At 42.8% G+C, this 60,761-nt stretch overlaps 2 protein-coding genes and 1 long non-coding RNA gene across 3 annotated transcripts; 1 reads left to right on the top strand and 2 right to left on the bottom strand.

Moving 5' to 3' along the window:
- Window positions 1–10,075: 10,075 nt before the first annotated feature.
- On the bottom strand, window positions 10,076–12,569 carry LOC120721822. Its single transcript, XR_005693266.1, has 2 exons — window positions 11,529–12,569; window positions 10,076–11,385 (listed from the first exon to the last, which is right to left on the bottom strand). It is a non-coding gene; the product is annotated as an uncharacterized LOC120721822 (long non-coding RNA).
- A 2,875-nt stretch (window positions 12,570–15,444) lies between these two features.
- LOC120721728 (probable serine/threonine-protein kinase clkA) lies at window positions 15,445–36,875 on the bottom strand. The gene is made up of 7 exons (XM_040012236.1): window positions 36,814–36,875; window positions 20,066–20,581; window positions 19,665–19,843; window positions 18,690–19,580; window positions 16,796–17,525; window positions 16,522–16,657; window positions 15,445–16,212 (listed from the first exon to the last, which is right to left on the bottom strand). Exons 1-7 carry the CDS (start codon window positions 36,873–36,875, stop codon window positions 15,493–15,495), a joined length of 3,234 nt encoding a protein of 1,077 aa, XP_039868170.1. The 3' UTR covers window positions 15,445–15,492.
- A 14,761-nt stretch (window positions 36,876–51,636) lies between these two features.
- LOC120721818 lies at window positions 51,637–56,813 on the top strand. The gene is made up of 2 exons (XM_040012449.1): window positions 51,637–52,469; window positions 55,539–56,813. The coding sequence occupies exon 2, from the start codon at window positions 55,554–55,556 to the stop codon at window positions 56,592–56,594; it is 1,041 nt and encodes a 346-aa protein (XP_039868383.1). The 5' UTR covers window positions 51,637–52,469; window positions 55,539–55,553; the 3' UTR covers window positions 56,595–56,813.
- Window positions 56,814–60,761: the final 3,948 nt, after the last annotated feature.

Genomic DNA, 60,761 nt, shown 5'->3' with positions numbered 1-60,761 from the left:
TGCATTTCCATCACAGAATGCTTAACATAAATTAATTTTTTTTTCACAAATACGATTGAAATCATACTGTCTTCATAAATATTTACAATATATTTTTAGATTTTGGTTTTATATTTATAAGTGATAAATATGTATAAATTGAAAGTGTTGTGACTAAACACTTAAACACTCATTCACTGTGTCTACCTGGGTTACAAATGTCATTACGTTAAACTTTCTTGTAAACTGACAGTGATGGACTTTTTGAAACAAGCAGCGCAAAAACAAAAGAACTTCTGGAACATTGAGTTCCAGGGTGGAGCTGGAGTTTCATTCCTAAAACAAGACAGTTAGGGTGGTAGGTAACTACGGAGCCCCGCAGGGGACATGGGAGAAAAAAATTAAGACAGACTTTTGCGAGATCTCGCAAAACTTTTAACAACAGGTCACAAAACAAAACAAAAATTATAAAGTGTGCTCTTGGTATGGCCTGTTTCGTCCAGCGTGACTTTGCATCACATATAAGGCTGTTGAGAAGGACTTTGTCTCAGTGGAGGAAGGCAATGATTATGTCAAAACTTTGATCTCTAGTTGAGCCTCAATAGCCCCTCAGTTTGGTGCTGTAATGCTGCTAAGGGTTTACGCTCTCATTAGGTTTAACGCCACCTGTGCATTGTTTTCTTAAGGTGTTGCATTAGTTATTGTACTCTTGGTGTGCTGGTTCCTTTCATTTTCATTATCATATAATGAGACTGAATTATATAATATACTCTCAAACTTCAGATCGGTCCAGTACAATGTTCTCTAAGCTTACTGCATTGATTTGCACAGGACTGGGTTTTTTTTTTTGGTTGTTTTTGTTTAGTTTTTTTTTTAAATTTAATTTAATTTAATGCATTTTTGGTGTTTTGTTGAAATGTTCACCTTCTGAGGAAACAATATTTTGTACTGTAAGATTTTTTGTTTGTTTGTTTGTTTATTAACGTGTTTTTTGTTACGCGCACACTATTATACAGTATGGAAGTTGCCGAGAGGTTTTTTTTCTGTCCTGCTTTTATTTTTATTCGGGCTCCAGTTAGTCCATTCACTTTGGTGAATCATTTTTGCTACTTTGGGGTACACTGCTGTCTCCTTTGTTCTGTTCTGTAGAGACTTGGGGTGTATTTGTGTTCAGTGTTACTTGAACTTGTTTCTTGTTGTTGTTGTTTTTGTCTTCTTCTTTATGAATGGTTAATGGTAATATAGACCCCAGCATTGCTGGGTCAAGCATGCCTCTTAGATTCCTTAGTTGGAATATCAGAGGTATGGGTAATCCTGTTAAGTGATCTAAGGTTTTCACTCATTTGAAACACCTAAATTCTGATATAGCATTTGTACAGGAGCCTCATCTTCGCATTAAATATCATTATCAGTTATATTGCCCTTGGGTGGGTCAGATCTTCCACTCAAATTTTAATTCAAAAGCTAGAGGAGTGGCCATTCTCATTAATAAGAAAGTTCAGTTCTTTTTGACCAATGTTATTGTTGATAGGAATTGTAGATACATCATTGTTGTTGGTACCCTAATGCAGAAAAAGGTTTTGTTGGTAAATGTATATGCCCTGAATTTTGATGATGCTGAATTCGCTAATAGATTGCTGAGTAACATCCCCTTTTTGAAAACTCATTTGCTGATCCTTGGTGGTAATCTGTATTGTGTTTTTGATCCAATCTTGGATTGATCTAGTCCTCATAATTTGACTCCATCATCTATGTCTAAAACATTCTCAGATTTTATGAAACAGAATGTGTCATGAACTGGCTGTGTGGAGGCAGATGAGGACCCAAACGCAAAACTCACGGAGACAGGAACTGAACTCAAAATCACTGCTTTATTGCAGGCCTTAAAACGAAACAGAACTAAACTGGGAATACTAACAGAAGACCGAGGGAACACAGAAAGACACACAGATTCGGGGAGGAGACATTGACGACACGACACTGAACTGAGGGAGACATGCACATAAATACACAGAGGGTTAACGAGGGAAGTGGGAGCACACGGGGAACACAGCTGACACAGATAATCGTAATGGGACAGGGCAGGAGTGAACACAACATGACGCATACTGACGAGAGACTGTCAAAGTAAAACAGGAAGTACACAGAGGTGCAGACAGGAGGAGAGAGAGAGCACGGGCATAGTGGGCTGGGGAAACATGGAATGAAACACGAGGGGAGACGAGGGCTCACAGATACATAGAGGGGCACACAGGGGATAAAAGTCACAAGGGGAAATCAAATAAGGAACAAAATACAAAAAGACATGAATACTAAGACTGCTGGGCCAACATGGCCCAGGATCATGACAGAATGATCTTATTGATCCATGTAGATTTTGCAACCCTTCAGTCAAAAATATTTTCTCCCATGTCCACCATACTTATTTCAGGATTGATTACTGTTTCATCGACAGAGCTTTTAATTTGTGTGTTAATTCTTCCGACTATTCTGGTATTGTAATAACCGATCATTCACCTCTGCTATTGGATATTTAACTCTCTACCTATCAACGACAGACCCAGGATAATATACGTAGAACTCTTCATGTAATACATCAGATACAGACATCTAAGAGTACAGCCATGCTTATGAGTATTGATGCAGAAAAAGCCTTCAACTCCGTAAATTGGGACTTTCTATACAAAGTCTTGGATAAATTCGGCTTACATAAGGGAATTGTTGATACGGTGAGGGCATTATATACTAACCCCACCGCAAGAATTAAAGTTAATGGTTCTCTCTCAAATAGCTTTGTTCTGCAGAGAGGAAATAAACAAGGCTGTGCTTGGTCCCCGCTTCTGTTTGCTTTGTATTTAGAACCTTTGGCACAATCAATTAGACAAAATATAGATATTAAGGGGATTACCATTGCGGGACAGGAACACAAGCTTGCTTGCTATGCGGATGACATATTGATATACCTAGATCAGCCCACTAACTCCCTGCCTTCGTTGATGAATCTTTGCCAAAAATTTGGGAAACTCTCTGGCTATAAAATTAATGTCTAAAACTCAAATTCTCAGTTATAACTATAGCCCTCCTGCTCACTTGGTTGTTCAATATCCAATGAGTTGGCAAGCACAATCATTGAAATATTTAGGAGTTGTTATTCCCAAGGATTTAACTAAACTATTTGAGGAGAATTTTGGTTCCCTACAAAGGAGAATAGTGGGTGATATTAGACGATGGAACATGATCCCCTCTCTTTCTCTACACTCACGAATTGAATCTATTAAAATGAATATTCTGCCAGGATTATTATATTTATTCCAAACACTACCAATATCTATTGATTCAAGCCGTTTCAATGAATGGGATAAAATAATATCGCGGTTTATATGAGGGGGGGGGGAGCGGCCGAGGGTTTGTTTTAAAACTTTACAACTACATAAGAAGGCGGGAGGATGGGGGTTGCCGTCAATTCAATTCAATTCAATTCAATTTTATTTATATAGCGCCAAATCACAACAAAAGTCGCCTCAAGGCGCTTCATAGATACAGAGAAAAACCCAACAATCATATGACCCCCTATGAGCAAGCACTTTGGCGACAGTGGGAAGGAAAAACTCCCTTTTAACAGGAAGAAACCTCCGGCAGAACCAGGCTCAGGGAGGGGCGGCCATCTGCTGCGACCGGTTGGGGTGAGAGAAGGAAGACAGGATAAAGACATGCTGTGGAAGAGAGACAGAGGTTAATAACAGATATGATTCAATGCAGAGAGGTCTATTAATACATAGTGAGTGAGAAAGGTGACTGGAAAGGAAAAACTCAATGCATCATGGGAATCCCCCGGCAGCCTAGATCTATTGCAGCATAACTAAGGGAGGATTCAGGGTCACCTGGTCCAGCCCTAACTATATGCTTTAGCAAAAAGGAAAGTTTTAAGCCTAATCTTAAAAGTAGAGATAGTGTCTGTCTCCCGAATCCAAACTGGAAGCAGGTTCCACAGAAGAGGGGCCTGAAAACTGAAGGCTCTCCCTCCCATTCTACTTTTAAATACTCTAGGAACAACAAGTAGGCCTGCAGAGCGAGAGCGAAGCGCTCTAATAGGGTGATATGGTACTACAAGGTCATTAAGATAAGATGGGGCCTGATTATTTAAGACCTTGTATGTGAGGAGCAGGATTTTGAATTCAATTCTGGATTTAACAGGAAGCCAATGAAGGGAAGCCAAAACAGGAGAAATATGCTCTCTCTTTCTAGTCCCTGTCAGGACTCTTGCTGCAGCATTTTGGATTAGTTGAAGGCTTTTCAGCGAGTTTTTTGGACATCCTGATAATAATGAATTACAGTAGTCCAGCCTGGAAGTAATAAATGCATAAACTAGTTTTCCAGCGTCACTCTGAGACAGGATATTTCTAATTTTAGAGATGTTGCGCAAATGGAAGAATGCAGTCTTACATATTTGTTTAATATGTGCATTGAAGGACATGTCCTGGTCAAAAATGACTCCAAGGTTCCTCACCGCGTTACTGGAGGCCAAGGTAATGCCATCCAGAGTAAGAATCTGGTTAGATACCATATTTCTAAGATTTTCAGGGCCGAGTACAATAACCTCAGTTTTATCTGAATTAAGAAGCAGAAAGTTAGCGGCCATCCAGGTCTTTATGTCTTTAAGACATTCCTGCAGTTTAACTAATTGGTGTGTGTCATCTGGCTTCATGGACAGATAGAGCTGGGTGTCATCAGCATAGCAGTGAAAATGTATGCTATGTCTTCTAATGATACTGCCTAAGGGAAGCATGTATAATGTAAACAGAATTGGTCCTAGCACTGAACCCTGTGGAACTCCATAATTAACCTCAGTGTGTGAAGAGGACTCTCCATTTACATGCACAAATTGGAGTCTATTAGATAGATATGATACAAACCACTGCAGCGCAGTACCTGTAATACCTACAGCATGTTCTAATCGCTCTAATAGGATATTATGGTCAACAGTATCGAACGCTGCACTAAGGTCTAGCAGGACAAGGACAGAGATGAGTCCACTGTCAGAGGCCATAAGAAGATCATTTGTAACCTTCACTAAAGCTGTTTCTGTGCTGTGCTGAGCTCTGAAACCTGACTGAAACTCTTCAAATAAACCATTCCTCTGCAGATGATCTGTTAGCTGTTTGACAACTACTCTTTCAAGGATTTTTGATATGAAAGGAAGGTTGGAGATTGGTCTATAATTAGCTAAGACTGCTGGGTCTAGAGATGGCTTTTTGAGTAAAGGTTTAACTACAGCCAGCTTGAAGGCCTGTGGTACATAGCCGATCATTAGAGATAGGTTGATCATATTTAAGATCGAAGAATTAATTAATGGCAGGACTTCTTTGAGCAGTTTTGTAGGAATGGGGTCTAAAAGACACGTTGATGGCTTGGAGGAAGTAATTATTGAAGTTAACTCAGAAAGATCAATTGGAGAAAAAGAGTCTAACTTAACATCAATGGTACTAAGAGTAGCTGTAGATAATATTACATCTGTGGGATGATTATTGGTAATTTTTTCTCTAATGATAAAAATTTTATTTGTGAAGAAGTTCATGAAGTCATTACTAGTTAACGTTAAAGGGATTGTTGGCTCAACAGAGCTCTGTCAGCCTGGCTACAGTGCTGAAGAGAAACCTGGGGTTGTTCTTATTTACTTCAATCAGTGACGAATAGTAAGATGTTCTGGCTTTGCGGAGGGCTTTCTTATAAAGCAGCAAACTATTTCTCCAGGCTAAATGATGATCCTCTAGATTTGTGACACGCCATTTCCTCTCCAGATTACGAGTCATCTGCTTTAGGGTACGTGGTTGAGAATTATACCACGGAGTCAGGTACTTCTGATTTGAGGCCTTAGTTTTCACAGGAGCTACAGTATCCAGAGTCGTACGTAGTGAGGAGGTGAAATTATTAACAAGATAATCGACCTCTGTTGGGGTAGCGTTCAGATAGCTGCTCTGCTCTGTGTTGGTACAGGGCATTGGAGATGATAACAGTGGGTGGATTATATTCTTAAACTTAGTTACAGCACTTTCAGAAAGACATCTACTTTGATAAAGTCTACTCTTCACTGCTGTGTAATCAATTATTGTAAAAGTAAATGTTATCAGGAAATGATCAGACAGGAGAGGGTTTTCAGGAAACACTGTTAAATGTTCAGTTTCTATGCCATATGTTAAAACAAGATCTAGAGTGTGATTAAAGTGGTGGGTGGGTTCTTTTACATTTTGAGAGAAGCCAATTGAGTCTAATAACAGATTAAATGCCATGTTGAGGCTGTCATTTTTAGCATCTACATGGATGTTAAAATCACCCACAATAATTATTTTATCTGAGCTCAGAACTAAATCAGATAAAAAGTCTGAGAAATCAGACAGAAACTCTGTGTAAGGCCCAGGTGGACGATAGATGATAACAAGTAAGACTGGTTTCTGAGTTTCACAGCTGGGGTGGACAATGTTAAGCATCAGGCTTTCAAATGAATTAAAAGTCTGTCTTGGTCTTTCATTAATTAATAGGCTGGTGTGAAAAATTGCTGCCACACCGCCCCCTCGGCCTGTGCTCCGAGATTTCTGGTAGTTAGAATGACTCGGGGGTGTTGATTCATTTAAACTAACATAATCATCCTGCTGCAACCAGGTTTCTGTAAGGCAGAGTAAATCAATTTGTTGATCAATTATTAAGTCATGTACTAACAGAGACTTGGAGGAGAGAGACCTAATATTTAATAATCCACATTTCACTGTTTTACTCTTTGGTTCAGATGTGGATACTGTATTGTTCTTTCTTTGTAATTGTTTATGTTTAAGTTGTTTGTTGCTGGTTTTTAGTTTGTTTTTTGTCTTTTTGGAAGCTGACACAGTCTCTATGGAGATGGGTTTTTGGGGGGGTAGCAGGAGGAGAGAAGCTGCAGAGAGGCGTGTAAGACTGCAACTCTGCTTCCTGGTCCCAACTCTGAATAGTCATATTTTGGGGGGTTTAATAAATTTGTCCATATTTCTAGAAATGAGAGCTGCTCCATCCAAAGTGGGATGGATGCCGTCTCTCCTAACAAGACCAGGTTTCCTCCAGAAGGTTTGCCAATTATCTATGAAGCCCACGTCGTTTCTGGGACACCACTCAGACAGCCAGCAATTTAAGAAGAACATGCGGCTAAACATGTCACTCCTGGTCTGATTGGGGAGGGGACCAGAGAAAACTACAGAGTCCGACATTGTTTTGGCAAAGTTGCACACCGATTCAATATTGATTTTAGTGACCTCCGATTGGCGTAACCGGGTGTCATTACTGCCGACGTGAATTATGATTTTACTGAATTTACGTTTACCCTTAGCCAGCAGTTTTAAATTTCCTTCAATGTCGCCTGCTCTGGCCCCTGGAAGACAATTGACTATGGTTGCCAGTGTCTCTAGCTTCACATGTCTGAGAACAGAATCGCCAATTACCAGAGTTTGACCCCCGGCGGGTGTGTCGCCGAGTGGGGAAAAACGGTTAGACACATGAACGGGTTGGTGGTGTACCTGGGGCTTCTGTTTAGGACTATGCTTCCTCCTCACCGTGACCCAGCCGCCCTCTTTCCCCAGCTGCTTGGGATCTGCCGGGGAACAGCTAGCGGGGCCTACGCTATCTTCGGCTGCACCAGCTACAGGGGCCTGGCTAGCTACGGGTGAATGAAGGGTGCGAAGCCGAGTCTCCAATTCAGTAATCCTGGCCTCCAAAGCTGAAAATATGCTACATTTGTTACAGATATCATTACTGCTAAAGGAGGCCGAGGAGTAACTAAACATCTGACACAATGAGCAAGAAAGTGCAGGAGGGAGAGGTGAAGTAGCCATGGTGCTAATGAGTCGGCTACGAGCTAAGCTAAGCTAGCGAGACAGTACAGAGACAGTGAGTGAATACTTTGGCTATAAATTAGGTAGTGAGTACACAGAAAGTGTGCTTCGGATGAAGCACGTGAAGATTATACTATGAAAGAAGAATGTATTTAAAAGTTGTTAATTAAATTGCTAAGCAAATAAGCTACTCAGAAACACCACTGTGTTTGAGCAGGAACAGGAAGTGATACTCTACCACAGAGTGAGCGAACACCAAGTGACAGCGCCAGTAAACACAGCATGCATGTTAGCAAATAAATAAAAAGAAGAGCTGCTGAATGTAATAATAACATTTGAAGAATGGCCGTCACTAAAAAATTATTTTCGGGCTGCTCAGCTGAAGACTGTGGTCAATTGGTGTGATACAAGCTACCAAGCACACTGGAAGACTATTGAGGAGAGCATGTTTTCCTCTCCAATACAAGCTGTCTTGATGGATTCGAACATTCGAAAATGTATTGACAAGGTTTGCAACCCCTGGGTGTCGTGCACACTTAATATATGGAGAAAAGTCGTGAAAGAATTTAAACTGGAACAGGATTTGGCTTTATTTAAATGGTATGCATATGACTCTGACTTTGGACTCACGTTTTAAAAGTTGGTCTGCTGTTGGTCTGGGACTCTCCTCAGCTCTTACTGGGACAGTGGCGCGGCTGCCCCTCTGTTGGTCTTCCTTGGTCTCTTGTGTTCTGGGGGCCTCTGGATGTCTGGAGTTTTGATCTCCTCCATACCTGCTTCAGACCCTGGAGGACGGGGCTGTGGCACATTGTGCGCTGTCTATCTTGCGTGCTGCACAATATCGTTTATTATTTAGTATCTACTGATATCTACTGCTAGCTAGTTTATTATGATGGTGCTGTTTTTTTTATTATGTTGCTCTTTGTTGTTTGCTTTCTCTTCTGGTTTTTTTCTCCATACAGGTGACCCAGGTGTTTTGTTTGTTTGGGTTTTTTTTCTGTTTTTTTTTTCTTTCTTCCCCCCCTTCTCACCGTCTCTTCTCCCCTTTGGTTTTCTCTCTCTCCCTCTCTTTCTTTCATTCTTTCTCCCTGTCCCATCCCCCAGTCATGTCTGTCCCGTTTGTAGCAACTGAAAATAAAATAAATTCATAATTATAATAAAGGTCAATCAAATGGACCAATATGGCAAGGCCATGATGATCCACTTGGTAAAATAAATCCGCTTGGCATCTATCTTGGCCTTAAGACAACAATTCTGATGGCTAAAGATCCAAACGGGACAAAAAAAAAAAAAAAAAAAAAAGTTGGTCTGCTAAAGGGTTATCTACATTCGATAGTTTGATTAAGGATGGGAACTTTATTAGTTTTGACACACTGAAGCAGAAATACAATCCGTTGGGCATCTTTCTTTGCCTTTAGACAATAATTCTGATGGCAAAAGAGCCAAATGGGACAGGCGCAAAAAAAAAAAAAAGAAAAAAAAGAAATACAATCTAGAAAAACAGGATTTTTATCGATACCTGCAAATAAGACATTATATAAAGACAACAATCGGTGTGATGTCAAACACTAATGCGGAACTGGTAACTTTGTTTAGACAGGCGTACAGTGGGGATGTCGATACAAGACTCATTTCCTTTTGGTATAATTTTCTTATAAATAAGCTTCCCCACTCAACTGATTATGTGAAGATGTTATGGGAAAAGGAGGGAGGGATGTGTATTTCAAGGGATGAATGGACTCAGATGTGGGAACGGCAATGGAGGAGTACTTCCTCCAAGAGCTGGAGGGAATTTGGATGGAAGTCTTTGATAAGGTTCTTTATTACTCCGTGTCAAAAGGCTCATTATGATGGGAATCCTCCTGTGTGTTGGAGAAACTGTGTACACCAACGAGCACATCACACCCATATTATGTGGGACTGTCCTGTGCTACGGACTTACTGGAAAGACATTCATGGTACATTACAAGGCATTTTTGACTGTACATTCTCTTTGGACATGAAGACAATCTTTTTTGGTTGTATACCGCAGAACTGGTCTAAAAATGATACATGTCTGTTAAGAGCTTTACTTGTTGCAAGTAAGAAAAGTATAACTAAGAAATGGTCCTTGCAAGATATACCGACCTTGTCATTATGGTGGGAAATTACGCTAGAGATCTATAGGATGGAGGAAGTAACAGCTCATGTCAATGACAGGGTGGGTTGGTTCCATTTGTGTTGGGATAAGTGGGTCCTATATGCCAATACCCATAAGCCGAATCTTCTTTTCAAAGCTTGAAACCACCAACCTAGCTAACTGGTCACTCCCGACTGTTTTTTCTTTTCTTTTTTTTTCTCTTTTTTCTTTCTCTTTCGTTTTGCTTTGTTATTCCCTTGTAAATTGTGTTGATTAATGCTTGTAATCACCTTCGTGAAGTAATATTTTAGAAATAAAGAATTAAAAAAAAAATGCTACCTGAGAGGTCAAATTATTTCTTACTGTGTTCGTGCTAATAAAAAGATTAATGCCAGGCTTAAAGATCTTATAGCTGCAATTAGTAACCTTGATCAAAGTTATACACTGAACCCTTCTCCAGAATTACTGAAGCAGTGCTTTGTTACTTCGCAGTCATGGCTCATATTATGAATATGGCGACAAGGCTAGTCATTTGTTGGGACATCAGTTACCACGTCAGGCCTCCTCGCGTGTGATACCAAGTATTAAAAACTCTTATGACATTATTACTACAGATCTCTTGGAAATTGATTCTACCTTTAGAACATTTTACTCTTTGTTGTATAAGTCCGAATTTCCTACGGACAAAGCTAAAACAAATGAATTTCTGCATAATCTTTCAAACCCCGTTATTGGTACTAATATTGCTGGGCAATTGGACTCCCCAGTTTCTGCTGAAAAAGTATTAAATGCTATTACAGCTATGCCAGGGGTGTCCAAACTTTTTTCACTGATGGCCACATACATAAAAATATAGGAGGGGCTGGGCCGCTTACTAGAAATTAGGTATATAACCTTAACTTTAGAGTATTAAAGTTAGAAAAATCACTTAAAAGTGGTCGAATATATGTTATATTGTTGAATATAATTAAAGACAAAACTGCCTTCATCACAGCTTTCCATAAATGGATCTTTATTGATTTATTCAGAAAAAGCTTTGGTAGCTCATTCTCAGAACAGCAGCCTCAGATTTCTTCCTAGACAGAAGATTTACAGCACAGAGAAAAAACAAAGGAAAATGGGACGTGTACATTTCAAGTTTATTATTTAAGTTATTAGGCTTAGCAACACACCTATTAACGTTCGTTTGAAACCATTATCAACATTAACAGACTGAACTGGACTTAATAACAGGAGTGCATATAATTTTGGTAAATTATTCTGGTGAGTATCAGCTGCGCTGGGTATGTAAATCGGGCCATCCAGCCACGGTGCTGATCGTACGCCACTCGTGCCAAAACTCCGGACAAATGTCACTTGATCAAAGAGCAAATCTGCAACAGATGAGATCAGCTGACTTTGCATGTGCGTGCGCTGTGCACAGTGGTGTGTACTCTGTGTGTTAACAAGAAAAACGCATATAAGAAAGTGGTGCGCAAAAGCAGGGTAGTGACAGAATCGATGCGCCTTATTGATATTTGAAGCATGTGTACCTGCACATTAACACACGGGTACTGTGGAATATATTTTTTACTCACCTAAAGCGCTCGTGCTCTCGTCCACTCCCCACAAAAAAATAGCAGCTGTGCGGTGTCTGTGGCATTGGTGCTCTCATCGCATGCGATGGAGTAATCAAAAGCACAAGCTTTATCAGACAGTTGCAGTTTAATGTTGGCTGACGAGTCTTCAATGCGTCGCACAACTGTATTTCTGTACATGCTGACGTTGTTGAAGTCCTGCACTTTTTCCGGGCACATTATTTCGGTGACTTTAACGAGGCAGTGTTTTATGAGGTCTCCATCTGAAAAAGGCTTGCCATGTCTTGCGATGAGTTGGGCGACCTCATAGCTCATTTCTAATTGACTTTTATAAAACATTTATTGGTAAATTGCTTTTATCTGTGTTTAAAGAAGCTATACAGGCAACTAGGCATCAAGACTATTCTGACTCTAGGGTTTAGTCATAAATTGTATACCTTTAGGTTATTACAACCTTATCTTTACCTACTCAAACAGCAAAACATCAAAGGAGACAGTGTAAATTTCTTATACATTCTATATTCTGGTTATTGTGACTTTCTTACAGAAAATGTAAAAATTAAAATACATTTCACAAAATATAAATCTTTTTATAAACATACAATTTGTATAAATAAGAAAAGTGACAGTGCTTTTTATTTTGGGGGAATGGGGGACCACATGTAGATCCACTCTTTACACTTTATTATACATTTTTTGTGATATATATACTGTGTATGCTCTATATGAAGGGAAAACTGAAACCTTTAATTTACAAGCATTTAAAAAGTATAAGAAGAGCTGTTGTGGATAATTTTGTTACAAAGTTAAGTTATATAAAAGAGGAACAGTTAACAGACATGTAGGCAGAGACACACTTAAAAGCAAGAGGGTTTTTGTAGGGTCTTTAACTCAACAATTTAAAGCACCTCAAGGTGACTGTTAGTGTGGTTTGGTGCCATCCATCCATCCATCCATCCATCTTCATCCGCTTTATCCGAGGCCGGGTCGCGGGGGCAGCAGCCTAAGCAAAGAGGCCCAGACCTCCCTCTCCCCAGCCACCTCCTCCAGCTTATCCGGGGGAATACCAAGGCGTTCCCAGGCCAGCCGAGAGATATAATCTCTCCAGCGTGTCCTGGGTCTGCCCCGGGGCCTCCTCCCGGTGGGACATACCTGGAACACCTCACCCAAGAGGCGCCCAGGGGGCATCCTTGTCAGATGCCCGAACCACCTCAGCTGGCTCCTTTCGATGTGGAGCAGCAGCTGCTCTACTCTGAGCCCCTCCCGGATGGCCGAACTTCTCACCCTATCTCTAAGGGAGAGGCCAGCCACCCTTCGGAGGAAGCTCATTTCTGCCGCTTGTATCCGCGATCTCGTTCTTTCGGTCACTACCCACAGCTCGTGGCCATAGGTGAGGGTAGGGACGTAGATCGACCGGTAAATTGAGAGCTTCGCTTTTACACTCAGCTCCCTCTTCACCACGACGGACCGGTGCAGCGTCTGCATTGCTGCAGCTGCAGCCCCAATCCGTCTGTCGATCTCCGGCTCCCTTCTCCCATCACTCACGAACAAGACCCCGAGATACTTGAACTCCTCCACTTGGGGCAGGAACTCATCCCTGGTTTGGTGCCGTATAAATAAACTTGAATTTAATTAAACTGAACAGCATAAACTACTAAGCCTCTAAGATAAAGCACCCATTTTGTTTTATCTTTTGCCTGTGTGTCGTTATTTCAATTTTTCTATTCATGATTCAATTAACCGCATGCATAAAAGAAGTCTGTGTCATTCTGTTCACTACAGGGCCATTCCCACCAAGAAATATTTTCATATTGAAAAAAATAGCAATTCTACTCTTTCCAATGTGTCCAATAAATAAAGAGCTGCAGTGAAAGAGATCATCTGCTGCTTGTCTTTCAAATGAAAACCAGCACAGATGCTATTGCTGGTTTGATAGAAGCCATAACAGCAGCACCAGAGGGAAAACAGTGCTGAAATTAATTTTGTGGCATACTCCACTTGAAGCTGTAGTTGCAGTAGATGTAGTAGTTGTTGCAGTAGTTGTAGATGTTGTTACAATAGTTTTAGTAGTTGACGTAGTAGTTGTTGCACTAGGTGTAGTTGTTGGTACAACAGTTGTAGTAGTTGATGTAGCAGCTGTGGTAGAAAAAATGTACAAAACATTTTTAACCAAGTCACTCGAAAACATTTGAGACTTTTTGATCAAACATAACAACTACGATTACTCACCTGTGTTATTGACAAGGATGGAGTCCCTTTCAATGTCAAAGCCTGTAACGTTTGAGGCTGTACTGTTCAAAACATTTCTAATCTCAGCGATGTTTGGAACAGATGTGTTTACAAACCGAAGTTCCATCGTGTTGATGACTGATCCCTGCCTGTAAACGCAGAGACAAAAATTATAGATTGGAATATTTAGGGCGAATATTGAGTGCTCTAAACATTATATGTCAAAAAACTGAAATTACCTGAAGCTCACAACATCCAAGGAGACAAAAGAAGAAGGGAACGCCAATATGTAAGGAGGTTCAATCTGCAGACACAAAGGAGAATTTTCTTAAAATTCAAGCTCAAAACCATCCTGCTCCAGGGATAACTCACTAACTAAAAAAACTGGGTAAAACTGGGAAAACTTTCACAGATTTTAAATTGATGCAGTTTAATTACTTTATACAATTTTATCATAAGTATATTATCCATCTTCTAGTGAGAGAAATGTAGTGCTTTTTGTCTTGAATATGTCCTGTAAAGTCAGGTTCAATGTATGAGTTGGAGATGAGAAAGACAGTAGACAAGTGAAAGAAAGAGAATCTTTATCTGTATTTGTTAAAGTGAAAAGGTTTGTTCAAATATGAAGTGAGAACCAACATCATAAGAGCTTGTTTCCTTTGAGAGAAGAATAAACATCCAGCAATAATACTGACTTAAAGTGCTTTGCCACAAATAGAAAAGACTGCGGATCAATAGCTCAAAAGCACATGTGTAAATCTTGGGACAAAGTGTTCCAAAGTTTTTAACAGTGAAAGTAAATCTCCATAAGTTGATTCTGTTCATCTGGACGTAGCGTTTTGGATGAGTGATGAAACGTTTCTCCCACAAAACGCTACATCCAGATGAAGAGAATCAACTTTTGGAGATTTACTTACCTGGATGATTGAGCATGCATCAAAGTGCAAGCAAAGATTCTATAGTTGACTTGTTCCTGCTGTAATTCAGTGAAATCCTGTATTGAGCATTTAGTACTTTAATAGCTGTTCTTTAGACACATCATTCATGCTACTTTCCACAAAGTAAAACACTTACCTGTGCCTCTATAGATGCAGCGCGCGTTTTAAAAGCTTCAGATGATGAATTCAACAAGTCTGTTGTAAAATTGCTTTGAATGGATCTGAATTCAACAACTATGGGGGTGGTGAAGGTCGGGGCTGAGGTGGAAGTCGGGGCTGAGGTGGTGGTGGAAGCCGTAGTTGTGGCTGGGGCTGTGGTGGTGGTGGTGGTTGAAGCCGTCGTTTTTGTGGTGGTGGCACCTGTGATTGTGGTGGGGGCTGTGGTGGTGGTGGTGGTGGTTGAAGCCGTCGTTCTTGTGGTGGTGGCAGCTGTGATGGTGGTGGCAGCTGTGGTGGTGGTGGCAGCCGTTGTTGTTGTGGTGGCTGGGGCTGTGTTGGTAGTGGCTGTCGTTGTTGTTGTAGTGGCTGGGGAGGTGGTGGTGGTGGCAGCTGTGATTGTGGGGGGAGCTGTGATGGTGGTGGCAGCCGTTGTTGTTGTGGTGGCTGGGGCTGTGGTGGTTGTGGCTGCCGTTGTTGTAGTGGCTGGGGACGTGGTGGTGGTGGCTGCGGTCATTGTTGTAGTGGCTGGGGCTGTGGTGGTGGTGGCAGCTGTGATTGTGGTGGCAGCTGTGGTGGTGGTGGCAGCCGTTGTTGTTGTAGTGGCTGGGGCTGTGGTGGCTGCTGTGGTGGAGGTGGTGTCAGGCGTCGTTGTTGTACTGGCTGGTGCTGTGGTGGTGGTGGCTGCTGTGGTGGTGGTGGAAGCCGTCGCTGTTGTTGTGGCTGCCATCGTTGTTGTAGTTGCTGGGTCTGTGGTGGTGGTGGCAGCCATTGTTGTTGTAGTGGCTGGGGATGTGGTGGTGGTGGCTGCTGTGGTGGTAGTGGCTGCCGTCGTTGTTGTAGTGGCTGGGGCTGTGGTGGTTGTGGCTGCTGTGGTGGTAGTGGCTGCCGTCGTTGTTGTAGTGGCTGGGGCTGTGGTGGTGGTGGCAGCCGTCGTTGTTGTAGTGGCTGGGGCTGTGGTGGTGGTGGCTGCTGTGGTAGTGGTGGCAGCCATCGTTGTTGTAGTGGCTGAGGCTGTGGTGATGGTGGCAGCCGTCGTTGTTGTTGTGTCTGGGGCTGTGGATTTTGTGGCTGCCATCGTCGTTGTGGCTGCCGTCGTTGTTGTACTGGCTGGGGCTGTGGTGGTGGTGGCTTGAGTGGTGGTAGTGGCTGCCGTCGTTGTTGTAGTGTCTGGGGCTGTGGTGGTAGTGTCTGCCCTTGTTGTTGTAGTTTCTGGGGCTGTGGATGTTGTGGCTGCCGTCGTTGTTGTTGTGGCTGGTGTTGTGGTGGTGGCTGCTGTGGTGGTAGTGGCTGCCGTCGTTGTTGTAGTGTCTGGGGCTGTGGTGGTAGTGGCTGCCGTCGTTGTTGTAGTGGCTGGGGCTGTGGTGGTTGTGGCTGCCGTCGTTGTTGTTGTGGCTGCCGTCATTGTTGTAGTGTCTGGGGCTGTGGTGGACGTTGCTGCCGTCGTTGTTCTAGTGTCTGGGGCTGTGGTGGTTGTGGCAGCCGTTGTTGTTGTGACTGCCGTTGTTGTTGTAGTTGCTGGGGCTGTGGTGGTGGTGGCTGCCGTTGTTGTTGTAGTGTCTGGGGCTGTGGTGGCAGTGGCTGCCGTTGTTGTTGTAGTGGCTGGGGCTGTGGTGGTGGTGGCTGGCGTAGTGGTAGTGGCTGCCGTCGTTGTTGCAGTGTCTGGGGATGTGGTGGTCGTTGCTGCCGTCGTTGTCGTAGTGGCTGAGGCTGTGGTGGTTGTGGCTGCTGTGGTGGTTGTGGCTGCCATCGTCGTTGTGGCTGCCGTCGTTGTTGTAGTGGCTGGGGCTGTGGTGGTGGTGGCTGGAGTGGTGGTTGTGGCTGCTGTGGTGGTGGTGGCAGCCGTCGTTGTTGTAGTGTCTGGGGCTGTGGTGGTGGTGGCTGGAGCGGTGGTAGTGGCTGCCGTCGTTGTTGTAGTGTCTGGGGATGTGGTGGTTGTTGCTGCCGTCGTTGTTGTAGTGGACTGGGATGTGGTGGTAGTTGCTTCCGTCGTTTTTGTAGTTTCTGGGGCTGTGGTGGTTGTGGCTGCCGTCGTTGTTGTAGTTGCTGGGGCTGTGGTGGTTGTGGCTGCCGTCGTTGTTGTTGTGGCTGCCGTCGTTGTTGTAGTGTCTGGGGATGTGGTGGTTGTTGCTTCCGTCGTTGTTGTAGTGTCTGGGGCTGTGGTGGTTGTGGCTGCCGTCGTTGTTGTAGTGTCTGGGGCTGTGGTGGTGGTTGCTGCCGTCGTTGTTGTAGTGGCTAGGGCTGTGGATGTTGTGGCTGCTTCGGTGGTGGTGGTGGCAGCCGTCGTTGTTGTAGTGTCTGGGGCTGTGGTGGTTGTGGCTGCCGTCGTTGTTGTAGTTGATGGGGCTGTGGTGGTTGTTCCTGCCGTCGTTGTTGTAGTGGCTGGGGCTGTGGTGGTTGTGGCTCCTGTGGTCGTGGTGGCAGCCGTCGTTGTTGTAGTGCCTGGTGCTGTGGTGGTTCTGGCTGCTGTGGTGGTTGTGGCAGCCGTCGTTGTTGTAGTGTCTGGGGCTGTGGTGGTTGTGGCTGCCGTCGTTGTTGTAGTGTCTGGGGCTGTGGTGGTTGTGGCTGCCGTCGTTGTTGTAGTGTCTGGGGCTGTGGTGGTTGTGGCTGCTGTGGTGGTGGTGGCAGCCGTCGTTGTTGTAGTGTCTGGGGCTGTGGTGGTTGTGGCTGCCGTCGTTGTTGTAGTGTCTGGGGCTGTGGTGGTTGTGGCAGCCGTCGTTGTTGTGACTGCCGTTGTTGTTGCAGTGGCTGGGGCTGTGGTGGTTGTGGCTGCCGTTGTTGTTGTAGTGGCTGGGGCTGTGGTGGTGGTGGCAGCCGTCGTTGTTGTAGTGGCTGGGGCTGTGGTGGTAGTGGCTGCCATTGTTGTTGTGGCTGCCGTTGTTGTTGTAGTAGCTGGGGCTGTGGAGGTGGTGGCTGGCGTGGTGGTAGTGGCTGCCGTCGTTGTTGTAGTGTCTGGGGATGTGGTGGTTTTGGCTGCTGTGGTGGTGGTGGCAGCCGTTGTTGTTGTAGTGTCTGGGGCTGTGGTGGTGGTGGCTGCCGTCGTTGTTGTAGTGTCTGGGGCTGTGGTGGTTGTGGCTGCCGTCGTTGTTGTAGTGTCTGGGGCTGTGGTGGTTGTGGCAGCCGTCGTTGTTGTGACTGCCGTTGTTGTTGCAGTGGCTGGGGCTGTGGTGGTTGTGGCTGCCGTTGTTGTTGTAGTGGCTGGGGCTGTGGTGGTGGTGGCAGCCGTCGTTGTTGTAGTGGCTGGGGCTGTGGTGGTAGTGGCTGCAATTGTTGTTGTGGCTGTCGTTGTTGTTGTAGTAGCTGGGGCTGTGGAGGTGGTGGCTGGCGTGGTGGTAGTGCCTGCCGTCGTTGTTGTAGTGTCTGGAGATGTGGTGGTTTTGGCTGCTGTGGTGGTGGTGGCAGCCATTGTTGTTGTAGTGTCTGAGGCTGTGGTCGTGGTGGCAGCCATCGCTGTTGTAGTTGCAGGGGCTGTGGTGGTTGTGACTGCCGTTGTTGTTGTAGTGGCTGGGGCCGTGGTGGTGGTGGCTGCCGTTGTTGTTGTAGTGGCTGGGGCTGTGGTGGTGGTGGCAGCCGTCGTTGTAGTAGTGGCTGGGGCTGTGGTGGTAGTGGCTGCCATTGTTGTTGTGGCTGCCGTTGTTGTTGTAGTAGCTGGGGCTGTGGAGGTGGTGGCTGGCGTGGTGGTAGTGGCTGCCGTCGTTGTTGTAGTGTCTGGGGCTGTGGTGGTTTTGGCTGCTGTGGTGGTGGTGGCAGCCGTTGTTGTTGTAGTGTCTGAGGCTGTGGTGGTGGTGGCTGGCGTCGTTGTTGTAGTGTCTGGAGCTGTGGTGGTTGTGGCTGCTGTGGTCGTGGTGGCAGCCATCGCTGTTGTAGTTGCAGGGGCTGTGGTGGTTGTGACTGCCGTTGTTGTTGTAGTGGCTGGGGCTGTGGTGGTGGTGGCAGCCGTCGTTGTAGTAGTGGCTGGGGCTGTGGTGGTAGTGGCTGCCACTGTTGTTGTGGCTGCCGTTGTTGTTGTAGTAGCTGGGGCTGTGGAGGTGGTGGATGGCGTGGTGGTAGTGGCTGCCGTCGTTGTTGTAGTGTCTGGGGATGTGGCGGTTGTTGCTGCCATCGTTGTTGTAGTGGCCTGGGCTGTGGTGGTGGTGGCTGGAGTGGTGGTAGTGGCTGCCGTCGTTGTTGTAGTTTCTGGGGCTGTGGTGGTTGTGGCTGCTGTGGTGGTGGTGGCAGCCGTCGTTGTTGTAGTTGCAGGGGCTGTGGTGGTTGTGGCTTCTGTCGTTGTTGTAGTGGCTGGGGCTGTGGTGGTTGTGGCTGCCGTCGTTGTTGTAGTTGCTGGGGCTGTGGATGTTGTGGCTGCCGTCGTCGTTGTTGTGGCTGGTGCTGTGGTGGTGGTGGCTGCAGTGGTGGTAGTGTCTGCCGTCGTTGTTGTAGTATCTGGGGCTGTGGTGGTGGTGGCAGCCGTCGTTGTTGTAGTTTCTGGGGCTGTGGTGGTTGTGGCCGCCGTCGTTGTTGTTGTGGCTGGTGCTGTGGTGGTGGTGGCTGCTGTGGTGGTAGTGTCTGCCGTCGTTGTTGTAGTATCTGGGGCTGTGGTGGTTTTGGCAGCCGTCGTTGTTGTGACTGCCGTTGTTGTAGTGGCCTGGGCTGTGGTGGTGGTGGCTGGAGTGGTGGTAGTGGCTGCCGTCGTTGTTGTAGTGTCTGGAGATGTGGTGGTTTTGGCTGCTGTGGTGGTGGTGGCAGCCATTGTTGTTGTAGTGTCTGAGGCTGTGGTGGTGGTGGCTGCCGTCGTTGTTGTAGTGTCTGGGGCTGTGGTGGTCGTGGCTGGCGTCGTTGTTGTAGTGTCTGGAGCTGTGGTGGTTGTGGCTGCTGTGGTCGTGGTGGCAGCCATCGCTGTTGTAGTTGCAGGGGCTGTGGTGGTTGTGGCTGCCGTTGTTGTTGTAGTGGCTGGGGCTGTGGTGGTGGTGGCTGCCGTTGTTGTTGTAGTGGCTGGGGCTGTGGTGGTGGTGGCAGCCGTCGTTGTAGTAGTGGCTGGGGCTGTGGTGGTAGTGGCTGCCACTGTTGTTGTGGCTGCCGTTGTTGTTGTAGTGGCTGGGGCTGTGGAGGTGGTGGATGGCGTGGTGGTAGTGGCTGCCGTCGTTGTTGTAGTGTATGGGGATGTGGCGGTTGTTGCTGCCATCGTTGTTGTAGTGGCCTGGGCTGTGGTGGTGGTGGCTGGAGTGGTGGTAGTGGCTGCCGTCGTTGTTGTAGTTTCTGGGGCTGTGGTGGTTGTGGCTGCTGTGGTGGTGGTGGCAGCCGTCGTTGTTGTAGTTGCAGGGGCTGTGGTGGTTGTGGCTGCTGTCGTTGTTGTAGTGGCTGGGGCTGTGGTGGTTGTGGCTGCCGTCGTTGTTGTAGTGGCTGGGGCTGTGGTGGTTGTGGCTGCCGTCGTTGTTGTAGTTGCTGGGGCTGTGGTTGTTGTGGCTGCCGTCGTCGTTGTTGTGGCTGGTGCTGTGGTGGTGGTGGCTGCAGTGGTGGTAGTGTCTGCCGTCGTTGTTGTAGTATCTGGGGCTGTGGTGGTGGTGGCAGCCGTCGTTGTTGTAGTTTCTGGGGCTGTGGTGGTTGTGGCCGCCGTCGTTGTTGTTGTGGCTGGTGCTGTGGTGGTGGTGGCTGCTGTGGTGGTAGTGTCTGCCGTCGTTGTTGTAGTATCTGGGGCTGTGGTGGTTTTGGCAGCCGTCGTTGTTGTGACTGCCGTTGTTGTAGTGGCTGGGGCTGTGGTGGTGGTGGCTGCCGTTGTTGTTGTAGTGGCTGGGGCTGTGGTGGTGGTGGCAGCCGTCGTTGTTGTAGTGGCTGGGGCTGTGGTGGTTGTGGCTGCCGTTGTTGTTGTTGTGGCTGCCGTCGTTGTTGTAGTGGCTGGGGCTGTGGTGGTTGTGGCTGCCGTCGTTGTTGTTGTGGCTGGTGTTGTGGTGGTGGTGGCTGCTGTGGTGGTCGTGTCTGCCGTCGTTGTTGTAGTGTCTGGGGCTGTGGTGGTTGTGGCTGCCGTCGTTGTTGTAGTGGCTGGGGCTGTGGTGGTTGTGGCTGCCGTTATTGTTGTTGTGGATGCCGTCGTTGATGTAGTGTCTGGGGCTGTGGTGGGTGCCGTCGTTGTTGTAGTGTCTGGGGCTGTGGTGGTTGTGGCTGCCGTCGTTGTTGTAGTGGCTGGGGCTGTGGTGGTTGTGGCTGCTGTTGTTGTTGTTGTGGCTGGGGCTGTGGTGGTTGTGGCATCCGTCGCTGTTGTAGTGAGTGGGGCTGTGGTGGTTGTGGCTGCCACCGTTGTTGTAGTTTCTGGGGCTGTGGTGGTAATGGTTGCAGTGGTGGTGGTGGCAGCCATCATTGTTGTAGTGTCTGGGGCTGTGGTGGTTGTGGCTGCAGTGGTGGTGGTGGCAGCCGTCGTTGTTGTAGTGTCTGGGGCTGTGGTGGTTGTGGCTGCAGTGGTGGTTGTGGTATCTGTCGCTGTTGTAGTGGGTGGGGCTGTGGTGGTTGTGGCTGCCATTGTTGTTGTAGTTTCTGGGGCTGTGGTGGTAGTGGTTGCAGTGGTGGTGGTGGCAGCCATCGTTGTTGTAGTGTCTGCGGCTGTGGTGGTTGTGGCTGTAGTGGTGGTGGTGGCAGCCATCGTTGTTGTAGTGGCTGGGGCTGTGGTGGTTGTGGCATCCGTCGTTGTTGTAGTGGCTGGGGCTGTGGTGGTTGTGGCTGCAGTGGTGGTGGTGGCAGCCATCGTTGTTGTAGTGTCTGGGGCTGTGGTGGTTGTGGCTGCAGTGGTGGTTGTGGCATCCGTCGCTGTTGTAGTGTCTGGGGCTGTGGTGGTGGTGGCAGCCATCGTTGTTGTAGTGTCTGGGGCTGTGGTGGTTGTGGCTGCAGTGGTGGTGGTGGCAGCCATCGTTGTTGTAGTGTCTGGGGCTGTGGTGGTTGTGGCATCCGTCGCTGTTGTAGCGAGTGGGGCTGTGGTGGTTGTGGCTGCCACCGTTGTTGTAGTGTCTGGGGCTGTGGTGGTTGTGGCTGCAGTGGTGGTGGTGGCAGCCATCGTTGTTGTAGTGTCTGGGGCTGTGGTGGTTGTGGCTGTAGTGGTGGTGGTGGCAGCCATCGTTGTTGTAGTGGCTGGGGCTGTGGTGGTTGTGGCATACGTCGTTGTTGTAGTGGCTGGGGCTGTGGTGGTTGTGGCTGCCGTCGTTGTTGTAGTGGCTGGGGCTGTGGTGGTTGTGGCTGCAGTGGTGGTGGTGGCAGCCATCGTTGTTGTAGTGTCTGGGGCTGTGGTGGTTGTGGCTGCAGTGGTGGTTGTGGCATCCGTCGCTGTTGTAGTGTCTGTGGCTGTGGTGGCAGCCATCGTTGTTGTAGTGTCTGGGGCTGTGGTGGTTGTGGCTGCAGTGGTGGTGGTGGCAGCCATCGTTGTTGTAGTGTCTGGGGCTGTGGTGGTTGTGGCATCCGTCGCTGTTGTAGCGAGTGGGGCTGTGGTGGTTGTGGCTGCCATTGTTGTTATAGTTTCTGGGGCTGTGGTGTCGGTGGATTCAACCGTCGTTGTGGCTGGGCCTGTGGTTGTAATGACAGCATTTACATGTAGTCATACAAATGTAAATTAACCTATTCTGAGTCACCATTCCCAAATCAGTCCGTAATATGTTTATGTCTTCCCAATTCAATATCATGTCATGAATTCATTGCAACAGTTAACAGAAGAAGTTTTAGTAATTCTTGTGTTTCATATAAATTGCCCACTCAAGTAATCTATGATACCCTCTAGCTTCTGCTCGGTGGCTACTGGGTGACACCTCGTCTGGGGATCCTCAGCCCTTCCCATGAGGGTGGCACGGATGCCCCTCCGGTGGTCCTCCTTGGGCTCTCGCACTCTGGGGCCTCTGGATGTCTGGGGCCTGGATCTCCTCCATGCCTGCTTCATGCCCTGGGGGACGGGTCTATGGCTCGCTACATCCTCTTGCAGACCATTACATGTGGAAACCATTTGAATACAAGCGCGCTGATCCACACAGGTATGTACACGGGTGTTCACTGCTCGTAGACTTAAATTACACCTTTCTTGGCTGCTACTTCAAAGCACATTGTGCACTGTCTGTCCTGCGTGCTGCACAACAACATTGAATATTTAGTATTTACTGCTGTTTACATTTAGCTAGATTAATGCGATGGTGTTGTGTTTAGTATGTTGCTTTGGTTTTTTTTTTTTGCTTGTTTTCTATTCTTCTTCTCTCAACAGGTGATCCAGGAGATTTTTTTTCTCCCCCCCTTTCTCACTGTCCCTCTCCCCTTCTGTTTTTCTTTTCCTTCCTCTTTCTTTCTCCCTTTCCTATCCCTCACTCATGTCTGTCCCGTCTGTAACATCTGAAAATAAAATATAATAAATAATAAAAACAAAGGTCGATCAAATGGACCAATACGGCAATGCCACGATGATCCATTTGGCAAAGTAAATCCATTGGGTATCCTTGTTGGTCTTCAGACAACAATTCTGATGGCTAAAGAACCAAATGGGACAGGCAAAAAAAAAAAAGAGCTAAATAATTTTTACAGTAGAACCAAGACTGCTGCTAAAGATGAGTGAATGCTGACCCAAAGCCAGCAGCCACACCCTGTGCTTCAACACGTAACAACAGCAGCCATGCGCACTCATGCTACAGCCTTCATATTTTCCTCCCATGTTTTTTCAGTAGAATTACTGTGGTAATTGTTTTGAAGTCTCTTTGTGTTGCTTTTTATTTTTGTTTTATCATATTGGTTTTGTGTTTATACATAAATGATAAGAGATCATACGTGTTCTCATTAGGATAAGGATTTGGTTGTTGTGTGGGAACATCGCCTATAGTTTTATATTGTGAAATGATATATTACAACGTGTTTTAAGTCATTTTACAGAGAAACGCAAAAGTAATGTCATGAGTAGTGCAATAAATACTTCCTCCTTGGAGTAATTAAGTTACATACTGCATTAAATACATTACATAATACCTTTTAATACTTAATATATCAAGTATGCTTTTAAGTAAAGTGTAATATATGTAATGCATTACTCTTTTTTTCAGTAATTACGCAACACCGATATGGGCGGGAATTGATAAGAATTTTGCAATTGTGATTCTATTATTATTATCACTTATCGATTCCTTATTCATTCCCTTTGGCTCCACTTCACGATCTGCAGACCATGTGGAGTGGAGAATAGTGGACCCAAACGCAGACAAAACGAAGCGTGGAAACAAACTTCATTTAACGTAACCTAACCCAAACTGAAAAAGAGCTGTTTTATTTGATGCTGAGCAAACCAATAACAAACAGTAAATGTCAACTCTACTGTGGCAGCATGGAGCGGAGAGAGTGTGGACCCAAATGCAGTTGATATCATATGGTTTCTCGTCTACTAAAGAATCAAGAGGCGGGTTTTGCTGCTTTAGGCAAACTAAGGCACAAGCTACTCATTTTAACTCCATTAGAGCTGGTGAAACTCCAAAAGCTGGTGGCTGTCCTTGACCCATGCAGATATTTTTAACTTATTGGTACTGTTTCTCCAAAAAGCTCTGTAGTTGACAATTATTGCGTAGATCAATAATTACTTTCTTGAACTGTCTACTACAGGTTTGTGACTGAGCTTCTTGGAGGTGAGACATGTGTCTCATGTTCAGTGGTTCTACCTGCTTTCTGCCACCTGCATCACACCATTGAGGTCTCCTTTGATGACTTAAACTACATGGTGAAATTTAAGACTGCCTTCACAAAGGACCTATCCCAATGTGTAGCTACACTCAACCATCAGTGGCTCAAGATAGCTACTGTGCTTGACCCATGCTTTAAAGATTTAAAGTGATTTGCAAGGGGAAGAGGTTTGGACCAGCCTTGAGGGCCTGCTGCAGGAAAAGTGTAAAGATGCCACCACAAAGGAGCCAGCAAAGGCAAAGAGCCTCCTCCTCTCTTCATTGTCTTCAGACTCTTATTCAGATGAGGAAGCCCTGTGTAACAGGGCCCTGAGTTTGTACAGAACAGAATCCACCATTAGCAAGAAAGACTGCCCGCTGCAGTGGTGGTCCAGTCGAGCAGGGACCAACCCGCAGCTGTCTGTCCTGGCCCACAAGTATTTGATTAGTCCTGCCTCTTCTGTCCCATGTGAGAGACTGTTCTCACTTGCAGGTCACATAGTAACAAAAAAGAGAGCTGCCTTGAGAAAATGTGAACAGACTAGTTTGTCTAAGTAACTGGCTGAAATAGATGGACAGTAAATAAGCATGGACGTACTGTGAGTCCAATGGGTTTGCTATGTTTTGCACTAAAATGTTCGATGATCACACTGTTTTAGCCTAATGTACAAAATAATTTTGGCTAAGGTTACTCAGAGTTTAAAGGTGAAGCTGTTCAAATACCCTTTTATGTTTCTGGCTTATTTTGTTTAAAAAGAAAAACTGCACTTTATGTTGACAGTTTTCATTATTATTTAAAGACAATACCATTTTGAAAACGTACTTAAACTACTTAAAATAGCACTTTATTTTTAAGTCTGCCCAATTTTGGCCAGGGATATTATTTTTGTTTCTCTGTTTTACAGTTTAAATATTTTTCCCCAAAAATTAAAAGAGCTTGAGTTTACAATATTCATGTCCATGTCTATTATTTGATTCTGTCGCCCATTAAATCCCTTTTAAATTAAAAAAAAATAAATTGCGCTTTGGGGCAAATTTTCTTGTGCGATTAAATGCGATTAATCATGGTTAATTAATTACAATAACTTCTATAAAGTAGAGTAAGATAAATATGGTACCCTAAATATTATTATTTGCTCTCTGACAACATCATAATGTGAAGTCTGGTTAAACTTTCAAGGGTCATATCACATTGTGGCATAGATAGCTGGCCAAAATTCATTGTACTGCATGAAAGGTCTCACTTCTATCCACATTTTCATGGAAAGCATCCTTTACCTATTATTCCTTCTGTAACACTCTAAAATAATCTCTTAATATAATTATTTTTACACTGAATTATATTGTTTCTTAAAATTGTAAAATAATAATAAGAAATTAGTTAATTGATTACAGTAATTAACAGAGACGAAATGGATTTTCTCGGCCTTGAAAATGTTACAAGGTTTTATTTTATAGCTTAATGTTATGAGGGCTCAAAAACATTGGACAAAAATAGGAAATTTCAGCTTAGTAATTACATTTTAAGTTGTGGTAACTCCAAATACTTTAAAAGTATGAAGGCAATATTTTGTACTGCTTCATTGAATATGATAAGGCTGTATCAAAGCTGATTATGAGGGGGCTTAATGGGAACCTTTTAACCTTTTTCAGAAATTAGTGATTTTAAATGGAATGATCCATGTGTGATGTGTTACTGCATACTGCATACTGAGCATGAGAGACACCACTCAAGAGAGAGAAGCTTTCTCTCTTGTCTCTCACATACAAGAGCGACAGAGAAACTACACTGTTTTTTTTTTCAAAGCAAAACTTTCAACAAGTATGCAAAATGTCCTCATCTCATCTATACCACACTCAAAGTTGTTACTAAACCCACTTTTTGTAGAAATTTTTTTTTAAAAATGTAGAAATTTGGCTTAATCTTGCATCACTAAGTACAATTCACCTAGATTGTACACATTGAACTCAAGGTAATAAGTGCCTAACCATTAAAGTATTATAACAATCAGTGTTCTTACAGTCTACATATTGTCTGTAGCAATTATTTATGAGGGTATATATAGCTATGCTAAAGCAGTTCATTTATTTTATATCACTAGTAAGATTAGCATTACTTAGCTTACCTGTTAGAAGCAAGGAAATTGATATAATCAGTCCAATCCCCATTGTTTAATCAATTAAATCTGTAAAAGAAACATATGTCAAGGTCATGTGCACAGATTAATAAACAAATTGAAAAAAAAACGAGTTAAAAACTCAGGATAACAGAATTTTACAAAAATACAAAAGGTTTTGATCATTAACTGTACTCATCATAACACTTCTCAATAAAAAAAACTATGTATGACAATTTTAAAATAACATATGTAAAATAATTCATTAGGATTATTTAACAAGTTAGTGAAAAAATGAAAAGTCATATTCACAGTACATGAAATCTATTTTGTATATTGTACTTACCAAAACTGAGATCAGATGAAAATGTATTAATTCTCTTTTTGTTTTTTATCTCCTGGAGATATTCACCTCTTTGCTCTGTTAAACCTTATGTTCACACCTCTTGTGGCCTTATATATTTCAGAAGAGTGAGGGCTCATGACGTATGTGAGAGATGATAGAAGAGAGGAACAACGTCACATCACAGGATTCACAAGTTTGTCAAGCGATGAACCTGAAAGTTTCTTGGTTCAGGATAACAGCCTCTCCCTTCTTTTTGTTAGTGACCGGAGTTATTTGTAGACATCAAGGCAGGCAAACAAATAATGAATTCCAGTAGAGTGAAAAGCAGTTGGAAGAAATGTAACATAATCAAAGTAAGCAGACACCTTTGTTTATTATAGAGTATGAGTTTTCAAAATGTTTTCACTGTACCTTGTAATACGAAACTTTTTTTTTTAAAATGGCCTTTTTCTGGCTTTATTTGATCTATGCAGTGAAGAGTGACAGGAAAGCAGACAGAGAGCGGAAAACGAATTTCCATGGGTCAGATTCAAACCCAGACTGCTCGCTCTCAACCATGTGGCAGCCTGCTCATCCCAGTAAGCTAAACCAGCAACCCAATACAGAACTTTTAAACAAAGTGATATAGTCTGATAATATGTTGTGAGCTCAAAGCATCACAGGTAAATTTCCTCATATTTTTCCAAGTAACTGAAAACTTATGAAGTCAATATTATCAAGTGCAAAATTATAATATTTAACAAATTGGATGGCTCCATACTTTGCTTTTAGTCTGTATAGTGAAAAAAACAGCATTTTTATATTTCCATTCTAATAGTGTTTTTACTATTAGAGATATTTGTCTCTACATATATACCACACTCATTTGCCCAAAAATGAGGACTGATAATGCATTCAAATTTAACTCCTTTCTCATATTTTCAAATTACAGTTTTCTTGAAGAGTTAAAAAAATAAGAATAAAGAAACAAAGAAACAAGAACAAGACATTAAGAATATTGGTCCAGCTTAACAATTGTTTGTTTTTTATGTATTTTATCCATTGCTACATCAACTCAATAAGCAGTTTACTTATTAAATCGTTAAGTAGGCTAAAGGTTTAGTGCTATTGTCAGCTAAAAAAAATATCTAAAAACAGTAAATCTTTTCTTGAAATTCCATTGTCTCCGGTTAAGCCTTTAAAGTTCTATGGCATCGTAAAAAAATTATTGGAAATATTTGAGTTATGTGTAGTCTTCACATAGACACAATGTATACCCTGCATACTCTGGTGCATTCCACACTCAAGGAAACAAAAAAGTAGTATTTTGTACACTAAAATAAATGCCAAAATATTAGGTCTACCTTGTACCTTGACTGCCTTTTTTTTAATGCATTGGCACATGGCTCACAAAAATGAAGCTCCTGGTGCATTTTTTGTGTTAATGTTTATGCAAAAGAAAGTTTGGAAATGTGGTTATTGAGTCAGCAGAGCATTTGTGACCTTCGTGCACTATGTCTCAGCAGTAAACAAACACTCTTAAATGATCTGTCACTTTGTAGCTGAATACGTGTGGTTCCTAAACACTTTAATTTTGCCATAACACCACTTACAGTTGATCATGTAATATCTAGAAAGCAGAAAATTTCACAAACTGACTTGAGATCAGTTAATCTGCAAAGATTGCAGCTGAGTCTGTTTGCAAGACCTGCCGGAAATAACACTGTTCTTGACTGGTGGCTTCAGTATTTAATGGAATCTGTTCCACTTTTGAGTTACTGAACCTCATTATGTGGGTTTGAATCAGCCAAGGAATATACAAATTATGGTATCGCCAATCAAAGGTTGCATAAACTGCCTAACAATAAGGTTCAGGACTGATTTAATACCGTAAACACTTGAACAAACATAAACAAAGGCCTTTTGTCTGGATAAAAGTAATCATCCTTTATTAATAAGCATTATTTATCCATGAATGATGTTTGAGATCTAGTATGTTATGTAACCAGATCTTTTCACATTTATTTTTAGAATCGAGCAGGTACATGTGCGTCACTTTCACTGTTGTTTATAACACGGTGGGGTTCTTTCTTGTGAAACAGCTTCATGCCAGTGAACAATCATGTAGACAAATGGCTCTACCACATTGTTTTCACACCATTTCTAATCCACTCAGATCTAATTCTGACCTTTTAGTTTGTGATTTAAGGACAACTGACATGTTCTACAAAGAAACATGAAACTTAATTAGATGTATAGCTACATGTAGCACTTAGTGCACTTTAGTTAATTCCTTTTAACTGCTTTTAAGACAAAGTGCAGCAAATTGGAGAATATGAAAGAAAAATAAATCTGCAGAAGTCAGTCGTACCACACAGTAATCCTCATGCACTACTGAGTTTATTAATCTTAATACATGTTGATGGACTCAAGACGTTTTAAGACTCAAGAGGTTTATTGTCATTTCAGATGGTGTCACATGACTTTGACTCGACTCGAGTCATTAATTTTATTGCTTTAGAGTTGACTTGTAAAAATGATCCAAGACTTGTGACTTGACTTGGACTTTTGTACCAATGACTTGGGATTTGACTTGGACTTGAACCTGTTTACTTGAAAAGACTTGATATTTTACCCCAAATCTAAAATTTAACACACACATATTATATAAAAAGTGCACACCATTAATTAATTTCATTATTTCATTGATTCTTTCCACACTCCACTCCACTGTGTGTGACATGCAAGAAGAGAATCACAGATGGAGATGGAACAACTTCCAACTTTGTCCGACATTTGAAGTTACATAAAGAATGGTGGGTGGTACTTTTCTTTTGCTACGATGAGATAGCTGACATAGCTAACTTCATCTTATTAGCAAATGTTCTCTGGGCAACATTGATGATACTGTTTGGCTTTAACATTTATGATATTTTTGTCATACTATTTTAAATCCGGTCCTACAAGCTCATTCAAGAATAACATGCAGCTTGTTAGTTCAGAATTGTCAGTGAATGGTGAGCGGGGGTCGACCAGAAAGTGGGTTCTGTACCTGAACTCAGGGAAGAGAGTTTCTCTCTGTCTCCTTCCCATCATTAAACCCATAGATTTAATGTAGAGTTTTGAGAAAAGTGTTTTAATAAACCAATAATCAAGTCACGTAGACTTGATTATTGAGAAATAATTGTCTATTGTGGAAAACACAAAACACTTTCCAACAGTAGTTGACGGCAAATACAGCAAATATGTTGCAGAACAAATACATCAAAAACAGAGAACCTTGCTGCTGAAAAACGTTCAATGTTAAAAACTCAGTTGAGCGACACTGATCATGTTTCAGTTACTGTGGACATTTGGTTGGACCAAAAGATGAGGGGTTTCCTTGGTATCACTGTGCACTGGATACAGAAAGAGACAGAGAGAATACAGTTGAAATCCAAACTGCTGGCCTTTGACCGCTCCAAAGGATTACACACTGGTGACAGAATCTGTGAGAAATTTTAAGCTAAATGTGACGAATACAACATCAAAGACAAACTAGACTATATTATTCGTAACAATGCTGCCAATATATGAAAAGCATTCACTGTGTGCTTCCTCACTGAGCAAGGTGAGAAACATGATAATGATGGTGATCATCTTGACAATCCAGAGTTCTGGCATGATTGTGAAGACAGTTAAACTTCTCAGGTACTGACAGCTCCTGAAGCATTTGAAGTGTTGGAATGTGGAAATTTCAACATTGCTTGAAAAAACTGCCAGCTAGCAACGTCCCTCTCACCGGTAGGCAATGTTCCCTCTAAGCTGCGCACGTGCGCAATTGCGCACTGCTGGCAAGGTCTCTGCGCACAGAAAATTTGCGTTGCGCACAAAAAAAAAATCTAACCTAAATTGAAATTGAAATTAATACTTTAACAATTCTGTGTTGCAGTGTTAGTCAGTAAGTGACTGGCTGCTTCCGTATGGCATTAGAACGATGCCACCTTATCCCATAGTCCAGGCAATAATGCGATTCACATTCGTATATACGCAGCTAATCAACGTCGTTGACAGGCTATGACAGCGTCCTTATGTGCCGACACCGGTGGTTTAGCTAGCAAAGCGGCGTGGCTGATGTGGAGTGAAGCAAAGTTAATGACAACGTGTACAACCATTGGAGATGTGAGCAGGACAGACGGAACAATTGACGGAAAAAGTGTGGACTTTACACCAGTTTTGATTTGTGTTGATAGGCCCCGTAGTTATGATAAAAATATATGCAATGTTTGGTTTTCTTCCTGAATACTATCGTTGTTTATATTTACTGCGGGAAGAAACGGTAAAAACTGTGTTTTATAAGGAAAACGCTCAAAAGCACTCTCCGCCTGTAAGCAAAAACCAAACCAAACCCCCCCCCCAGCCTTTCCTATTCGTCGAAAAAAGTACCATGTCGACCAATCAAAAAATGATATGGCAACGTGGCATCTAGTTGTTAAGATACAGGGGGAAGTTTTAGGAGTGACGGCGGTGTTTTGAGATGTGAGAGATTTGAGACGTTTAGCGCAAATCTTGTGAAGTGAGTGTGTAGTGTAGTCAATAGTTTTGTTGTGTGTGTCAGAACAATGAGGCGACTACTGAATGTTACAGGTGTTACAGGAGTGATACATCTCCTGTTGTCAGGCCTGCAGGTATCAGGCTGTTCTTCTCCTTTATCTCATAGCGGACAGAAATCGTTTTTGGAGTGGCACAAATAATTTGTGTGGCATCAAATTTAATGCAGAACACATGATTGTTCTGTAAATAGTTTGAAATGTTTGTTTAAAAGCGCATTGGCTGCATTTAAAAAAAAAAACTGCAAAAAACTTTGCATAATACAAGTCAGATATACATATATATATATATATATATATATACATATATATATATATATATATATATATATATATATATATATATATATATTATATATTGAACATTTTAGCTTTATATATATATATATATATATATATATATATATATATATATATATATAAAGCTAAAAAGTTCAAGTTATCTTTACTTCCAATAGTGTTAAGATACTGCACAGGTCAATGACTAGACTTTTTTACATTTTCATTGTAAGTGGGCTAAAGCAGCTAATTAAAAGTAGTCTAACATAAATGTAAATGTGTAAATGCTGTAATTTGATTATTTTAATAAACCGTGTAACTTGGATGGATTAGATGGTGGCGTGACCCCAGTGCACACGTCTGATGTCGCTCACAGTGGTCCAAGGGACCGCTCAGAGAGCTTGTGTGTTCGCTCAGACACATGAAAAATTAGAGGGAACTTTGCCGGTAGGCTAAGTTATTTTTAGCATATTACAAGTTGAATCTGGTAGTTGGGGTTGTTAGATAAGATACCGTCATTAAGAAGCGGCACAACTAATGTGTCTATGCGAGCTAATTTGCGATGTGCACCGCTGGCCTGGCCATTTATTTTTGAATGCACCCTCTCACATTAACTCACTGCGTGTCGCACCCAGGGCTGGACTGGTGAAAGAATCAGCCCGGGCATTTTGACTAGAGACTGGCCCACCAGGTATTAAAGCCATAAAGCCTTTGAATGAAAGCAAACACTGTTGTGACAGTGATGTACACTGTCTTATTGGTATACAGTGGCTTGCAAAAGTATTCGGCCCCCTTGAACTTTCCCACATTTTGTCACATTACAGCCACAAACATGAATCAATTTTATTGGAATTCCACGTGAAAGACCAACACAAAGTGGTGTACACGTGAGAAGTGGAACGAAAATCATACATGATTCCAAACATTTTTTACAAATAAATAACCCACCCAATAAACATTAATAAATATTAATACAATATAAATATAAATATATGTCATTGGTATGGCACTTGGCCTCATGTGGCCCTGCCTTCCTCTATCGAAATCAAAGTGTTCCAGGACTCATGGGTGATTGGCTGGCCAGGGACCTATGCCCGCCCAACTTCATGCAGATCAGAGTGCCACACACACCATTGGCTGCTGCAGGAGCCTTGAACACAACGGACTAATGACGCGGCTGCCTGCATTTACCTGGGAGTATAAAAGGCTGAGGAGTCTTCATTCGTGGGGGACTTGTTGATTTGAATAGACTGTGCAGACTGTCCCTCCTACCTTTGCATTTGTATTGTTGCCCTTTGCAACCTTTGTGATGAGTAACTGCCTGTGAGATGTTTAGAAGATTAGTGTTCTACTGGTGTTATTAGTGTTATTTGAATATATGAGTTGTTTGTTATGTTTGTTTAACTCACCCTATTGCCTAGTGATGAGATGAGAGATAGACTTTATTTGTCAGTTGCAGGTCTTTTGCCCACAACCGAGATGACAGACCTTGCCGACCGTACATACAATACACAAACATCACATTGGGGAGACAGGTCAGGCTAGGTAGCGAGGGAAAAAAAAACATCGAAATGTGTAACACAGAAGGATAATACAGGAATGCACAGATATCAACACACCATAGCACAATAAACACAGACAGCAACATGGGAAAGAGTTCCAGTGTGTACATCTGATCTGGGACTGCTGCAATCTTTCGACTGCGCCTCCAACTGACCCGATGTCCACATCAGAGGGGAGGTAAGCGTTGGAGGTGGCGTTGGATCCGGGGTAGGGAGGGTGATGCGTCAGTGAGTGCTTATCAGTATCAGTATATGTATGTGTGTGCGTGTCCATAGTTCAGCTGAAACAGTGTACTTCGTCCTGCCAGGCTAAGTAAACAGTCTTCCAGCCAACCCAGGTGGCCTTGCATGGAATGGAAAGGAACAGACTAAACACAGTCGTTATCAGGGTGTTTTGTTCAGCTCCGGCCTTGCAGCTGGCGCCAAAGGGGTATCCGCATAAGTGATGCTATTTTTTACTTTAGTGCGAACAGCTCATATGAATTTCAAAGCAGTTCTACAGTCCAATACTGGTCTCTCAATCTCCCATTGGAGAGCCGCGAGCTTCGCCATACTTGCGTTCTGTGATGTTGTCATTTCTTGTGCTCAAGGAGCCAATTTCTGAGAACTCACGGCAGTGTGCCTCCCCGAGATGTCATCCGATTTGCGCCCAGAGATGTTATTCCGGGCTAGCCCTTCCGAGATGTATCCAGTCTGCAGTCAGAGATCTTATTCTGAGTATTCACAGCAGCCGTAGCCTCTCCAAGATCTTATTCGTGCTGACTCAATGAGCCCATTTTGAGAAACTCACGCCTCTCCCATCGTTCCAATCCCAGCGGGCAGCCTTGTGGGGGTTTGAACAGCCAGTTCCGCTTTCTTAATTCTTCGATAAGTCAGGGCCAAGCCAGCTCCGATCAGCCAGAACCCTGTTACCATGGTTCCGAATAGGTAGATATCTTCAGCACTCAGGCTCACCCAAGCCCAAACTTCTCGTTGAAAAAGGGGTGTCAATTGCATTTAGGGATCAGTTGATCCAATCCATAATTCCTCTTTTAGGTTTTAGAGAACAGACTGTGAGAGAATGTTCCAGGGGGAAAAAAACACACGAGACGAGTGAGTTATTTCACTAACGGTTTTCAGTTGTGTTAATAAACCTTACGTTTTTCTTTTTATCTAACCCTCCTGTCTCTGGGCTCATTTATGTTACATCCCCTGTCGCCTAGCAGATCTGGGTCGTAACAGTCATAAAATTCTATTTATATTTTATATTAATCTAAACTCTGAAAAAGTAAAGTGTTAGTAAAGTGTTGAAAGAAAAATGGTCTAGTGCACTCGTTCCCCCCCTTTTGCTCGCCTCTGCTCACCACTGCAACAGGAAATGGAATGTCAGCCTTTAGCCTAATTTAGACATTTTGTCTAAGCTAACAGTTCATCTGTACCCCCATAGCTACTTAATAGCACCCTCTATGAGTGAATTCATATCTCCTACCTGCGGAAAGAAATAATGGTAATCAACTTATTTCAGATCAAGATTCAAATCAGAGTAAAGCTAGGATCAACCAGGGAAAGTGTCATGGTTCTGGGTCGGTGACCGAGTGCTTTGAGTTTATTATTATCATTTTGTAGTTTATTCTGATTTTGTATTAGTTCTTTGGGTTTGGTCAGCGTGTTTATTAGCCCTACCTGTGTCTTCCCTCTGTGCTCCGTTCAGGTCCCCGCGTTTGTGTTGTAAAATAGTCTGTGTGTTTCCTGTTTTATTATGTAGGTCTGTGTCTCGTTATGTCCATGAGTCCCAGCTGTGTGCCCACCTGTTCCTCGTTTCCTCATGTGCCTGCCAGTGTATTTTAGTCCCTGTCAGTTAGTTCTTGTTGTCGCATCGTTAACGGCGGTTCCCCTTGCATGCTGTGTGTTTCCTTGTAAGTGCTTATCCTTAGATTTCCCAGTTTAGTTTGATGCTGTTCTGTATTCCTGCCAAGCCCACATTAAAGCAGAGTTTTTGAGAGTCTTGCATTTTGGGTCCAATTCCTGCCTGCCACACTGCACATCATGACAGTACGACGCGACCATCAGATGGATCCAGCGGACTCACGTTTCCAGTATATCGCGCAGGTGTGAGATTACTGCCGGGACATAATTCACGTTAAGGACCAGTGTTGGTCAAGTTACTTGAAAAAAGTAATCAGTAACTAATTGCCGATTACTTCCCTAAAAAAGTAATCCCGTGACTTTACTGATTATTTATTTTCAAAAGTAATTAATTACTTAGTTACTTAGTTACTTTTTAAAAACACGATTTACAACCTGAGTAGGTGATAAAGCGATAGATCTTTCAGCCCAATTCTACTTTTTCTGCATAATCCATCATACAAAATGTAATCAAATGGAAAAGTCTCTTTTTAAAACTTGTTTTATTAGTTTTAACCTTTTAACTTTATGCATCAAGCAAAAATTTAATTATATGCAACATTCTCTGACTGGAAGAAATTTGTTTAACATTTAAACTTATTTTCTGCACATTTCAGCACATAAAATATTTTTTTGTGTGTGTGTTTACACTCAGTCTTTCAAATAGATGCAAGTAAAACACAGCAGAAAATAAATAACATCAAAGACTAGCGGTCCTGTTGCTCTATTTTCACCTGTAAAGCAGGAGTGGGGTAGGCGGAGGTTTACCCTGGTGCAGGTGTGCCGCAGCGGTCAGTGGAAGAATCCGCGAGTTTCTCTGTGAGTTTCCCATTATGTCATAGCGCACTCAGTGCTTGCTTGGAAGTTTAGGGGTTTTTTTTCGCTGTAAAAAGAAGTTTTCTTCCCACGCACAACGGACACTAATGTTTTTGTCACTTTTTATGGAATCAAACTCAAAGTAAGGTCAGTACTTCCACGCTTTAAATGCTGCACGCTCATACTCTCTCCCGCACTCATATGATCCATTGTTGATCTGCACACAGCTGTTGTCACAAACGTCGCACTCGCTTACGTCACTGTCATGAGACATTCTCGCAAAAAAATCACGGTTTTAGTAACGCAGTAACGCAGCGTTCCTACGGGAAAGTAACGGCAATCCAATTACCGTTTTTGCAATAGTAATCCCTTACTTTACTCGTTACCTGAAAAAAGTAATCGGATTACAACACATTACTGCCCATCTCTGTTAAGGACACACCCAAGAAGCTCACCCAGGTAGTTTTTTTGGACAACTTTTTGTCATCCACTACCTGCACAGTCGGTTTGTTGGACGTTAAAAGATTGAAGCAACTAATAACAGCTCTGAGAGCCAGGATTTGCTTTGAACTATTCGGCATGGGCGGTCCGGGCACGGAAGATTCAGCTGCCCTCCTGGAAGCCCTTGTCGCCTGGTATTCTCAGCATCAGCATCTTTTTTTGTCACTGTTTATAGCCAAATCGTTCGATCCAGCCCTAAAAACGAAACCACCTGCGGCTCCCACGCCGTCGCCTGCAGCGCCACCATCTTCATCCACGCCTGGTCCAGCATCGGGATCAGCTTCATCCACGCCTGGTCCAGCATCGGCATCAGCTTCATCCACGCCTGGTCCAGCCTCCGTATCTGCATCCTCGTCTGGTCCGGCCTCCGTGTCTGCATCCTGGTCTGGTCCGGCCTCCGTGTCTTCTTCCCCGTCTGGTCCAGCCTCCGTGTCTTCTTCCCCGTCTGGTCCAGCCTCCGCGTCTTCATCCTTGCCTGGTCCGGCCTCCATGTCTGCATCCTCGTCTGGTCCAGCCTCCGTGTCTGCATCCTCGTCTGGTCCGGCCTCCGTGTCTTCTTCCTCGTCTGGTCCAGCCTCCGCGTCTTCATCCTCGCCTGCAGGGACAGGAAGAGACTGAACAGGCTGATCAGAAGGGCCAGCTCTGTTCTAGGATGCCCTCTGGACCCAGTGGTGGAGGTGGTGAGTGACAGAATGGTGGCTAAGCTGTCATCCCTGATGGACAACATCTCCCACCCCGTGCAGGAAACTCTGACAGCACTGAGCAGCTCCTTCAGTGGCTGCGGCACCCACGGTGTGGGATGGAGAGATTTGGCAGGTCTTTCCTCCCCACTGCTGTCAGACTCCACAACAAAGACTCCAACTAATCAAACACACACATCCATACATGTGCAATAACACTAAGTGCAATACTCTTTTTCTGACAAAGTTGTATTTTTACTCAGTTGTATAAAGCATTTGTATTCTATTTTTATCCTATTGTATATTTTATTCTATTTATTCTACTGTATATAGTATTTTATTTTATTCTATTCTGTACAGTTTGGTACAGTATTATATTCTTATTGTATTCTAATTTTTGCTATATAACTTTTGCACTGTCCACTTCCTGCTGTGACAAAACAAATTTTCCACATGTGGGACTAATAAAGGTTATCTTATCTCATCGTTGTCTGTAGATTTTGTTAATTAAAATTCCATAACAACAAATGACGAGATCACTGATTAAAGCTCACATAAACAACTTAACAATAGGGCTCTGGTGTGATTAAATAGCATAAACACTTAAACAAAGAAAACATAATGAAACCCTTTGTCTGAATAAAACTAATCATCCTTTATTAATAGGCACTACTTATCTATGAATGATGTTTGAGATCTAGTTTGTTATGTAAGCTGATGTTTTCAAATTTACTTGTAGAACTGAGGAGGTACATGTGCGTCATTTTCATTGCTATTTATAAAACAAGGTGTGGCTTCTTCGTGTGACATAACTCATTTGTCATTTGACTACATTCATGTAGTCAAATGACATACATACAGACATAACCCCATACAAGGAGAGAGAGAGAGAGAGAGATTAAAAAAGAAAATAATAAAAATATGAGGGAAATTTTGAAGAAAACATTTTTCAGATCCAAACTAAACATTTCTGTAAGCAAAGAAATATTTATAAAAGTGGAACATTTTCAGTGGTAAGCTAAACAGAAAAGTAAAGGTCATTGTCTGCGTCAATGTGCATGCCACTGAGGCCACATTCCCCAAGTGCTTTTCAAAGTGGCTTCATTAAAAAGCTAAAACACACCAGCCTCCACCAGTACATACCGTATCTTTCTGAGAAGGAAACGCACAAGGAATGCACAGCATACCAGCACATTTTCGTTCCTGGTAATGTGCAAATGTTTGGATCAAAAACTTGAAGAAAAGTATAGATCTAAACTTAACATAAAATTATTTCACCATGGCATGGCTTTCACCTTTACGTTGTTCTTCATTCCTGTTCATTAAAATGTCTTTATAAACACATCATAACTCACTGTCCTGAGTTAGGTGTGTCTCCTACAAGAAAAATGGATTCATTGCATCTGTATGTGTTCATTGCTTCAAGGTTTATTCAAGTCCTGGCATGAATAAACCTTGTAGCAATGAACACATCATAACTCACTGTCCTGAGTTAGGTGTGTCTCCTACAAGAAAAATGGATTCATTGCATCTGTATTTGTTCATTGCTTCAATGTTTATTCATGTCCTGGCATGAATAAACCTTGTAGCTAGGAACTCACCCAGACTAGTAGGAAGTCAACATTGCAACTGAGATTAAAACATAGGTGGAAACATAGGTTAAACTTTGGTATCATCCGATCCCCTTGCTCCTGGTCATGGTAGAATGAAACTGTTCTATGAAATTGAAGTATAAGTAGATGTTGACATTTTTAAATGATTCATGAGTAAAACTTGAGGAACGTGACATGCATCTGTTTAAGAAGACATCTATGAATAGATACCAATGAAAAGAAGAAGTATTCAAGAGAAAAAAACAAACGTCTTTTAAAATGAATTGCTCATTTTAAAAACTGGAGTGTTTGAATAGTTGTGAACAAAAGCTCAATCCTCTTATTACAATTACAAATCATATGAAAATGACATTTTTTTTTAAAGAAAACATGCATCATCAAGTCAAGTAGGTCAAGTAAAGTAAGGTATACATACAAGCTAAAGGCATGAAATAAAATACCCTTTACTCTGTCTTCTTGGATGTCTTTTTGATAGTAAGAGGAACCAAAAAGTGTTCTGACAGCATTGTATTTCTTGTGTAAGGTAGATTAGGTTTGTGTTCATGTGTATGTGTTCTTGTGCATGCATGTGTGCATCTCTGTGTTTAAGATTTGTAGTAAATGACTTTGCAAACCTTTAAGCTTAGCACCATTGTCTGACATTCACCCTGTGTTTTGATGTGTCTTTTTCTGCTTCTGGAATTAATAATTAAGTTTAATAATAATTCAGTGAATTATTATGAATTGCTCCTGAATTTCCAGCTGGCCTGGAATATGACATTTTCCATGACAGACTTTAACAATTTGAATTTTTTTAAGCAAATAAAACCAGACAAAGTGTAAACATATTAAACATTATTGGAAATAAACAAACAAAGAAAAAATCCAACTCAACACCCATTAAAATAGAAGTTAAAATATCATAAGCATTAACCAGGCAGTGGATAAGAGCATGTGATTAGTGAAAGTTAACCTAGACTACCAAACAATGCAAATAAAAGTTCTAGTTAAAGAAACACGTAATGAAACAATGAAACAAGCCTTTTGTACTCTTCAGTCTAAGCGGCGTTTATTAAAAGTAGGTATGCAGCGACAATCAGTTGCAAGGGACTTGTGCCAGTTTATATAGTTCTCTAGTTACCTTGCATTGGTTTAATTACAGAATATAAAACCTTACACAAGATTAGGTTTATGAGAAAGGGCAGGACTTGTCTCAATGTTCAATTATCAAGCTACATGACATCTAGTTTTAATTCCCTTATTAATCTACTTAAAATAATAGTTTGTACACTGAGTTGAAGGCAGCAAGTAAATCTCTTAAACCAGAACCTCCATCTCATTAACACTGGAGATGCCAACGCAGTCCAGACACTCAATAACTAGCACTTTTCACTTATTACAATTGCTCAGGTAGGCAGTCTAGCCACTGCACCACTGTGCTACACAATTAGATGTTACAAAGTTTTATTTTTTTCCCCAAAAAAACTACATGCCCTTCGGTGGTCTTTCAGGCCTTTACGTGTTGCTTAGCTGGTCAGCGAATCCCCTCCTTTTAACATACACCATAAGTTTTGGCTTATGGTGTATGATGCATGACTTCATCTCGTGCACTGACATCTCTTCCAGTCTCATATTTAAACTTGAAAAGTGATACATTCATTGAATTTACTTTGAATGTAGTTAAGAATATTATGTCTGATTCATTTTTCATGAAACAAGGGGGCAGTCCTTATTAGGTCCTGAAAGTGCTTGTTAGTTAATTTTCCAATTACAATTTAGTGTCTAAAATTGGTGTACAATGTCCAAAAAAAAAAAAAAAATCGATAATGCAACATTTTCTTAAATGTCATTTTCTTTAATCCTGAAAGTCTATACTTCAAATACATTTTAATTTTTTGTTAATATTATATAATAATATTTTGGTCAACAAATTATGGACCTAACTGTATGTCCTGAGAGTTTAACAAACTGAGATGTTGGAAGGTGAGCGGAGTTTAGACATTTGCAGAGGGAATTTTCATGGAAGGAAATGAATTCAGTTTTGTAACTATTTGCATTCCATTAGAAGATTAAAACCAGGAAGTTACTATTGACAGTAATGTTAGAGGAGGAAAATACCTAAAAGGATAATATAAAGAGATCAAGTCAGAGCATTTGTTACCTTGTTGTGCAGTAATTACAGTTAAAGCCGTTATCTTGTAATGGGAAACAAAAACAAGTGTTTCACATTCTTTTAAGCTACTTGTGAGTGGAGCTTAAGGAATGTATCAGGTACACGCCTTCTTAATTAAAAGCTGTCAGCCAGACATCAACATTTTTTTCCTTGCCATATATCCTCATTCCTTGAGAGATCAGTGTGCCAAGACTCATAGAGTTAAAAACAAATTTTATTTTTGTTTTGGTACCTGGTCAAACTTAAGCTCTCCTCTGTCTGCGCTTCTCCAATATGGCGGGGGGTTTTTTGCCACTATTCTGAGCGCACGTAAAAAAAAAAAATTGCAGGTGCAAGTGTTGCATTTTGAGGAGAAATTTATTGTGAGCGAAGAAAAGCTATATTTGAGTGAACAAAATCCATTGCTGCGTGCAAAAAATGTATTTCAGTGTTTGATATTATCCACACACACACACACACACACAATAGCAGCCCCTCTCGCTCAGTTTTTGCATTTGTGGTTACTCACAATGTGTTGCTTGCGCTCTCAATATTTCTGCCCATGCGCGCTCAACTCTTTCTGTACACTGTAATATTTGTGCCAGAAAACCAGCCAGTCACGGACTTGGATGCAAAAAAAATCTGATTGCCTGTTTTGGTCTCCAATCAGCTTGAAATGACAAAATGGGTCCAGGATGGGCATGAGGTTCTGGGGGCGCTCCGTCTCTGGGCTGGGGCCCTGGCCGGGCCTCGGGGGCTTGGGTCCTGGTTGGTGTGTTGCCGGGGTTGTGGGCGGGTGGGTGCATGGGGGCCCAGCCCTGGAGCAGGGTGCCGCCGGTGCATCGAGCCACCTGGGGGGCTCTTCAACTGGTGGGGAAGATTGTCACATCTTGCAGGAGCTTTCCGCTCTTCAGGAACTCTCTCTGCAGGAGGGGGAGATACAAGAGAGGTGGAGGAAGATCTCAGCCTGGCCGTCTATTGTCTTATGTAGTCTGGAAAATGAGTGGATGGTGGGGTGGGTGCAGTTTTCTCTGTGGTGGGGTTGGGTGGACTGTCCCGGGCTCTGTGGGGCCGGGAGGCGCTGCTGCACTGAGCCCCGGTCTGGATGGGCCTGGGCCCCTTTTCCCTGGCGAGTCGATGAGTATGGGGGTGCCTACTGGGGTCAGCGGGGGAGCTGGCCCCAGGGAGGGGTCACTTGCCCCTCCCTTCCTTCCCTCCCCATCTCCAGCTGCCTCCCTCTTCCCTCTCCACCACAACCACCCACACATGCAGGGCCTTGGAGTAGGGGTATGTCACCAGGGTGCAGAGGAGGCTACCCCCCGTCCCCCGTCCCCTCCTGGCTGCCTCTGCCTCAATTTTATCCCACAACTTAGACATTCACATTACTCACACTCTCATTACACATACATATAGGATCTTGGGGGTGGGCACGATACACGGACTCCAAAAGACCATCAGGGTGTACACCCCACCCCTGGCGTCGTTGCCCACCTCTCAATTTTAAATACACGTAGACATTGAGGGCTAGCAGGAGGGACTATGCGCTTACCTGCTGCTCTCTGGCAGGTAGCTCCATGCCCTCCTGGGTTTTAAATGCACCTTAGAACACACATGCATCAACACTACAATGAGTGGGTGGAGGGAGGTTTGGAGTCTTCTCTCACCCCCATTCTCTGCGGCCTGCTGGAGCAGGGGGGCTAGGAGGAGGAGTTGGCCGTCCGACTGCGGTCAGGAGTGTGGGGCCTCCCTGCTGCTGTGGAGTCGGGGCGGTCTGCCTCTCCCCACCGCAGGGAAAAGGGTAACACCACCTGGGTCTGGGTGCAGTTCCCCCCTCCAGGGGCAAGGGTACCTAGACCCAGTTCGTAGAGTACGCTTGGGGAGTGTGATTGTGTGTACAGCGTCTCTTTATGTCTGTCTCCACGTTGGTTGAGTGTTGAGTATCTGTGTGTGCCTGTATGTCTGTGTCTATATGTCAGGTTGGGTATCAGACGCCACCTCTCTGGGGACATCTCAGGCCCTCCAAGGTTTGGAGGCCTATCTCCCCCCACCACCACTTCCCCTGCCAGTGGCGGACTCCCTCAGGTGTCGGTGCGTTGGTGGTTCTTTGTGTCTGGGGATGGGCGTCCAGGTACACACCGGCTCACTCCTTGGCGGCCGCTTATCGGGGCCTGGAGCCTGGGGCTCGCTCGGGCCACTTCGGAGGTGGGGTGCCACCGGCCTCTCGGCCTGGGGCTCGGTCACTCAGGCACGGCTGGCTGCCGGCGGAGCTCAAGGGCGCGTCACTGCAACTCCCCCTGGCTTCTGCTCCGCGGCTGCTGAGTGAGCCCTCATCTGGGACTCTCCTCAGCTCTTTCTGGGACAGTGGCGCGGCTGCCCCTCTGTTGGTCTTCCTTGGTCTCTTGTGTTCTGGGGGCCTCTGGATGTCTGGAGTTTTGATCTCCTTCATACCTGCTTCATGCCCTGTAGGACGGGGCTGTGCCCCCCCACCCTCTAGCAGATCATTACATGGAGGAACCTTTTAAATAAAGCAAGCGTGTCCATGCTCACAGGTGTACACACGGGTGATCACACCCACAAACTACACCCTTTTTGGCTCCTACCTCAAAGCACACTGTGTTCTGTTGATCTTATGTGCTGCACAATAATGTTTGTGGGAGACCGTGGCTCAGGGGGTTGGGAATCGCATCTGTAACCGGAAGGTCGCCGGTTCGATCCCAGGGCTCTCTGTCCTGGTCGTTGTGTCCTTACCCTACTTGCCTACTGGTGTTGGCCAGAAGCGCCGATGGCGCGATATGGCAGCCTCGCTTCTGTCAGTCTGCCCCAGGGCAGCTGTGGCTACAACTGTAGCTGCCTTCACCAGTGTGTGAGAGTGAATGAATAGTGGCATTGTAAAGCACTTTGGGTGCCTTGAAAAGCGCTATATAAATCCAATCCATTAATATTTAGTATTTACTGTCATATTCCCATATATCATTGTGATGTTGTTTATTCTATTACTCTTGTTCTCTTCTGCTTGTTTTCTTTTTTCTTTCTCAACAGGTGATCCAGGTGATCGATATTTGCATTTTCTTTTTCTTTTTTTTTTCTGCCCATTCTGTTGGTTTTTGTCTTTTGCCCCCCTCCCCTCTTCTCAGCTGTTTCTCTTTCCCTCTTTCTTTCTCCACTTCTTTCCCCCAGTCAAGTCTGTCCCGTATTCAGCAAGTGAAAATAAAATAAACAATAAAAGGTGAATCAAATGGACCATTACGGCAAGGCTGGGATGGTTAATTTGGTAAAGTAAATCCGTTGGGCATCTTTCTTTGCCTTTAGACAATAATTCTGATGGCAAAAGAGCCAAACGGGACAGGCAAAAAAAACAAAAAAACAAAAAAAACCCCCAAAAAAACCCACGTTACTAGTCTTGGATGCTTAATTGCTTCCTGTACAAAGCATGATATCAAGTGTTTGTTGTTTCAACCTGTCTTTCAACTAAGCTGTGTGTGACAAGCTCATATTTCATAGGTTTCCCACAGGAATTACATAAAAATGCCAAAAGACAAAATCAGTAGCTCATTATTTTTCACAGAACAAAGTGTTCAGAGGAAACAGTCCAGTGACTGCTGGTCTACACTATACATTTTTTCCCCCTGTGGAGCGTAAACATGCCCATCAAATGAATCACAATGAGACTACAATACTGTATATTGTTAAGGGCCAAATCTGATACAGATTGTGAGAATGAATGTATTTGTGAAAGTCCACAGCAGACTTATTGGCATTGGTTTTTCCTTTTTGAAATGTTAACTGAACGTATGGATTCAAGTTGACACCACAGAGATGTTTCAGCGTGTCCATCCTACATTACATAGTTTACGGAAGCTTGTTTAGGCCATTAAAAAAATTGATGTCTCAAATTTTCTAGGTATTAATGGTTATTAAAGCAAAAAATATTTTTTCAGTGGGGAAATAAGATTCCATATAAACTAATTTGAAATAAAAGTAGAAAGTAAAACAAAACAAATGCATGGCCTCATTAGCTATAATGACTTAAAGATACTGTAGAGTTTTCAAATTTGGCTAAATTTATACAGCATGGCACTAATGATGAATTTCGCTTTAAAAAAGAGGGGAAAAAAAGAAAAGAAAGAATAATAAAAAAAAAAAAAAAGACAAAATGCAATATCCCAGAATCCATTTCATCCAAAACTCAAACGAGGCAGTGGCGGAGGAGCACTGAGTGGCGGAGTTTGAAATATTACTCTTTCTGGGTCACAAAATAAACTTATAACAATACACCTGACAATTACATCCATGCTCTTTGGTAATGTCCACCAGCACAGAGGTTTTGGTGCTGGATATGTGAAGACTCATAAAAGTGTCTGAAATGTAACATTCCAGCCTCCCCTCCAGTTTGATTGTTGGGCAACTTGGATGACGTAACTACAGAGATTAATGCAGCCCACATGTTTCTAACCAATATAGAGAGTGTTTGACAGATCATATTAGTCTCTTTACAGCCTGGGAATTCTCTATGCGAAGCACACTGCAAATGCCCAGTAATTCATAGAGCCCTTTTAGCGTGCAAGACATGAACGATGTGCCCTGGTCAGTAGACAACGTCATGCGTGACAAGCATCAGAATCAGAATCAGAAAGGGTTTTATTGCCAAATGTTGAGCAGGTTTACAACATTAGGAAATTGCTGCGGTGCTTCAGTGCAAACATACTGTCATAAATTACGCTTAAATAGACATGAAAATAAAAATAAGAATAAGAATTAAAAGTGCTAAGTAGATAGATATATACATGATATATACATGAGTGCAGGTGGTGATCAGTGCCAAACATGGAATAATGCAGTGAACACAGCGTAGGGTCATGTGTTCACGGTGCGTTCATGGCCCTACAGGCTGCCTGAACATAAACGACAAGTAGTTCAGGGGGAATTGGCTGAGATGCTGAAGCTGGGAGTAATAGAAGAGTCGCACAGTGTGTGGTTTAGCCCCATACTTCTGATCATGAAGAAAGATGGATCTATACGATTCTGTGTTGGTTATCACAAGGTGAATAAGATGCCATGGTTTGATGCTTACCCCAAGCCCCGGGTCGACGAGCTTCTGGACCAGTTAGGCACTACCTGTCATGGCAGTGGCGACAGACGTGTAGGGTTATGAGTGGAGGACAGGGCAACTAGCAGATTCCATTATCTGCAAAGTCCAAGGAAAAAACATCTTTCTCCACTTCGTACTGTTCGGCTTGTTTGGAGCCCCCGCCAACTTACAGTACAGATTTTTTGAAGCGTAAATTCTCAGTAAAGGGAAATTATACAAAAATGCAAAAGATTTGTTTTATTACTCACCTTTATAATTCTTAATGAAAAAAATATGAATGACTATTTTAAAATGATATGGAAAAAAAAAATTCATTTGCATTAGTTTAAAAAGTTAGGGAAAGTATTTATTCTAAAACAATAAACTCTATTTTCAAATTATTTGTTTTAAAACAGTAGCAGGTTGTGACTTCAATAATGATGGACAATGTCATGTCACAGGATTCACTTTGTCAAGCAGTCAGCCTGAAAGTTTCTTGGCTCAGGATAACAGCCTCTCCCTTGTTTTTGCTTATGACCTGAGTTATTCATAGGCATCATGCCAGACTGAATTCTAGTAGAGTGAAAAGAAGATATGTGACATGATCAAAGGAAGCACACATCTTTGTTTATTAGAGAGTATGAGTTTATAAAGACTTTTTTTTACTGTACCATGTAATACAGAACTTTTGTGAGTAATATATTTTATAGTTAATTCGTGTTAACAAGTTAACACAGATTGTATGAGGGTTACTCAGCGTTAATGCGGCTTAAATGTGCTAACGCTGTAATCACAACTAACGCAATTAACAATGAACCCAGACTGACTCCCTGAAATGTCTCTGTTAAATCATTTTGGGCAGTTTATCCAAAGTTTGTCCATTCTGCGCTCCAGATTGGTCGAGAGCGTCAAAATTTTTTAATCACGTTAATTGTGAGGACCGCGTTAACGCCGCATCCTACTACAAAATTGTAATATTTAACAAATGGGACATCTCTAGATTTTGCTTTTCGCTAATGAACTCACAGGTCATGAACTTGGAAGTCTTGTTCAGCTGCTACAACAATCTATCATTCTCTGGGTTGTCCATACTGATTTAATGGCCAGCAATTTGTACAGCTCATGTTGGGCGACCGTGGGGGGTTGGGAATCGCATCTGTAACCGGAAGGTCGCCGGTTCAATCCCTGGGCTCTCTGTCCTGGTCGTTGTGTCCCTGGGCAAGACACTTTACCCTACTGGTGTTGGCCAGAGGGGCCGATGGCGCGATATGGCAGCCTCGCTTCTGTCAGTCTGCCCCAGGGCAGCTGTGGCTACAACTGTAGCTGCCTTCACCAGTGTATGAATGTGAGAGTGAATGAATAGTGGCATTGTAAAGCGCTTTGGGTGCCTTGAAAAGTGCTATATAAATCCAATCCATTATTATTAGTGTGCAAGACATGAATAATGTGCCCCTATTTTGAGATGCTGACTCAGGAGATGACATAAAAAACCATTGCATTCCATAATCCATCAGAACTAATACAAGGTTATAGCCGTGTGCACTCCAGTGAAATGGCCCAAGGTAAATGCACTCAAACAGGATCTCCATTGATGGTAATGGGTGAAAAGGTGCTTCTGGAATAGCTGGCTGGTTAACACTGGTGTGTGTCCTGCACGTGATAGTCTGTGCAGGACACACACCAGTATGTTTTTTCTCATATTCCATATGTCCCGCCATGGGGTTAAAAATAATTTCTCAGCATCTTTTTGGCAACAACAACTGAGTGTGTTTCTTTTTGATGAGTGTCATAACTCACTGTGTCTAATGAACCAAAATGAGGTTATGTCAGCGCTACGTTAGGGTGCACTTTATCACTTGGTCAAAGGCTGAGTGTAGAGTGCTATCATGAGACTGCTTTAGTGGGAAATCTCCTGTGAAGTGAATCGCTGGAGGTGCTGCTGTCTCGCCCTCCCAAGTCAGATGACCTTGCATCACCACTGTTTACAACATAGTCACTACATGTCCCCACACATTGCCCCAAGAAGTTATTAAACCCCAGCCAATGTGTCCCCAGAATTAAAGAATGCGTCAGGTGCCCTTAATTCTATTCTCATTGCCTTAATCCTCCAATAATGCCTCTCTTCAAACCAGAGTTTGGTAAATTATGATCCACCAAAACTTGGCGTCCATCAAACCTGGGAGTATATATAGATACCTTTGCGTTTACTAGATACCTCAGTATCTTACTGGAACACTCTACATACCTCCTGAACCAAGGGAAGGTGTTGAGGGGCAGTTGACATGGAAAACCTGCCTGATTTTCATCAGTGGACACTGCAGGCAGAAGTGCACTGGTCGCTCACAACGCCAACTCCTCCTCAAGTTTCACTTGTCATATACAGGTAACAATGGCACATTACAATGAAACTCTTATTATCAGAGACCACTTAATATTGCAAATAGAAAAGTAAAATCGCACAAAACTAAGACTTAGATAAAAATACAAAAAATTGCTTTTGGCTGAAAAAAGATGTTACATGAGAAGTATCATTAGATTTGATACTTGCATATTTTTCTGCAAATACCTCTCCATTACATTTTCAGGGTAATTTTTTTTATTAGGAACATGTAAATGAACGGCCCTGCGACAGACTGGCGACCTGTCCAGGGTGTACCCTGCCTCTCGCCCTATGACAGCTGGGATAGGCTCCAGCGCCCCCCGCGACCCTGAAAAAGGATAAGCGGAAGCGAATGGATGGATGGATGGATGTAAATGAACGTATTCTTATGTAGTGTTTTTCTACTCTCCTGGAGTACTCAAAGCGCTTAATACATCATGTCACATTCACACCCATTCACACAAGAATTAAACCATCCACCATTTATTAAACAAGCGTTGCAGTGCAACTGTGATCTGGGGAGAGAACATAGATATTTCATCATGATGAACACAATTGCAGTCCAAAAACCAGTGGCAACTTTTAAAAGACTCAAGTGTAAAGCCATACGACTGTATCTCCTGTTCTTTCAAGATATTGTCAGTTAGAAACTGAATGATATTCAGTGGCTCGTTTTCAGAGAAGAATTGGTTTTGTGTATAATATTTCGTCAAATTCCTGAATATGGCAGACTCAGAGAGTTGAGTAGGACAATAATACGGCATTGAAAACAGCAGTACACTTAACTAGCAGCAGTGATCCTCAAATATTTTGAGGTAATTTATGCACAGTTAATGAATGAAGCAAGTAAGTCCAGGAGACTTATCTAAAATCTGGAAATTAGATTTACATATAACCATGTGTGGCTAGATACTGTATATAACTTCCAAAAGACTGTAACTACTCCACAGTTATCATAGCTGGAAATGTGGTTATTGAGTCAGCAGAGCATTTGTGATCTTCGTGCACTATGCCTCAGCACTAGAAAACCACCCTATGCAACTTTAGATGATCTGTCGCTTTGTAGCTGAGTTGCTGTGCTTCCTAAAATCTTCCACTTTGCCATAACACCACTTACGGTTGATTGTGTAAAATCTAGGAAGGAAGAAATTTGACAAACTGACACGTTGCAAAGGTGGCATCATATTACTGTACCATGCTCAAATTGAATGAGCTCTCTAGAATGACCCATTCTTCACAAATATCTTTTAAAGACAGACTGGATGGCTAGGTGCTGGATTTTATATACCTTGCAATGGGACTGAAAACATTTGAACTGATGCAGCTGTATAGGAATTTCTTTTATTTATGTATTAATCACATTATTTTATTGTATTATGCCTTGGTGCCACTGGGTTTTAACATGTCTCACACTCATACAGTAAGACAGATGGTGGGGGTCTGGAAGTTGGGTGAAGCAGACAACTCCACAGGAAGAATCTTTTGTCTCTTCAGGGACTCTGGGAGGTAGCAAGGGAGTGTGAACCTTAAGGTGTGAAACAGCTGTGTACTGCCTTTTGTTCCTGAAGGAGGTATTTAACTGAGAGCCATGTTAGGCTCAAGGTGAGACTCTGCTGACCGTCTGCCAGCAGACAGTCAGCCCGCGATCATGCAGGCTCTCCACCAAGCTTGGTTTTCTGTTCTTTGTGTTTTTATTAAAGAATGTTAGCAACCTCTCACCACTTGTCTGCAGACTTTATTTAATGGAAAACTTCCACAACACAGCTTAAATGTGTTAAATGCAATGTTGGCCAACACCAAGATCAGTTGATCTGCAAAGATTACAGCTCAGCCAGACCTGCCGGAAAAACTCTTTTCTTGATTTGTATCTTCAGTATTTGATGGAATCTGTTCCACTTTTGCAGACTGAGTCACTGAACCTCATTATGGTTCAGTGACTGAACCACAATGAGATATTTCTCCATAATTTCGCCAAGCAATAGAGAAATTATGGTATCACCAATCAAAGCTCACATAAACTACCTAACAATAAGGCTCAGGAATGATTGAATACCATAAACACTTGAACAAACATAAAGAAGAAAGGCCTTTTGTCTTAATAAAACTGATAATACTTTATTAACAAGCACTATTTATCCATGAATAATGTTTGAGATCTAGTATATTATGTAAGTGGCTTTCACATTTATTTTTAGAATCAAGCAGATATGTGTGCGTCACTTTCATTATTGTTTATAAAAAAATATGGGTTTTTTCTTGTGAAATAGCTTAATACCAGTAAACAATCATGACGTTGAATGGCATCTACCACATTGGTTTCACACCATTCCTAATCCACTCAGATTAACTCCTCACTGTTTAGCATGTTATTTAGGGACAGCTGAAATATAATTAAATTTTCTACAAAGAAACGTGTTATTGGCAACATGGCTACATGTACACTTTATTTAAAACCACTTAAACTACTGGAATGGAAAACATATGAAAAAGAATTCTTGTGAAATATTAAAAGTATGAGGGGAAAATGATTGAAAACAGCATTTGAGGAACTAATTCTAAACATTTATGACAATATTTTGATAGATAAACAAATACTATTTATTACTATTATTATATTATTATTTTCTATGGCAACAGATACATAAGTGCCGTAAAGCACATGGTCTACGTCAACTACATGCCATTGATCCCACATTCTCAGCCTATTTTTCAGAGTGGCTTCAGTAAAAGACTAATAACGAAACAGGAAGCCTCCATCAGTACATATCTCTTTAAGATGAAAAATGCATGTTGAGTGTCTGGCACACCCACACATTTTTACCAAGTGTGTTTTGACGGGCGACAAATGGAAAAATGTCATCACACCCAAATGTGATTGTTGGCGTAATTACAATTTCAACAGACTAATAATTTCAATAAGCAGACAGGCTGTCACACCTCATGCACAATTGAGTTTATTCATTTTAATATGTGTTGATGGACACTGCTCAGTCTCTGACTTTTTAAAATGAACTTATTACTGTATTAGCTGTATTAGCAGTTTAAAAAAAAACAACTGTTCTATTTCACTTTAATGTGCATGCTGTAGGATTTCTCAAATCAAATATTAACATGTTAATAACTGTTCTGCCCTCCCTGTACGTTGGTGCCCAGTTTGGCAGATAGATAAACAGTTCTTCAAAAGGAGTACACAAACCCGCTTCCTCCCCCTAGTGGGGTGGTGGAGCTACTGCACCCCAGCAGTGGCAGCACAATAACTTTTCAAATAAACAGCTTGAGATTTCTGACATGAAACAAAATGTTTCACATTTACAAAACTAAACCTAAGAAACTAATGTTGTTTCCAAGCTTACAGTTACAATTTGTCTGAAACACGAATGTCTTAACTGTTCTGTTTCTGATGTGCTATCAATATACTAATCACCGTAAACTGGCCTATATCCACAACCATGGTAAAAAACAAACACAACATACCTTGTCTTTCTCATTTAGCCATAATGAAATGCACACACGCACACACACACACCTTCTCTTATAGTATTTGCACAGTTGATCTGTGGTACAAGTCATTAACCTTGTACAAACAAATAAATGCTGTCTTTTTGTCATTGCACATTTGATTGATGTCTCACTGTCAGACTGTGTTTCAAAGCTACTGATTACACACACTGTAAAATCTAATATTGTGTTTAATAAAAATATTAAGTAGGCTGAACTCAATTTTTATCAATTTGTTATTAGAACTCAATTTAAGTAAGTTACCAGTACTTTTTATACAAAAACGCTGATCAACTCAATTTATTTGAGTTGTCTTAACTTAGAAAAACTAAGTAAGCTGGAAGTTTTGCTTCTCAGTGCGGAAGGATGAAACGACGTGGTTTGAAAATGCCACGTCACTACCGTCCTCCCCCCTAGCACGGATCAGTTCACATGTTCATGGTGCCAGCATTTGTTATGGAATATGTTGAGCAAACCTGGAGAAGCTTCAGCTAACGATATTATTGTTGTCATTGCTGTGGATCTTTACCTGACACTGACTTGGTGAGTAAATGTTTACTAGTGATGGGCAGATGAAGCTTCATGAAGCACTGAAGCTTTTCATCCAATTGGTTCCTGCCCACATTTTATTCTGTAAAAACTAAATTTTCACTGCTTTTATGACCTTTTTAGTGGGGAGAACATAGCTAGGATTTCTTTGCGTAGCAGTTTGGTTTAATTTTGAGATGGTCAATTTGTCTGTTTAAGGTGCCACAACATGAGATGGATGTGTAAGATATGTAGCTTTGAGTCAGAGAAGAGGTTGGGATTGCTAAAACACTACAGACTAAAGCATGGAAATGGTGGTCACAGCCAGTCAGTCCCTTGTCTTTACACTGATTGCCCTTGCTCGTTTAAAACATTTAACGCCCTTAAGACCCATTTGTCTCGACACCATGTGAAGATGGTCACACAAAGTGGACCTCTTTCATTTACTTGTCTACTTTGCTGCTCTGTTTTTTTTTTAATTCAGAGAAGCAGTATTTTGAGCTAAGAGGCTGCCATATCGCGCCATCGGCCCCACTGGCCAACACCAGTAGGCAAGTAGGGTAAAGTGTCTTGCCCAAGGACACAACGACCAGGACAGAGAGGCCAGGGATCGAACCGGCGACCTTCCGGTTACAGATGCGATTCCCAACCCCCTGAGCCACGGTCGCCCCGTAATCTTAACAACCACTTAAGGAAGTTTGAAGTAGTTGCATGTGTCTTCAAAAACTGCAACTTCAGTACAAATATTTATTCCACCTTTGCTACACATAGACACAGAAAACACCAGTCACACACCCTTGAGGATTTTAAAACTGAAGTATTGATGAGACCTGTGACCAGGATGAGACCTGTGTGGAAGAGAGCTTAGAGCTTTGGGATGGGGAACCACAGGAGTTGTCTCAAGATATAAAAGAGAAATTTGGCCATCTATTTTTAAAGTTAGAAAGCATGTTCAATGTCCCATTTCATTGATGAAATAGTAGATGAGCTTCAGTTTATACAGTATCCACCTCTGCATCTGGTTCACTTTTAAGAGATGTGGTGGTGTCCACCTTGAAAAGCCATAATTGTGATCTGGATCCAGCCATTATCTCAGATTTAGTGAAAAATCTTTACTAGTACAAGTACTGCCTTGGGGACAGGTGGCCCTTTCACAACTTATTACAAGAGAAGAGAATTTATGAAGAAGCATTTTTCAGTTGTTGAACCAGAAGAACACATACTTGATAAAAAAAAAAGAAGGGCAAAACCTTCCAGTATGTCCCAATATTGCCCTCCTTGGTGCAGGTCCTAAGTAAGTCTTTTCAAGAAAACACATTTGAAAATGAAAAAAAAACTGAAAATGACTTTAAGTACCAGACATTTCGTGATGGATCTCACTATCAAAACAACAAGTTTTTCTCTGTAGAGGAGAACAGAGTGAGTCTCATCCTGTACGGTGATGACTTTGAGGTATGTAATCCTCTTGGGACATCTCAAAAAAAGCACAAAGTCACAGCTGTCTATTGGGTGTTGGGAAACATTCCGGTGCAGTTACGTTCCACATTGACATCAATCTACCTTGCAATTCTGTGTAAGGCTGAAGACACCAAGCAGTTTGGATTCCAGCGAGTTTTAGAGCCACTGTTAACAGATATCCAAAGCTTGGAGAAAGATTTTCTTTTTGTTCCAGCGTTAGGGAAAGCTATTAAAGGGACTGTGGTCAGTGTGGTGGCAGATAATTTGGGGGCACACTCTGTGGCAGGATTTGTCGAAAGCTTTGCAGGGTCATACATCTGCCGGTTTTGTGTTGGGGAGCGATCCAAGTTTCAGTCCAATGAAGTGAGATCTGGGTCTTTTCATCAAAGAACCAAAGATCAACATACACTGCATGTACACACAGCTGTGTCTAGTCCAGATCACCCTCATTGTTATGGTGTAAAAAAACAGTGTGCATTGTCAGAAAAACTTGAGCATTTTCATGTTACATCTGGTTACCCTCCAGATGTTTTACATGATCTGCTGTAGGGCATTGTTCCAGTGGAACTGGCTTTGGCATTTGATAACTTGATCAAGAAAAAATATTTTTCTCTCATGGAACTGAATGATGCCATTTCCAATTTCCCATACAAGTGGAGTAATGAAACAAATCGCCCTCATCTCATTCCTGCTAACTGTTCGACTCGAAAATCAGTAGGGGGCAACGCACATGAAAATTGGTGCTTATTACGTCTTTTGCCTCTGATTATAGGTTTAAAAGTACCCCAACAAGAGCCTGTATGGCAGATGCTGATGACACTGAAAGATATTGTGGACCTTGTCATGTCTCGAGCCCATACTGAAGAAAGCATTTGCTATCTTGACAGCATCATTTCAGAACACCGAAGCAGATTCCTTGATGTTTTCCCCCAACATAAGCTCATTCCCAAGCACCATTTCCTTGAGCACTATCCTCAGCTTATTCGGGAATTTAGCCCCCTAGCTGCCCTCTGGACAATGAGATTCGAGGCCAAACACAGCTTTTTCAAGAAGGTGGTCAGACACATTGGTTGTTTCAGGAATATTTTGCTGTCCCTTGCAAATAAGCACCAGCTCATGGTTGCATATCATCAATCACATTCTGTCAAACCATCACTTGTAGTCACAAAAACAACAGAGGTCTCTTTAGATGTGCTTAAGGATGATCTAAAAGACCTGGTGAAATGCAGATTCCCTGCTGTTACAGCTGTGCATGTTGCCAATAATGTGTGCAGTTTAGGCACCAACTATGCAGTGGGAATGTTGTTGTGTTGTGGTTCCACTGCAGGACTGCCTGACTTTTCTGAAGTGTTACAGATAATGGTGATTTGTAACAAACTGACTTTTTTCATGAGACAACAAAATACATGGTACAATGAACACCTGAGGAGTTATGAGCTGGAGAATGCAGGGAGTGTGCAGTTACTTGAGCAAAGAGAGCTTAAAGATTTTCATCCTTTGGCTTCATACACCCTTGCAGGAAGACGCCTGACAACTTTAAAGCACCACATTTGCCTATCCTTCTGAAATGTGAGGAGAGAAGCTTGTGAATAAATGTCTGTGTATTTCTCTTCTCTGTTGTTGCAGCTTCTTCCTGTTGATATGGCACCCTCAGCGAAACTGCGAATAATTTTTGGGGAGGATGATGTCCACAAACTACTTTTACCTGCAGGCATCCCAAGCACACTTCAGGACCTCAATGATGTTCTTCGAGAGACATTTGATATTACAGGACCATTCACTGTTATGTACCAGGACATGGATTTTGATGGTCAGTTCTTCACTTTGACCTCGATTGAGGAAGTACAAGATAAAGCTAACCTCAAAGTAGTAAAAACTGAACCAGTAATCTTGAGTCTCACTACTGTGGACATGTCAGAAGTCGAATCTCCAGTTCCACTATCTACAGAAGCAAGCTCCTCCTCATCTGTATGCGACACAATCCTGTTGTCCTCCCCAGATGAGAGTGGACCATCCTACAGGTCTAAGCCATGGCCATTTAAGTTTGAAATACCAGACTTCTCTTATGATATAGACCTTGCACTGGAAGCAGGAAAGCAAGCTTATGAAAATGATGGCACACTTTTGAACAACCCAAGCGTAACTAGTAGCATTCTTGAGAAGCTTGCAGAGACTATATTTGGCTTCACAGCATATCCAACTGGTGTCCAGATTTTAGCTGTTGCTGAAGCCTTGGTAGCAAAATACCCATGCCTCAAAGAGCCAGGGTCTTTTAATGGCCTATATGGTTGGCAACAGAGGATAAAGTATAAAATGGGCAACTACAGGGCAAAGTTAAGAGGTCACCAATTAGCCATTCCAGAGCTCGAGGTGAACACACTGAAGAGACGATGCTCCAGTGAAGAGGGTTCACTTAAAGGCTTTAAAAGGGCAAAAAAAGCTGAAGTCAACTATCTGCCACCACTGCCATTCGGTGAGACTGAGGAAACCTTAGAGATGGAGAGACTAGATTTGCTGAAGGAAATGAAGAAGAAGAACAATGACAGGGCAATTAATGAGAAAATGGAGAAGTCTTTCGCTATGAGAAGAAAAGAGGTTGTCAAGGATTGCCTTCAGCCTTTCGTCTCCGCTGGAGGAGGAGGGGCCCGTCCGGCCTTCGTCTGTCTTCGCCAGAGGGTCTGAGGGACAGATTCAGCCTTCCGTCTCCGCTGGAGGGTCTGAGGGACCGCTTCAGCGTTCCGTCTTCGCTGGAGGGTCCGGTGGACCGCTTCAGCCTTCCGTTTCAGCTGGAGGGTCCGAGGGGCCTGTCCGGCCTTCGTCTGTCTTCGCTGGGGGGTCCGGTGGACTGCTTCAGCCTTCCATTCAGCTGGAGGGTCCGAGGGGCCCGTCCGGCCTTCGTCTGTCTTCGCTGGAGGGTCCGAGGGACCGCTTCAGCCTTCCGTCTTCGCTGGAGGGTCCGAGGGGCCCGTCCGGCCTTCGTCTGTCTTCGCTGGAGGGTCCGAGGGACCGCTTCAGCGGCCTGCTCCGGCTCGAGGGCTCGAGGGGCCCGTCCAGCCATCAGCGTCGCCTGCAGAACAGCAACCAGTGCCTTATGCGCTGGTCCTTACTCCTCCAGGACTTCAACATTGACATCCGGTACAAAAAGGGCTTAGAGAACGTCATGGCTGATGTCCTCTCTAGGTCATGAATCAAACATTTCAGTTGGGGTTAAATGTTTGATTTTTGGGTGGGGGGAAATGTTACGATCCAATGTTGTCAGTGTTTTGTTTTATGCGTGACTCCTCCCACCAGAGGATGGCTGTGGGTTTTTTCCCCTTTCTCTTTTAGGAGTTGGACACCTGGGCGTGCCTTCTGAGTAGTTGGGTGGAGTCTCTTCCTGTCCTTGGATTGGATAATTGGATAACCACCTCCAGTATTTAGCTACCAGATGACAGCCACCTGCTCCCTCTCTCCTAACCTCCACCATCCAACAAAGAACCTGTGTTTTGATTCGTTGCTGTGTAGTGTTTCTTTGACAAAGTGATTTACAAGTATCACCTCGTGTGTGTGTGTCTGGCGTTAGTACCTCAATTTTGTAAATAGAGTTGTCAAGTAGCAATCGTGTATTTTGTTCACCTTGTATATATCCTTCACTGCAGCAGCCTAGTAGGCGTGAGAAGCCATTTTTGTTGATTACGTTTTCTCCTGTTTTTCATTTAGGAAGTTAGGTAAGTGAATTGTCTTTTGTTTGGTTTTAATTTTGTGTAGGAAAGCGTAGGGACCATTAGGTAGTTTTGTTTGTTATTTTTGGCACTGCTCACTGCTGAAGAAAATAAATGGCTGCTTAGCACTTTAAAAAGATATTGTTGTTGGTGTTCTTGCTTGGGTGGTGTTTGAGTGGGCCAACTTCTTGTTGCGTTCAATACTCGCCTAGACTAAGAACGTAACATAAGCTTTACTTAGTTTTTTTGAGGCAACGAGTTTGCATACAGTGGGGCAAAAAAGTATTTAGTCAGCCACCGATTGTGCAAGTTCCCCCACTTAAAATGATGACAGAGGTCAGTAATTTGCACCAGAGGTACACTTCAACTGTGAGAGACAGAATGTGAAAAAAAATATCCATGAATTCACATGGTAGGATTTGTAAAGAATTTATTCGTAAATTAGGGTGGAAAATAAGTATTTGGTCACCTCAAACAAGGAAAATCTCTGGCTCTCACAGACCTGTAACGTCTTCTGTAAGAAGCTTTTCTGTCCCCCACTCGTTACCTGTATGAATGGCACCTGTTTGGACTCATCATCTGTATAAAAGACACCTGTCCACAGCCTCAAACAGTCAGACTCCAAACTCCGCCATGGCCAAGACCAAAGAGCTTTCGAAGGACACCAGGAAAAGTATTGTAGACCTGCACCAGACTGGGAAGAGTGAATCTACAATAGGCAAGCAGCTTGGTGTGAAAAAATCAACTGTGGGAGCAATCATCAGAAAATGGAAGACATACAAGATCACTGATAATCTCCCTCGATCTGGGGCTCCACGCAAGATCTCATCCCGTGGGGTCAAAATGATCATGAGAACGGTGAGCAAAGATCCCAGAACCACACGGGGGGACCTGGTGAATGACCTACAGAGAGCTGGGACCAAAGTAACAAAGGTCACCATCAGTAACACACTACAACGGCAGGGAATCTGTCACGGTGGGTGAGGAGAGCCGTGTAGAAAAGGAAAAGGAGGATCCAAACGCAGGCAGTAGTGGAGAAGTGAGGGTGGTTTATTAAGCACAAAATAAGGACAAACAGCAAATGGAGCTCGAACTAAACTATACTGGAAAACAACTAAACTACAAAGAACAAACCTGAATGAGAACGAGCAGAGGAGAATGACGATGGACAGCAGCGAGAACACACGGGTGAGACATGGTAGATACACAGACGGACCAGCAACTACAATGACAGAGGACATGACTTAAATACACCCAGAGAAACACAGGGGAATTACACATAGGTGGTGGACACAGCTGGGAATGATCAACAAGACGAGACAGAGGTAAAACTGAACACACTCACATGAGACCCAGACCTTCACAATAAAACAGGAAATGAGAACACCACACCAAGACGCAGACCTGACACTGAGAGACAGTCAGAATGACACATGGAACCTGAACTAAACTAAACGTGAGATACAACCGAGAACAATTCCTTAAACATGAAACTCAAATAATAAACATCATCATCATCATCATCATCATAAACACAACAAGAGAACAAGAAAACAATCCCTGATGCGAACTAAACCCAAAACATAATAACCTCAAACATGGAATAACAAAAACATGAAACTCCACATACTGGGTCCAACGGACCCAGACCCGTGACAGAATCAAATCCCACAGTGCCAGACGTGTTCCGCTGCTGAAGCCAGTGCATGTCCAGGCCCGTCTGAAGTTTGCCAGAGAGCACATGGATGATACAGCAGAGGATTGGGAGAATGTCATGTGGTCAGGTGAAACCAAAGTAGAACTTTTTGGTATAAACTCAACTCGTTGTGTTTGGAGGAAGAAGAATACTGAGTTGCATCCCAAGAACACCATACCTACTGTGAAGCATGGGGGTGGAAACATCATGCTATGGGGCTGTTTTTCTGCCAAGGGGACAGGACGACTGATCCGTGTTAAGGACAGAATGAATGGGGCCATGTATCGTGAGATTTTGAGCCAAAACCTCCTTCCACCAGTGAGAACTTTGAAGATGAAACGAGGCTGGGTCTTCCAACATGACAATAATCCAAAACACACCGCCCGGGCAACAAAGGAGTGGCTCCGTAAGAAGCATTTGAAAGTCCTGGAGTGGCCTAGCCAGTCTCCAGACCTCAACCCCATAGAAAATCTGTGGCGGGAGTTGAAAGTCCGTGTTGCTCGGCGACAGCCCCAAAACATCACTGCTCTCGAGAAGATCTGCATGGAGGAATGGGCCAAAATACCAGCTACTGTGTGTGCAAACCTGGTAAAGACCTATAGTAAACGTTTGACCTCTGTTATTGCCAACAAAGGTTATGTTACAAAGTATTGAGTTGTATTTTTGTTATTGACCAAATACTTATTTTCCACCCTGATTTACGAATAAATTCTTTACAAATCCTACCATGTGGATTCATGGATTTTTTTTTTTCACATTCTGTCTCTCACAGTTGAAGTGTACCTCTGGTGCAAATTACTGACCTCTGTCATCATTTTAGGTGGGGGAACTTGCACAATCGGTGGCTGACTAAATACTTTTTTGCCCCACTGTATATATTTTTTTGAGTTCTGGATACGAAATAGGTTTTTACTCTGTACTCAAAGTGAATAAGTTGCCTTAACTTAAACATGTTAAGTAAAACTTTACTCAATTTTTTTGAGGCAACGAGTTTGCATAGTTTTTTTGAGTTCTGTGAACTAATTAGATTTTACAGTGCAATAGGTTTATTAATTTGAGCTGTTTAATGCTGAACATCATTCAGTCTATTATTTTTTAGCTTTAATTTCTACAGAATGTATGATAAAAGAAGAAAAAACTATAAAGATAAATTACACTTTGTCACAGGTTTGTTGCACAGTTTTCAGAATCAAATCTTATGCCTTTATAAGAAAGGTAAAACATGTCAGCAACATATGAGACTTAGCCCCCAGAATATCAATGCAACATAAAATACTCTCTCTTACTGCCAATAGCAGGTTTCTGCCAATAGCAGGCGTAGCACAATAACAGAAAATTATTGGTCCGTGTCTGCTGAGTTAATCTTTGATGCTACAGCTCACCCTGCTTCATAATGCAACACTTGTCAAACCAATTTTTACAATCACACTGTTTCCCATCGGATTTGTTTCC

The sequence above is a fragment of the Simochromis diagramma genome, unplaced genomic scaffold (assembly GCF_900408965.1).
Source record: "Simochromis diagramma unplaced genomic scaffold, fSimDia1.1 OVJJ01000604.1, whole genome shotgun sequence".
NCBI classification, from domain to species: Eukaryota; Metazoa; Chordata; class Actinopteri; order Cichliformes; family Cichlidae; genus Simochromis; species Simochromis diagramma.
The sequence above is the reverse complement of the archived record's forward strand: the minus strand, read 5'-3'. Positions and strand labels throughout refer to the sequence as shown.

Excerpts from the sequence above, each read along its gene's own strand:
- LOC120721818 (XM_040012449.1), top strand. The coding sequence starts at position 55,554 with ATGGCACCCTCAGCGAAACTGCGAATAATTTTTGGGGAGGATGATGTC.
- LOC120721728 (XM_040012236.1), bottom strand. The coding sequence starts at position 36,875 with ATGAAGCTGATGCCGATGCTGGACCAGGCGTGGATGAAGCTGATCCCG. Across the intron at positions 19,581-19,664 it reads CTCCAGACACTACAACAACG|ATGGCTGCCACCACCACCAC; the intron begins ACGCCAGCCACG and ends ACTACAACAACA. Across the intron at positions 16,213-16,521 it reads ACGGCAGCAACGACCACCAC|AGCCCCAGCCACTACAACAA; the intron begins ATCCCCAGACAC and ends CACAACCACCAC.